We start from the raw sequence: 60,948 nt of genomic DNA on the forward strand, positions 1-60,948 counted from the left end.
CTCCACCCAAGAGAGGTGATGGCTGGGAGTTGGAAATCATAAGTGGGTGCCCTTGTGGGATCCTGGAGGGGGAATACAGGTGCAGTTACTCTGACACTGTGACAGATGGTTCCCATACATCAGGTGGCAGGATGTTAGGCTACACAGACCAACAGTAAGATCCAGAATGACAGAAGGCCAGACACCAAACCAAACAAGCCAGTGATGAAAGGCAAGCATGGTTCAGAGGATAAGGCACTGGACTGGGACTCTGTAGACCTGTGTTGTATTCCAAGCTTTGTCACTGACCTGCTGTGTGACCTTGGGCAAGTCTCTTCCCCTAGGTCAGTTTCTGTTTGCCCTCTCACCCTGTGCCTGTCTCGTCTGTTCAGATGGTAAGCTCTTTGGGGTAGGGATTGTCTCTTACTATAAGTTTGTGCAGGGCCTAGCACAATGTCCCCCACTGACTGGGGCCTTCTAGGCACTGCTACTGTAGTACAAATAAATAATAATAATTAATAAGAGCAAGGGTTTAGGTTTATTAGGAGCTAGGAAAAACTTTTGGGAAATGGGGAGCCTATACAGGAAGGATGGGCTCCACTAACCAGATTGCTGGCATTTAAAAGTAAAAAGGTTGTAGAGCAGTTTTTATACTGAGGGCTGGGGGAAAGCAGACAGGTGCGGAGGAGCACATGATTCAGACAGACATCCCTTAGGGGAGGATCTATTAATGGAGATTCTCTATTTCCTAGTAAGGAGGAGAGGATGGAAGGTGATAAAAATATGGGTAGGATCTGATGAGAAACAGTCAAATGAAAAAAAAAAGTCCCATTCAATTACATCATGTAATGGCAGACAGCTAAAAAGTGACACTTTTTAAAGTGCTTATATACAAATGCTAGAAGTCTAAATAATTAGATAGGTGAACTAGAGTGCCTCATATTAAATGAGGAGATTGATATAATAGGCATCACAGAAACTTGTTGGAATAGTCAATGGGACACAGTAATACCAAGGTACAAAATATATCAGAAGGACAGAACAGGTCACGCTGGTAGGGGAGTGGCACTATATATAAGAAAGCATAGAATCAAATGAAAAATCTTAAATGAACCATCAATACCATAGAATCTCTATGGATAGTAATTCCATGCTCTAATAATAAGAATATAGCAGTAGGGATATATTATCGACCACCTGACCATGATGGTGATAGTGACTGAAATGCTCAGGGAGATTAGAGAGGCTATAAAAATAAAAAAACTCAATAAATAATGGGGGATTTCAACTAGAAACCTTAGAACGGGATGCAGAGATAAAGTTTCTTGACACCTTAAATGATTGCTTCTTGGAGCAGCTAGTCCTGGAACTCACAAGAGGAGAGGCAATTCTTCATTTAGTCCTAATTGGAGCACCGGATCTGGTACAAGAAGTGATTATAGCTGGACCTCTTGGTAATAGTGACCATAATATAATTAAATTTAATATCCCTGTGGCAGGGAAAACACCACAGTGGCCCAACACTGTAGCATTTAATTTCAGAAAGGGGGACTACACAAAAATGAAGTTAGTTAATCAGAAATTAAAAAGGTACAACGCCAAAAGTGAAATCCCTGCAAGCTGCATGAAAACTTTTTAAAGACACCATAATAGAAGCTCAACTTAAATGTATACCCAAATTAAAAAAACATAGTAAGAGAACAAAAAAGTGCCACCATGGCTAAACAAAGTAAAAGAAGCAGAGAGAGGCAAAAAGGCATCCTTTAAAAAAAAAGTAGAAATAAATCCTAGTGAGGAAAATAGAAAGGAGCATAAACTCTGGCAAATGAAGTATAAAAATATAATTAGGAAGGCTAAAAAAAGAATTTGAACAACAACAAAGACTCAAAAAGTAACAATAATTTTTTTAAGTACATCAGAAGCAGGAAGCCTGCTAAACAACCAGTGGGGCCACTAGATGATTGAGATGCTAAAGGAGAACTCAAGGACGATTAGGCCATTGCAGAGAAACTAAACTAATTCTTTGCATTGGTCTTCATGGCTGAGGATGTGAGGGAGATTCCCAAACCTGAGCCATTCTTTTTAGGTGACAAATCTGAGGAACATTCCCAGATTGAGCTGTCATTAGAGGAGGTTTTGGAACAAATTAATAACCTAAACAGAAATAAGCCCCGGGACCCGATGGTATTCACCCAAGAGATTCTGAAGGAACTCAGATGTGAAATTACAGAGCTACTAACTGTAGTTTGTAACCTATCATTTAAAATCAACTTCTGTACCAAGTGACTGGAGGATAGCTAATGTGACACCAATTTTTAAAAAGTGATCCTGGCACTTACAGCTGGAAAGCCTGCCTTCAGTACTGGGCAAACCAGTTGAAACATATAGTAAAGACAGGGCCGGCTCCAGGCACCAGTGAAGGAAGCAGGTCCTTGGGGCAGCCAATAGTAAGGGGTGGCACTCCGTCCGTCATCGGGGTGGCACGTCAGGTTCTTTGGCGGCAATTCAGCAGCGAGCCCTGCAGTCCCTCTCTTCCTTTTCGGCGGCAGCTCAACCAGGCTTGGTTTTTTTGTTTTTTTTTCTTTTGCCGCTTGGGGCAGCAAAAAGGTTGGAGCCAACCCTGAGTAAAGAACAAAATTGTCAGACACGTAGATGAACATAATTTGTCGGGGAAGAATCAACATGGTTTTTGTAAAGGGAGGGTAAAGGGTTTTTGTAAAAATCAAGCCTCACCAGTCTCCTTGAATTCTTTGAGGGGTTCAACAGGCATGTAGACAATGGTGATCCAATGGAAATAGTGTACTTAGATTTTCAGAAAGCCTTTGCCAAGGTCCCTCACCAAAGGTTCTTAAGCAAACTAAGCAGTCATGGGATAAGAGGGAAGGTCCTCTCATGGATCGGTAACTAGTCAAAAGGTAGAAATAAATGGTCAGTTTTCAGAATGGAGAGAGATAAATAGTGGTTTCCTCCATGGGCCTGCACTGGGCCGAGTCCTATTCAACATATTAATAAATGATCTGGAAGAAGGGGTAAACAGTATGGTGGCAAAATTTGCAGATGATACAAAACTGCTCAAGATAGTTAAGTCCCAGGCAGACTGCGAAGAGCTACAAAAGAATCTCTCAGAACTGGGTGACTGGGAAACAAATTGGCAGATGAAATTCAATGTTGATATATGCAAAGTAATGCACATTGGAAAGCATAATCCCAACTGTACATATAAAATGATGGGGTCTAATTAGCTGTTACCACTCAAGGAAGAGATCTTGGTGTCATTGTGGATAGTTCTCTGAAAACATCCACTCAATGTGCAGTGGCAGTCAAAAAAGCAAACAGAATGTTGGGAATCATTAAGAAAGGGATAGATAATAAGACAGAAAATATCATATTGTCTCTATATATATCCATGGTACACCCACAGCTTGAATACTGTGTGCAGATGTGGTTGTACCATCTCAAAAAAGATATATTGGAGTTGAAAAAGGTTCAGAAAATGGCAACAAAAATTATTAGGGATATGGAACGGCTGCCATATGAGGAGATATTAATAAGACTGGGACTTTTCAGCTTGGAAAAGAGATGACTAAGGCGGGATATGATAGAGGTCTATAAAATCATGACTGGTGTGGAGAAAGTAAATCAGAAAGTATTTATTCCTTCTCATAACACAAGAACTAGGGGTCCCCCAATGAAATTAATAGGCAGCAGGTTTAAAACAAACAAAAGGAAGTATTTTTTTTCACACAATGCACAGTCAACTGGTGAAACTCCTTGCCAGAGGATGTTGTGAAGGCCAAGACTATAACATGAATAAATAACTAGCTAAGTTCATGGAGGATAGGTCCATCAATGGCTATTAGCCAGGGTGGGCAGGGATGGTGTCTCCAACCTCTGTTTGCCAGAAGCTGGGAATGGGCGATAGGGGATGGATCACTTGATGATTACCTGTTCTGTTCATTCGCTCTGGGGCACCTAGCATTGATCACTGTCAGAAGACAGGATACTGGGCTAGTTAGACCTTTGATCTGACCCAGTATGGTCATTCTTATGAAAGCTAATCACAGGTAGGGCCTTTCTCTCTTATAGAGACTATGCAGTGGCGATACCAGCTCAACTCTTCTACCCCTCCTCAGAGACAGTCTGCATCCAGGTTAGCAGAGACCAAGGGGTCCCAGTCCAGGTGACTGTAACTCTACAAACCAAAACAGGGAATCAGACACTGATCACACGATCTGTCTACCAGCCCAGCTTCTTTGACTGCACCAGCTTCCAGGTGAGCAACAGAGAGACCATGTATTGGAGCTGCAAACACAGTAACGTGGGGTTGGGAGAACACCTACTAGGTTCTCCTATTGCTGGAGGAGGTAGGCAAGGATTGTGTATGCAGATACCTCAGCCTTCCCCATGCACTCCTGCTTTTCAAGTACTGAGCCTCCCAGCTTCTCTTGACAGCTGTACAAATGCACATCAGTCCTGCAGTGCAGTCCCCTGCTATTACAATCCTGAGCTCCCGACCCACCACTGCCAACACCCCTTGATTCTGCTCTGAAGCGCTGTAGCAGTCATCCCTCCCACCGGGTTGGAGGGTGGCCACACCACCTCACGAGGTTGCTGGGATCACTGCCTAGTATAAGGGAAATTAGACCACCAGGTGTTAGTATCCCACCCCAACCATCCTAATGGGGTGGAACCCCATACAGTCTATAGACTCTGGCCCTCAGGCAGGGCAGAGTTAAGGAGCAGTCTATGGGTTCTGGCCCTCAGGCAGGGAAGAGCACCATATAGTCCGGCATCATAGCTTTGGCAGACAGCAGATAAATGCAGGCCTTTGGCCTTTTGGGGGGAGGCTGCCACCCCAGGGGTGGGGTTGGCAGCAGCAGCATAGGGGGACCTGGGCCCCCCCAACTCCACCAGGTCCCAGCCCAGGGCCCTAACAGTGGAGGCATGTTCTACCACTAGATCAGTGGGGAATTTAACCACAACATGCTAACTTGGATTCAGGCAGTAATGCAGCCAGACTAGAGTCAGCTGTCCCTGGGCTGCTTCCTACTACCCCTGCATTTGGTACTCAGCTCCGTGGATGTCCTCAGCCTCCTCGGGGTAGGTAGGCAACAGCAGCTCACCTGGGAATGCAGGCTCCTTTGGGGCAGGGTGTCCCTTGGCTCAGCAATGACGTCAGAAGCCTACAGCAAGCAGGATGCATCTATCTCCCTCACTGTCTCAGCCCCAACTGAGATGGAGGCTTCACCTTTTATACTGTCTGTCCTCCCAGCCCACTTCCAGTAGGAGGGGCAAGTCTGGTCTGGCTCCGGCCACCTGGGTACAAGGGGCAGCCCCTCCTCCTCTGGGTCAGAGGGATGCTACCTACAAGCACTTCCTTATTTTTCTTCACTTCTTAATCAAAGACTTTGTAAAGAGTGTTGAGCTACAGGATGAGACCAGCTGGAGCAAAAAAGTCCTGCTCCTCATTATTATTATGTTTATTACGGAAACCCCTAGAGTTCTGCCCATTAGTTATGATTGGTTTGTGACTCTGTCTGCCGGTCCCTTTTCCTGTGGGTAGTTCAGAGGAAGTGGCCTTTGTTGAGGTCACACGCTTCGGGGCTGGCTCAGAGTTTCAGGAGAGACAGAAGGTCCTGATCAAGCCTGTGATGAAGGGGACCTTTGTACAGATGGACAAACCTGTGTACAAACCTGGACTGATAGGTAAGGACAGGTGTGGCCAGGGGCCTGGGAGAGAAAGCAGGAAATTCACCCTACCATCATGGCGTATCCACCATCTCCCTTGATATGCAGCTAAGCAGTGCCTGGGTCACAGGCCAGGCTGATGTGCTGTCAGCACAGGCCACAACAGAGATGTCTCTCTCAGGTCCTCCAATGCCATATCTGCTCTGAGGATATTTGGGAACCCCCTCTGCTCCCCACCCCCGCTGTTGCTGTAGCACTTGTTCAGCTCCAGCAGTGCTAGCAATGATGAGAGTGCTAGTGTGGACAGGGCTTGGGTGTCTCTACTGATGTGTCAGGAGAGATGACATGGTGATAGCAATGTAAGTGGTCTGTCTATACTCGAGCTGCATAATTGCTAGCACTGACAGAGCTGCACCAGGGCTTGAGCCGCAGCGCAAGGTTTCCCTAAGGCCCTCAGTGGAGACAAGATCCAAATGACTCTCTCTATAACAAAGAATTATGGCATTGCAACCCCCACCATCGCAGCTCTCAGCACACCTATAACCCATTCCGCAGTCCCACCCACAACTGCTCTCAATTGGGCAAAGTTGGTCACCCCAATATTGGGATTGCCTTTGCTTTGAGCAAGCTAACTATTGTGTTACTCTGCATCATTGCAGTGCCAGCATGAACAGCAAGTGGTGGCCTAGCAGATGAAATTAGTCCTGCCAGAGCAGCTTGGACAGCTTAGAGCACTGGCTCTGTCACCTGTCAGGTTACTTGCATGCAGGCCAGAGAGCAGGTGAGGTGGGCCTTGGCTCTGCCACTCCCTCCTCAATAAGCCAGGCATGCATCTTGATGTTCAGGATCCTTCTTTATTAGTCATTAATAACTATTATTAATAATTTGCTTGATTAAATTTCACCCAATCCCTCTTTTTTTTCTTTGATTTGCAGTCAAGGCACGAATTGTAACCTTGGATCAGAACTTTATTGCCAGCAATGAATCGGTAAGACTGGGAGGAAAGAACCTTTAGAAGCATGAAACAGACCGGAGGCCAGGTCCAGGACCCCAGGGGTTAGTGTCCTGCACTGCCAGGAGAGCTGAGTAGCTCCAGTCCCTTGCTCATAGTTCAGTGATTCCAACCCCTCATCAGGCATGCCCAGCTCAGCCATGAAGCTGAGTCACTCAGAACCAGAAAGATTTCAAGGGAGACTTCTGGATGTTCAGTAGATCTGAAAATTTGGGGATGGGAATTTATTTCAGAAGCATCTAATCAATTGCTTTGTTGTTTCCTTTCCATAGCACCACCTGGTGGAATTGCAGGTAAGCTATGTTATTCTGAAAGATTTTAATGATCACGTTTTACCTTGAGGAAACAGATGTTTTGGTGAGGAGGGAAGGAAGGAGCTATATGGGGACAGCCACTTATGCCAAGATGCACAGTGACAGCCCCTGATTTCTTTCAGTTCCTCCCCTTGTCACCCACAACTTTGCAGGGAGGGTCTGGTATCCATTCAGGCATCTCTTCTTGATCTCTGTCATTCAGGCATCTCTTCTTGAACCATGTCAATGACTGGTGAGTGTCACTGCACAGCAGCCAGTTGGTTGGCAAACATTTCAAGAATACCATGTACATTTTATCCTTGAGTATGTTGTGAAGTGGGGAATCATGAATCCCTCCCACACTTGAGTTTCCTTAAGAAAATGGTGAACTTTATTTAACACAGAAACAGTGAAAGAGTTTGAGAGATTGATACTTCAATAAGACAAACAATAGAAGCTCCCTTTAGCAGCTCCCAGCTCTTCTCCTTATATTATCTTTTTTTTTCATAGTATGGACAAAGTATGGGGCCTGACCACTTGAGCTAAAGAAGAATCGCTGTTAGCAACAAAAGGCTCATGATACCAATTTAGAGCAGTTCTAACTCCAGTCAGTTGAGGGTCGTAGAGTGTGCGCATTTTGCATATTACACCCATATCAGCACCCACTAAACAGTTTATTACGCTACAGAAACAGTTTCTCCTGAAACCTGTTTGAACATTTTAGAGCAATTTCTACAGACGTGGAGTTGTAAAAACTTTGCCCTTTCAGTAAGCATGGGAACATCCCAGCAACTGAAACACAGCTGCTTCCAGTTTAATCCATGTGCTTCCAAACCAGAACCTGGTAGCCCCTTAGTTGCTGGACTACGTTATTGTACAAATCATGTAATACAGAGAACAATGGTGTAATAAACTGGCTCTATGTATGTGTGTGGGAGTGAGCTGAAGAGAGAGAATCCTACCTTCTGTTGGATGGAACCAGAACCCATTTGTGTCATTGGCCCTGCACTGCTAGCAGCTAATGGAGATTTTCCTTTAGCTCATATTGGAGCAGGAGAATATGATTTCTATCCCTGATGCTTCTGTGAAGTTCCAAGGGCCTGGTGTACATCATAATGATGACTGTTATTGGCAATAACCATCCATCTCTTCAGGACCCCAAAGGGAATCGCATTGGTCAGTGGTTGAACGTGACTCCATATTGAGGCATTGTGGATCTATCCTTCCCATTGGCTGCAGAAGCACCTTTAGGAGAATACACCATCAATATGCCTGGCCTCAAGAACACCTTCAGTGTAGAGGAATATGGTAAGGGCCATTGTGGCAGGTATTTGAAGGGAGTAGGGAATGGGTGTGTTTCTTACAGACTCCTCCACCCTGTGTCAGAGGGGTGGGACCTTCCAGATGTGGGCAGGTAGCCATTTGGGTGCACTAGTGGCTAGTGATGTACAAGCAGCCACGCTGAACCCAGCATTAGTTCTCACCCTTCTTCACTCAATCCCATGTCTTCATCCTCCCACTAATGGGGCCTGCAGTTGTGCCCTGGAGAAGACCTCCCTCTCCTGGGAATGAGAAGGGAGATCTGGCTCATTCATTGACCCATTCACTCCCTCCCGCTGCCCTTTCTCCCACAGACAGGCACATGCTCTGCTTCCCCTCCTGAGACCCACATGCTGGGCCTGAGAAAAGACAGGGACGTCTGTCCCATCAGGTCTGCCCATCTCTCTCTTGCTTGGGCACACATTGCTGTGGGATCCCGGTCGGCCTTGCTGGGGAGAGAGGTGAAAGAGGAACTTGTTCTCCAGGATCCTTCAGGCTGGGGCGGGAGGGGAAGCCTTCTGAGTCAAACCCACTGGCCATTTCACTCCGCTTCTCTTGTCTCTTGCAGTGCTGCCCAAATTCAGTGTGTCGATTCAGATGCCCCCAGTGATCACCATCTTGGAGGAGAAATTCCATTTGCAAGCCTGTGGCACGTGAGCTGAAGTTAACATTTTCCTTTGGCTAAAGCTGCCCAATGAAAGGCTTTCAACACAAGCACCCATCAAAAATAAAGGCTAGAATAGTCTCTGCAGTACCCTCCCACTGCTGCACCCTGCCATTCTCCATTCTGCCATGCAATTCTTTGTCTGTGTTTCCTAAATCGGGTAAGCCTAAAATCCAGAGGTGCACCCCCCCACCGAGGGGCGTTCCCTGCAGCATCAATGTGCTGGGGCAATGGAGTCAGTACTGATGCAGGTGGAAGAGCATCTCCTACCCAGTCACCCAGCTCACTCCCTGCAGCACAGCACCACATTGCTGCACCGGGGTCAGTGATGACTTAGAGGGGAGAGCACCTACTATTGAGTCACCCATGCCACCGTCTGTTGACTTTTTCCATGCAGCTGTTGCATCATTGCCTTCCTCTGACCCTGCTTACCTTTGAGATATGATGAGTGTGCATGGCAGCTGGGCAGGGCCTTTGGCTGGTGTTTGCTTGCTCAGCAAGGCTGTTGATTTGAGGTTATCTGTGTCAATGAGTCTTGCTGTTCTCTCTCTCTTCTAAACCAGGTACACATATGGGAAGCCAGTCCAGGGCAAAGTGCGGGCCGTAGTGTGCCGCAAACCAATACACTATAGTTGGAGTGTCTTCAAAAGAAACCGGGATATTTGTCAGGAATATTCAGGCCAGGTGAGCACAGGTAGTAGTGGTGCAAACACAGCGCCTCTGCCAAAGAAAGATAAAGGGACAGAGAAAGGGGGGATGTGTCAGTGGGCAGGGAGAGAACTAGTGAAGGGGGGGCAGGGTAGGAGAAACAAAATCTATTAAGCTGTGACACTCTCAACCTGGTGGGATTTCAAGGGAAATCCCTGAACTCATGAGTAGCCCCACTGACCATCATTTATAACCCAGAAGAGGGACCTGGTCATCCAGGACCAGGAGAGTTCATCTGAGAGCCAGTTCCTGGAGTTTGTATGACAAAACAGGTACAAGAATGGCCTGTGCCGATGCAAGCTCTACCCACCCACACACTGCCAACATCCATGCCTCCACCTTGACCTGGAGAGACCAGGGGTCAGCCCCCTAGCTGGTGTCAATTGATATATGCTGATTCACAGCAGCAGAGGACCTGACCACGTCCTGAGGGAGCTTAGTCTTCAGTCTCTATGACCCACTTACTTCTCACTCCTGAGGGCCTTAACCACTGCCAGCTGTGACTCATCACAAACTTTGCCTTCTAGGGTGAGAAAAATGATTGATTTACACATTTTTAAACATGTCCAGAAAACAACTTAAAGATCAATCTTTCCCCAGGGAAAGGAGTGATGCTTTCAGAGGGCTGGTACCCAATGTCTGGCTAGTGGCATCTCATGTAAGACATGAGCTAAGCATGTGGGATTGTGTCTCCCACTAGTGACTGGACCAGATAGAGCATATGGACAAGGGGGATCCAGTGGAGATAGTGTATTTCAGAAAGCTTTTGACAGTGTCCCTCACAAAAGGCTCTTAAGCAAAGTAAGCAGTCATGGGATAAGAGGGAAGGTCCTCTGACAGATTGGTAACTAGTTAAAAGATAGGAAACACAGGGTAGGAATAAATGGTCGGTTTTCAGAATGGAGTGAGACAAATAGTGGTGTCCCCCAGGGGTCTGTACTGGGCCCAGTCCTATTAAACATGATCATAAATGATCTGGAAAAAGGGGTAAACAGTGAGGTGGCAAAATTTGCAGATGATATAAAACTGCTCAAGATAGTTAAGACCCATGCAGACTGCAAAGAGCTACAAAAGGCTCTCTTAAAACTGGGTGACTGGGTAACAAAATGGCAGATGAAATTCAGTGTTGATAAATGCAAAGTAATGCACACTGGAAAACATAATCCCAACTATATGTATAAAATGATGGGGTGTAAATTAGCAGTTACCACTCAAGAAAGAGACCTTGGAGTCAATGTGGATAGTTCTCTGAAAACATCCACTCAATGTTCAGTGGCAGTCAAAAAAGCGAACAGAATGTTGGGAATCATTAAGAAAGGGATAGATAATAAGATGGAAAATATCATATTGCCTCTATATAAATCCATGGTACGCCGACATCTTGAATACTGTGAGAAGATGTGATTGCCCCATCTCAAAAAAGATATATTGGAATTGGAAAAGGTTCAGAAAAGGGCAACAAAAATGATGAGGGTAATGGAGCATCTGCCATATTAGGAGAGATTAATAAGACTGGGACTTTTCAGCTTGGAAAAAAGATGACTAAGGGGGGATATGATAGAAGTCTATAAAATCATGACTGGTGTGGAAGTAAAGTAAAGTAAAGTAAATAAAGAAGTGTTATTTACTCCTTCTCATAACACAAGAACTAGGGGTCCCCCAATGAAATTAATAGGCAGCAGGTTTAGAACAAATGAAAGGAAGTATTTTTTCACACAACTCACAGTCAACCTATGGAACTTCTTGCCAGAGGATGTTGTGAAGGCCAAGACTATAACTGGGTTTAAAAAAGAACTAGATACATTCATGGAGCATAGGTCCATCAATGGCTACTAGCCAGGATGGGCAGGGATGGTGTCCCTAGCCTCTGTTTTCCAGAAGCTGGGAATGGGCAACAGGATGGATCACTTGATGATTACCTGTTCTGTTCATTCCCTCTGGGCACCTGGCATTGGCCACAGTTGGAAGACAGGATACTGGGCTCGATGGAACTTTGGTCTGATCTAGTATGGCCGTTGTTATGTTCTTATAAGAGTGTGTTAGTTTCACAAAATGAAAGTGTCTGTGCAATAACTCAAGTGTTTGGGGCTAGGGCTTGGGCTTTTGGTACTCTAGCCCCTGAATTCAATCACTGCTGGTGAGCCATGCTGGGATTGTTGCACTCGTGGTTGGTTCATTAGGGCACTCTCCTGTCTCCCAGATGAACAGGGATGGCTGCCTCACTGCGGTGGTGGACACTAAAGTCTATAACCTGAGTCTTCAGAACAGTTACCAGTTCAGTCTAGATGCTGTGGCTTCCCTGGAAGAAAGTGGAACAGGTACGAGAAGGATTCTAGACTCGGAGGAAGGGCTCTGATTCTCCAGTGATGATCTCTTCACCTAATGTTTTTCCTTGCCCTGCATATTCTCCCACAAGGCTCCCCAGGGAACCAAGCTTGTTCCCATTAAAGCCAATGGGAGTTTCGCCACTGATTCCCTGGTGAGTAAGACTGGATCAAAGCCTGCAAAATGGAGAGGATGTTTCTGCTTGGACAGAGGTGTTGGTTCTTTTACTTGGGGTGCATTAGAAATGTGCAGGAAGCTAGGTCACACCTGGCAGGATTCTTTTGTTCTTTACTGTAATCAGGGAAAGGTCATTTGGCATGGGAGAGGGAGGGAATGGGTCAGGAGACCCATGATATTTTCAGCAGTCCCACAAACTCCTCAGGCATTGTCTGTGCATTATTTCGGAGCTTGCATTTTGTCTATTCCTCCCTCCCCTCCCCCAACACAAACAATGCAGGATTGTTCCATACAGGCTGTTCTCCGGGGCTTTGTGTGCTAGTTCTACATGTCCCTAGCAATGGGGTGTCCACCCCTTCCCTTGGGGAGGCTCTTTCTCCATCTCATAAACTCCCTCACTGGTCGAAAATGTTTCCTGATTATCCAGCCTAGAATCTTCCCTATTTGCTCAATTTTATCCCATTCCATCTAACTCCCCTGCTTTGAGCCCCACTGATGAACTCCCCGTCCTCCTCGAGGCTTACACCCTACAGATCCAGGTCACTATCCCAGCTCTACATAGAGCAGGCTCTAGCTCTGCTGCCTTGTGAAAATGGCTCTCAGGTGTGAACGGAGAATCCCACAGACCATCTCATAAACCATGATACCGTGTGCATCTAATCCGACTGCCTTCTCTCAGTCACATGATGCACACCCCCACATTCTCTGTTCTCAGGGTTGGAGTTCAATGCCACTCAGAGCTGCAAGGTAACTTCATCCGTCACTACGCTCCAGTTTTTGGATAATAACATCTACTACCAGCCAGGAGTGCCATACCATGGGAGGGTAAGTGAGCTGGGAAGATACTAGGAAAGGAAGGGGAAAGTCCAACCTCAGGGGCTAAGGGAATGCAGTTGTCATGAGGTCCTTAAAGGGGGTGACCTTGCTCTGAGCTGCCACAGCCCCCTTGTGTGTAGCTTCTCTCTTTGTCTCTTATTCTGTCCCTCTGTGAGGATGTTAAGGTTGGTCACATTGTTCAGAACTGGTGGGGGTGGGTTAGGGGATTTGTTCATGGAGTAGCACATGGGGTTGTCAGCCTGGTGGGGGGGGATGGGGGAGAGGGAGAGATCAGTTGTTGAGGAGGGTTATGGGGCTTGTTGCAGGCTGACTCTGCTTCCCCTCTGTGGCCTTGGGGAAGGCACTAAGGCATCTAAATACTTTCAAGGTTCTGAGCCTAACTCCCATTGATTGCCATGGGAGTTAGACACCTAAGTATCTTCAAGGCATCTGGTCCTTAACCACTCTGTGCCTTGCTTCCCCATCTGTAAAAGATGGTAATAATACTTCCTTTCTCCAATCTTTTGGCTGTTTCGATGGTAGGCTCTCAAAGGCAGGGACTGCCTCTTATTCTCTGTATGCTCAGTGCCCAGCACAATGGGGCACTGATCTTGGTTTGGGGCCCTGCTAGGTGCTACTGTAATACAAATATTTATAGTCTCCAGCAGGTAAGAACATTTGAAGAGCTGCCACTAGGACAAAGGCTACCAGGGCTGTCACTCATAAGAACATAAGAACAGCCATACTGGGTTAGACCAAAGGTCCACCAAGCCCAGTATCTTGTTCTCTGACAGTGGCCAATAGCAGGTACCCCAAAGGGAACGAACAGACAGGTTATCATCAAGTGATCCATGCCCTGCCACCCAATCCAAGCTTCTGGCAAACAGAGGCTAGGGACACCATACCTGCCCATCCTGGCTAATAGCCATTGATGGACTTGTCTTCCATGAATCTATCTAGCTCCCTTTTGAACCCCGTTATAGTACTGGCCTTCACAACACCCTCTGGCAAGGAGTTCCAGAGGTTCACAGGCCATTGTGTGAAAAAATGCTTTCTTGTGTTTGTTTTAAACCTGCTACCTCCTACCTATTAAGGTAGGTAAGGTATTACCTACACTCCTCATGCTTTAGTTTGTAAAGTGATCCCCAACTGATTCTGCTGGAGTGATGAGGTCAGCGGTTGTCCAGGTGAAAGAGCATTGCACAGAGACATGCATTATGGGTGGCTTATACCTTCCCCATAAGCATCCAGCCTTGGCCTCTATACACAAGACAGGAGTAGAAGGACAAGAGGTCTCATCCAGTAACTCAGGAGGCAGGATACCAGAGTCCAGTGATCTGATCTGTTCCAGTGGGAGGAGGGTCACTGCCATGGTACAACCCATAGTGGCAATAGGCTAGATACCAGCCAGATGTGGATCAGCTCATGTCTTGTTGAATAGTGTTGTGTGGGAAATGCCAGCTCTGTGCAGAAGGACGGCGATAGACCCACAGCTCTCCTTCCAGCCTTGTCAGGTGGACATCTAGCCCCGATACTTGAGACAGTGCAGAGTCCACCCTGTGGACAGCATCAGGCCGGGCTGGGCAAGAACTGGGAGGTAACTTCAAAGCACACCACTGTCCTTTCTCTATCCCAGGCAAAGTCCACGCTGGATAGCCCATGGTACAGCTTTAGGAAGGTGGTCCCATCTTATGGCATGGCCTTCTGCTCACTGAGGCCCTTCTATTCGTCCAGCAACAGCTCAGTGAAGATCCACCCTGCACAGGGCATGCCGCCTTGTGGGGGCATGCAGCAGGTCACCGTTCACTATCATATCCTGGCAAAGGAGCTGGAAGAGGGGGCTGCCCAGGTGCAGTTCTACCACCTGGTGAGTACACAGAGTGTGGCAGTGAGCACAGGTGGATCCACATCCCTCCCCGGGGATTTCCCAGTTACTGCCTCAGCAAAACAAGGAGACATGAAACCCTCAGCCCACTTCTGCGTATGTTTCTTCTCAGGTCTTGGCCAGAGGATCCCTTGTTCTTCACGGCCAGAGTGCAGTCCCTCTTGATGCTCAGTTAAGTAAGGTCCCAGCTACTTTCTGGGCAACAGAATAGGGAGCTTATAGAAAATAACTCTCCATCTGTGCCTTCTTAGTTATTTTTAAGGAGAGGGCAGAGATCAGAGAGCCTGAGAGGAACAAAAGAGAGCAGGGAGAGCATAGAAATACAGGAGTGAACAGCAAGTTACAGGTGCGTGCAGTGCCACATGGCAGCAGAAATGTTCAGTCTTTCTTGTTTCCTTTTGTTCTCTTCTTCCCCCCCGCCCCCGACCAACTTGTGGGACTCTGATCCTGTTAGATTGCACATTCAAAGCAGCCATGGCCTGGGTCAGTTCTTGGCTGGTAGACCTCCAAGGGGAAAGTCAGGGTGATGTAGAAAGTAGTGGGGATGACTCCTTAGGGAGCACTCTCCTATCAAGTCTGTGCTGATCCCAATGCCTCAATGTGGCACTAGGGGGCGCTGTGCTGCAGGGTGGGGGGACTCAATATGGGGAGCTCTCCCCTCTGAGTCAGTATTGACTCCAGTGCCTAAATGTGGTTTGCCATTTGGCATAGCGATAGCCCTTCAAGGAGCAGTGCACAGCCTTGAACAGGAGGAAATTGAATTAGGTTTGGCTGGATCATTAGCATTTGAAAAATGCATATTATACATGCACAGCAGATGTTTTTGCTAACCTAGTTGGGTTCACACTTAAGGAAGACTCCAGTGTGCATTTGCATGCAGCAATCTGAGCTGCGTAGTGAACAGCCTACTCCCTGAATTGCCCCAACTTGGCAGGACAACAGGGATTCTCGTCCTGCGAGTTTCTCCATCAAAAGACACTCCCTTTGCCCTGGGGAAATGTGCCTGTAGCTCGTAGCTAGGAGGGCCAGCCAGTATGTTCCAAATCTCCTCAGAAGCAGAGTTCATCTGCAGCTCCACAGGAGTTCAGTCAATCAGGAGCACTGCAGAACTGAAGCATGTTAGGAGATCCCTGCTGAGATCCTAAGCTCTGTAGGAGCAGTGCTAACCTGCAACTTTGTGTGACGAAGTGGGAATTTTCTATAATATTTTTATGACGCTTATGTGTGCCTCAGTTTCCCCTATGTGCTGCAGTTACCTACTGGGTGAAATGAGACTATTTGTTCTCAAGGCAGGCTAAGACCAGGTGTAAATGGTGCCTACGGTTCCATATCAGTGGAGCTCTTGAGAAGACAATGGCAAATCCAATTGCCTGGACATGGACACCTAACAAGCAACACCATGGAGGGATATGGATTCCCCACCTCTCTGCCAGGAGGCTGAGCCACATGTCCCAGCTCAGGATCAAATGACTGTGAGGGTATAAGGAGGAAGTTAAGTGTTGGCGGTGGGAAGCAGTCCCGGCACAACTGAACTGGGACAAAGAGAGGTCACAGGGACAGGGCTTTGGGCTCAGTGCTGACCAGTGCTGGACTGTGCTGTAACTTTCTTTGCCCTGTGCTAACCAAGGACTTTCTATGCTGTGTTCCAGTCCACTAATAAACTCATCTGTTTTACAACACTGCCTGAGGGTCACTGGCAATGCTGACAGAGGAGGTGCGTTGCTCCCTAAGATTGTACAAGTCTCCTCCAGGGGTCTGTCTCAGTTGGACTCGCTGAACAGAGATCACTGTGTGAAGCAGGGGTGCTGAGGGACCGGAGGTCCAGCCTAAGGGAGCGGTGAAGCCGTGTGGCTTATCCTAGGGGGTCTGGCACACTGAAGGGCTCCTCCCAGAGGTTGTTCCAAAGTGGGGGGCCATAGCACCTATCCTGTGGAACTAAGACACTTTGAGGAACTCAAGTTGCAGGCAAACTGCTGCAAATGGGAGGACAGCTCCCTTCTACTACTACAGGACTCTATGATGCGAGAAAGCGGCTGTCCACATACTAAACCAACCAAGAGCAGCACAGCTAAGGAGCACCACTACTACAGAGCATAGGAACTCTACATGAGCTTCACTTTACAGCCACGGAGCACCTGAGCTGTGCAGGATGGGAGCAGGCAGGTGTTCTCTTGTGCAGTTCCTACCCTAATTGGCAGCATCACTTATGTGCAGTGCCGCTACTGCTGAGATTAATAATTTTGCATGTTCTGTTTGCCATTTATTGCAAGCCAGCAGAGCTTCCAAGCTATTTTTATGGTGACAGAAGTTTCTTCACTTGCGTTTTCTTTTCCTTTTAAAAATACATAGGAAATTACATGCAAAAAACCATGTTAAGAAACACTAAGGTCGCAAAAGGTAGCACTCAAAAGTCAGCAGGAACAAAAGTTAAGGTCTAAATAGGAAAGGCCTCATACACCAATCTCCAGCTCTCCCGAGCCTGGGTTGGAACCAGGGCCCTGCCAAACTTGAGACTGGGTTGGATCTAGTGATGACAGCTATGTCTCCTATTCCGTGATCTCCTGGAGCCAGGCCATCCCCTGGCCTTGGCTTTGGGGATTCTGGATGAGTTGTCAGTTAAATTTGAATGCCTTCTATGGAGTCCGAGCTCGTGCATTGGCCATAGGAAAGATCAGCTTCTCTTGGTTTGCAGTAAGGTCTCAGCTTTGACCTATGAACTTGATGTGATCATTGTTACCATAGCCTGGTCCCAGATGGACTCTCCCACCCTATTCTGCCTCTCCACCCTAATATTATCTGTTTCCACCTGCCTGTGTGTGTGTCCATCCCTGTCTCCAGGTATACAGTATGTTCAGCTATCCTAAGGAGTACCCCTACATCATCAGAGACACTTACAATGACCCCTGTGATGGCCAAAGGCGTCGCAGGGGGAGTCCTGAGGCTTCTGCATCTCCAGGGACCTCTAGTTCTTCTTATCAGATGACTGAGACTCCTAGGCTTAACTACGCTGCTCAGAGGCATGGACTTTTCACACCTCAGAGCAACATAAACAGGGTCAATCTACTTTTCTAGGTTAGATCTAAGCTGATCACATGATGAAGCTGTAAGGAGAGTCCTGCTCCTGGATTCCGAGCTGGGCGAATCTGGCATAACTCTACTGATGTCACAAGAGTTACTCCAGATGGACGTTGGTGTAAATGAGTGCAGAATCCGCTTTTATCCCATATCTGTACAAGGGGGACAATAATGCTTACATACCTCTGCAGATCCCTTTGATGGAGCTGCTCAGGTGCAAAACTCTGAACATTATTATTATAAAGAGGAACTGGGAGGGAGATCACTCACCCAAAGAATGGGATGGCTGCAAAACATCTTCACTGTCTGGCTGGCTCTCTGCAGGATACCAGCGGCATCCGAAATAAGCACATTGATGGCTCATACAGCACCTTTGGAGAAGGCCAGGGTCCAGGGAACACCTGGTAAGAACAGATCCCCAGAGCATGAGCTGAGAGCTGGCAGAGCTCAGGTCAGGCATGGCAAAGAGGAACAGATCTGGCCAGGGAAGCACTGCCCTCAGTATAGGGAATCTGAGAAGGTTCGGAAAGTCGGATGCTACTCTGAACTGACACTGGGGCTGGGAAATCTGACCCGGGAGCTGATGTACTGATTTGGGGGGGGTCTCCATGTTTGGGTGTCCAAAGTTGGGCATCCCAGCGTAAGATGCCACCTTTTGAAAATCGGACTGCAAAAGCTTTCTCCTCGCACAAGACTCCCATGACTCTTTGGGTAAGTCTATGCTGCACACCGAGCCTGGACCTGTGGGACCCCGGCTTGAAGACTTGGTGTTTTCAACCTAAGTATCTGCGCTGCATTGCACACCTGGGTTTGCAGTTAGGTCCCTCAGTCATGTGACACATCCTTACTGCACTACACAGAGCTTCTGACTCAGGTCTGCAGATGGGATTTCAGCCCTGCTGGCCCCACCCGCACTTGGGGAATGAGGTGAGAATAGCAGGGACCAGAGGGGAGAAACAACACTGAATTATCAAAAAGAAAAGGAGTACTTGTGGCACCTTAGAGACTAACAAATTTATTTGAGCAGAAGCTCCAAAATGTCCTGGTGGGAGGGGGTGAGTCTGAGCTCAGTGCTGAAAGCTTCAGATTTTTTTTATTTTGTGTGTTGCTTCTGTTTGCCCCCTCCTACTCTCCTAATACTACATCGGGGGGCAGCCCGTTTGTTTCACCCCATGCGCAAAATACAGTGGGAGATACCATGATGTTTGTGTCCTTTTAGAAACCGTTCTTCTGGGACTAGCAACCCACGCGTTCTCTGTCCCCTGACCTATCTCTTCCCTTGCCTCAGGCTGACTGCTCTTGTCCTCAAGACATTTTGCCAAGCCCAGCACTCCATCCACATAGACGAGCAGAACATAAAGGATGCTGCCAGGGCCCTGACCTGGAGCCAGATGCCATCCAGCTGCTTCCAGAACATGGGGAAGCTCTTCAACAATGGCTTGATGGTACAATGCACCCCCGCTGTTTTCCAGACTCCCCAGTGTTGCCTCCCACTCTGTCCCCTGAGCTGTGTGTCAGGAGCAAAGCCCAGCTACACTGCTGGGGAAGCCATGTTACTGGACAGCCTGCCCTATGGATCCAGGATCTCCTCTGATCCAGGGCTGTGCTTGATCAGGGCTGTATTTATCCGGGGTGGTGAATGTAGAGCTAGGCCAAAAATTTTGGCTGAAACTTTTTTGGTGAAAAATGCAAATTGAGCAGCACCGAAACAGTTTGCGAATTTGGGTAGGTCTTGCTGAATTGCTTTGGCCAAAAAAACAGGTGATAAAACATTTTGATTTTTTGGGGGACTTCAAATCAACTTTTTGTTTCAAAATTTCTTTTCATTTAATTTTTAAACCAATGCAACTGTTACAGAGAAGCTCGAAATTGGAACAAAACGTTTTGTTCAAACCATAAAGAAATATTTTTCCATGTTTCGATTTCCAAAAAAGTTTCATTTTCAGTTTGATGCAAAGTGATTTCCTGCCCCCCTCCAATATTTTGGAACTGGCAGACAACCAAAAACTCAGTCAATTTCCCTGCTCTCTAATTGCGGCTGTGGAGATCCCCGCTCCTCTGGGAAAGGGTCAGCCCACAAGTGTCCTGAACCAACCCCATCTCCAATCAGTCCTGCCTGCTACCCCCACAGCAACCGCCCCTGCTGCCAGACCGTCCCATGACCCCTCAGCAAGGAGCCTGGTCTGCCTTCCCCAGTACCGAATGCTACTCAGAGGGCAGAGATTGACAGAAAGGAAATGGGGAGGGGGCTGCATCACCAATATGTGGTGCATCTTGATATAAATCCATAGTATAATCACACTTTGAATACTGCGTGCAGATGTGGTCACCCCATCTCAAAAAAGACATATTGGAATTGGAAAAGGTTCAGAAAAGGGCAACAAAAATGATTAGGGGTATGGAACTGCTGCCATATGAGGAGAGATTAATCAGACTGGGACTTTTCAGCTTGGAAAAGAGACAACTAAGGGGGGATATGATAGAGGTCTATAAAATCATGACTGGTGTAGAGAAAGTGAATAAGTAAGTGTTGTTTACTCCTTCTCATAACACAAGAACTGGGGGGGGGGTCACCCAATGAAATTAATAGGCAGCAGGTTTAAACAAACAAAAAGAAGTATTTCTTCACACAACACACAGTCAACCTTTGGAGCTCCTTACCAGAGGATGTTGTGAAGGCCAAGACTATAACAGGGTTAAACAAAAACTAGATAAGTTCATGGAGGATAGGTCCATCGATGGCTATTAGCCAGGATGGGCAGGGATGGTGTCCCTAGCCTCTGTTTGCCAGAAGCTGGGAATGGGCAACTGGACACACTGGGAGACAAGGTGGTCAGGGAAGGGAAATCAGCCCAGTGCTCTCTGGAAGAAGAGAGCAGTTTGTGCTAGGAAGATATGTGCTGTGAGGGGAAAGTTGCTTCATCAGAGGTGGAAGCTCAAACACCCTGCCCAGACTACCTCCTCCCAAGTAAATGGTACCATGGCTGTGGTAGGTGCAGGTTTGTTCCATTTAGGAAGGTGGCTTAGGGAGAGCTGGGCTGGGGAAGCAAAGACTGGAAACCTCCCGGTGCTCTGATCTCATTGTGTTTCCTTTCCTCTTCTCTGGTTGTTGGGGAATTATAGGGTGCAGTGGAGGAAGGACTTGGGCTGAGCGCTGTCATCACCACAGCCCTCATTCGCTCCGGGCTGCCGCAGTCGGTGAGTATCAGCAGCAGGAACGTGCTCTCTGAAAACAGTGTGCTCTGCATATACTCTCACTCGCTGGCAGCATGATCTGTATGTGCTCCAGGTGCTCGCTGACTGCCTAATCAGAGCACACACGGCTTATACACTCCGCATATCTGCACACATTCTGTCTGCACTGCCCTCCGTTAGGTACCTCGATAATGTGTGTCACTCCCTTGTTTGCATTCTAGGACACAGTCTTGCAGAAAGCTCTGAAGTGCGTAAAGAATCTAGTCAGTGCTGATCCTGGCAGTTCCTCTACAGCCAGGCACTAGCAGCAAATGCCTTTGCTCTGGCTGGGGATGAGGTAATGAGGAAAGAAATAGTAAACAGATTGGATCAATCAGCCATCCTAGCAGGTATGACAATCCGCAGGTCAGGATGGAGACACTGACACAGCTGTGAGGGGAACCCAGGACAGGAATAGCAGGGGGGCTGCAGGGCAGGGACAAGGGGCATTGGCAGAGCTGGGTGGGGAGCCCAGCACTGAAATAGCAGGGGGGCTGCAGGGCAGGACTGAGGGACATTAGGAGAGCCAGTAGCTGTTGGCCAAGCCCTCACTGTAAACAATATACACTAGGTGTCTTTCCCATCCACTTCTCCTCAGATGGGCAAATGTATTGGACCCAGCAGCCCAAACCGAAGGAGGGATCCATGTACTGGTATCGGGCTCCATCCATTGATGTGGAGCTGACATCTAGCATCCTCATGGTTCATCTTTTGAAGCCAAACTTGTCTTCTGCTGACATCGGAAAAGCATCCCAGATTGTGAGCTGGCTCACCAAGCAGCAGAACCCCTATGGAGGCTTTGCCTCAACCCAGGTAACCTGCTGCTTCCCTCACAGGCAGAGAACCCATCTTGATCTGGGGGCTGTAAGAGTAATGGGCTGTAGGCCGTAATGCTGTCCTGGGGGGAACAAACCACCTAGCCTGGGAGGCTGTGTGGAGCTACCTGCATGTGGAGGCTGGGGGGAAATCTTTCTCCAGCTCATGCTATCTGTTCTAGGGGAAGCCTCCATCTCTTCCTACGTTGCCCCTCACTGTGGTGTGAGGGGTGGGGCAGGAGGAGGGATGGGAGCTCACAGACTCTGTTTCCCCCATCATATGTCTGTTTCCCAGGACACTGTGGTTGCCCTTTAAGCCTTAGCCTTGTATGCCCTCAAGACCTACAGCAAAGATGGCCCTGACCTCCATGCTTCCATCTCCTCTGAGGGCTTCAGCCATGAGATCAAGGTGAACAACACCAACCAGCTTCTGCTGCAGACGGCGCAGCTGCCAGCTATCCCCAGCAGCTACTCAGTGCAGGCTCAGGGCCATGGGTGCCTGTTCCTCCAGGTCAGTCTGGGCAAGGGAGAGGGGCCCTTTCTGGGGGAAGACTCCATTGAGCCAGCCATGGGTGTAGGAAGGAGACGAGAATACTCCCTGGTATTCAGCCTGGACTGGAGAGCAGGCAGTTGGAAACTACCCTGCCCCAGGTCCCCAGGGCTGGGTGGATGGGATAGTTGGGGGTTTAAGGGTTTTTTTTATATTTCTCAGTCAGAGATAAGAGAGTCCATCCCCACCAGGCCAGAGGAGCTGCTGTCTTCCAGGAGGCCTGGTGGCCAATTGCCAGACACAGGGGGACAGCGCAGCCACCCAACCTACCCAGTCCTCAGTATGGTCCTTTCCCCCGATTGTGTGAGACAGCAGAAGGCCTGGAGAGCACAGTTTGCTCTGTGACATCTGCCCCTGCACTGGGGCTCTCTGTCCATGTCTGCCTCTCTCTGTGTCTCCTGACAGACCACCCTTCGATACAACATCCCTCCCCCAAGGAGCGACCTCACCTTTGCGCTTTCTGTGAGGACGGAATGCATCGGCCTGAATGCTGCCCACTTTCCTGTCACCATTCAAAGCCGGTAGGAGACCCACAGCTGCCACTCGCCATCCTCGTGCACAGGGGCTTCTGGCTGTTAACCTCCAGCTCTGTAGCAATCTCCAGTCAGGCAGGGTCCTCCTTTCCCACTCCTCTTGGGAGGCCTAAGTGTTGCTGCGGACGCAGTCTTCCTAGGACAGGGTCCTCCCCCATCCTCCCAAGCACCATGGATGTTACTAGCCCTGGGGTGAGCGGTGCAGGCTGCGGCCCCGACCTGGGCAGTGCTGATCACCCCCAGCTCCCCATGAAGCCAGCAGTGTTCAGCATCTTGCAGGATTAGGCCCTGAAACACTAATGTGGAGGGACATGCACAACACACGGGCTGAACCAGCCCTTACACTCAGCTCAGACCTCCTCCACCCCAGCCCCAGCGGTTTGTCACTCCAGCCTCTTCTGCCTTTCTCAGGCCTGGTTAGGGTTAGAATTGCTGGCATGCCATCATGCTCTCTGCTGTGAATCTCCAGCCCCAACTGGAAGCAATAAATACCAGGAACTCCTGGGGAATTTGTTCTCTTGTGACTTTGGACACAATTGGTAGGGGAGGTGCTATGGAGAGTAAATTGGGGGCACATATCTTGGTGTGTGTGTATTTATTACACTGCAGTTATGGAGAGGGATGCTGGCAGGAGAATGCCTATAGAGAGAAGCAGATCTCTCTGTCTGGCTCCCAACGGCCAAGCTGGAATCTGTCTGCTCCGTGGATCACAGTCTCACAGGGTGATGTTACTCTCTTCTATCCCTGGGCTCTTGCGGCAGCTACACTGGGAACCGTGTGTCCACCAACATGGTGCTGATCGAGGTGATGATGCTATCTGGCTACAGCCCTGTGACAGAGTCCTTGGAAGAGGTGAGCGTGCACACAGCCACCTACAGCCCTCCATAAAGTCTGTGTGCCGGGAAAACTGGTTTGTATCCACGAGGAGGCTTATCTGCAAAGCGGTAAGAAGAAATGTATGTGCATTTCAATGGTCAGAGAAATCCAGTTCTAGCTCTTCTCCTCCCAGAGGCCACAGCACTCACAGTCCATCCCAGGACTCTAGAAGTGGGATTCTGGTTACCCAGGACAATCACCACCCACCCCTTCCCTTGAATGTATCACACTTGCTTGCATGCAGGCAAGACTCCCTGGAGTCCTTGCTGGAGTCTTTGGGTTTGTTTTCTATTCTCAGTTAAAGAAAATGTCCGTGGTAAAGAAAATTGAAAGAGAAGTTGAGCAAGTCACCCTCTACCTGGATGAGGTGAGTTCAACTCAAACTTCCTTTTAGCTCTAAAATAAACTAGTCTCTAATTTCAAGCGCCCAGCGTGAGACACCTAGAGCCTGGTTCGCAAGGCTGTTGAGCACCAACAGCGCCTGCTGATTTCAACTGGAGCAGTGAGTGCTTGGCACCTCTGAGAACCAGGCCCAACTAACCCAGTGCAGCTCCTTGTTCCCCTCTAGTGATTGGACCATGTGGAGAGTTTTAGTCTTTTGCTACCTTGCTAGTCTCATAGCAATGATTTTTAATAAATCCACCTATTTGGGGGTAGTCCTATATGACTGAAGAATAACTAACATCATACCTCTAGTTAAGAAAGGGAAGAAAAGTGATCTGGGCAATTACAGCCTGATCTCAGTCATATGCAAGGTTTTAGAGCAAATTGTGAAGGCAAGAATAATTATATTCATAGAGGTAAAGGGGATGCAATGCAACATGGATGTACCAAAGGTAGGTCATCCCAGACTAGCCTGATTTCTTTCTTTGGAAAAGGAACTGATTTTTTAGATAAGGGAAGTGCGGTAGATCTAATATACTTGGACTGCAGTAAAGCATTTAACACAGTACCACATGGGAAGTTATTCGTTAAATTAGGGAAGACAGAGTCAGTACAAGCATCGTATGGTGGAGAAGGAACTGGCTAAAGGGGAGAAGGCAATGGTTATGCTGAAAGGTGGATTATCAGACTGGAGTGAGGTTACTAACAGAGCTCCTCAAGGATCAGTCTTGGGGCCAATCTTATGCAATATTTTTATTAATGACCTTAGCACAAAAAAGGAAATTTCCTGATGATACACAGTTGGGAGGCATCGTCAGTAGAGAGGAGGACTGGAATATTACACAGGAACATGTGAATGACTTTGAAGACTGGAGTGACAGAAATGGAATAAAATTCAATAGTACAAAGTGCAAGGTCATGCACTTAGGTTCTAATAATAAGAATTTCTGCTACAAGCTGGGGGTTCATCAGTTAAAAGGGCAGAGAAAGAGAGAGACCTGGGTGTGTAGGCTGACCATAGGATGACTATGAGACACCAATGTGATGTGGTTGAGAAAAGAGCAAATGCGATCCTAGAATGTATCAGATATCATTCTCAGGGAGGTGATGTATCAGGCGAGTCATTTCCAGTAGAGAGAGAAATATTAATGCCATTATTCAAGGCACTGGTAAGACCTCATCTGGAATACTGTGTATAATTTCTGGTTGTCCACGTTCAGGAAAGATGAATTTAAACTGAAATAGATGCAGACAAGAGCTATTAGTATGATCAGGGGAACGAAGGGCCTAGTTTATGAGAAGAGACTGGAAGGGCTTGGTTTATTCAATCTAGCAAAAAGAAGGGTAATTGTTCACTATAAATACATCAGGGTAAATGACAGGGAGGGTGAAGAGCTACTTAAGCTAAAGGATAATGCTGGCACAAGAACAAATGGATGTAAATTAGCCATGAACAAATTCAGGATGGAAATTAGAAGTTTTCTAACCATCAGACAGTTGAGGTTCTGGAACAACCACCCTGTGGGGGGAAACAACTGAATTTGTTTCAAGAGAGAGCTGGATGAATGTATGAGTGTGATTGTGTGACAGTGGTGCATGTGATGGTGGGGGCAGGGCTCAGCAGCTCCACGGCTTGCTTCTGGTTTATGTCCTGTGTTCCTAATGCTTATGCTTCAGGGCTTCAGCCAACCACCTGCCAGGGCCAGGAAGGGATTTTTCCCCCCCAATGTATTTTGGGAGCTGTTTTTTTTTTAATCGCCTTCCTCTGAAGCAGCAGGAATGGCTGGGGCTGGAGATGGGACTGGGGGAGGGTGGGCCAGGGGCTCTGAGGTGGCACCAAGCATTTTCTCTCTCAGATGCTGGGCTGGCTGGATCTTGCTCACAAGCTTAGGGTCTAACATCACCATGTCTGGGGTTGGGAAGAAATTTTCCCCCATGTCAGACTGGCAGAGACCCTGGGTTTTTTTCTCCTTTCTGTGCAGTGTGAGAGTGTGAGTCATATGCCAGGATCACTTGGGTATATCTCACTTAATCATTTCCCTGTCATTGCAGGGGGCCTCAGTCACTGGTGCACCTTGGTCCCTCCTACTCTCTGCCTGTGGCACATAATAGTCTAGTCTCCTGAGGACTGTAATACTTGGTGTCATTTTGGTTAGGTTTAGTGTGCGGGTGCTGGGTAGTGGTGGTGATGAACTGTGATATACAGCAAGTCAGACTAGGTGAACGGGGAGGAAATATCTCTTCTGGCCTTAAACGCTGTGTCTCTCTGACCATTGCACACTGTCTTTGTTTTACACCAGTCCACAGTATGTGACATGCTGCCAGATCAGAATTCTCCATTTATTCACGCTGGTGCTAACATTCTGACTGCCCATTGCACTGGTGGAAACTGCACAAGGCGCATGGCAGGGGACAATCGGGCCCCAGGTGTCTAAAGAGTGGCACAAATGGAGGCACCCACAGTTCAAGGCCACATTTGTGCATCAAGCAATAAAGAAAGGGGAAATCTCCCATGGGACTACAGCTGGGATCAGGGGTGACCCGGTGTATAGTGAAAAGAGGACTCTCTAAATGGGACTAGGATGACAGTGCATTTCCATGGTGGGCAGAGGCTGGCTCTAGGGGAACATTATCACACAAGATTTTGGTTCTGGCTGTAACGTCTGCCTTTGCATCTCTGCTCTTTAGCAGACTTGGGACTCTCAGTACTTTACCCTTGTGGTGCAGCAAGAAATCCAAGTGAAGGATCTGAAGCCTGCCAACGTGAAGGTCTATGATTACTACATGCCGGGTAAGCTCAGAACTGCTGAACAGTGGCTATACTATTTCAGAAGTCTGCGGCCTGATCCTGCAAGGTGCTGGGCACTCACAGCACCCCTTGAAGTCGATGCCTGTCATGGTAGCATTGCACCTCTCAGGATTAGGCCCTTAATGAGCAATTTGTAGTGGCAGCTCAGAACCTCAGATTCCTACAAATCGAAGCTGATGGACAGACGTGTCTGATAGCTAATATCTGGCCAATCCCTCCCTCAGCACTGCGTCCTGCCCCCTGCTGTACACTTGCTAGCTGAGCTTGCTCTCCGGTGTCCTAGTGAGCAGTCTGGTCACTGCAGCAGAGTGAGCGCTAGGGTGAAGCGGATAGGGGCCGTGGGCAGAGATTTCCCTGCAGAGAGCCAAGGCTGTAGAACTTGCTCTTCATTCAGATCCAGCTGAGCCTGGAGCTTGCTAACTTTAGGGCATGCTGCAAGTGCCAGTGTTTTCATAATGGATGGATTGAAGATGTCTCCTCTGGGAGCCTGACCTTTCCAACAAAAGAAGAGGACGGAACCCAAAAGAGCTTTCCTTTTGTGTGAGGGAATGCAGACAGAGAGGCACAATGGTGGGTGGTTTAGGTAACAGGGAAAATAATATATCCCATCTGCCCTGGGATCTTCAAGAGGTGAGGAGCTAGAGACATGTCAAGGAGTGGTGTTGTTCTGGGCCAACTCTGAGGCCACCAAGGATGTCACTGTTCTTGGAATGCACTGCTCCAAAAGCCAAGGCCCTGACCACTCGAGCTAAAGGAGAATCCCCCATAGCTGTTACCAGTGCAGGGCCTATGACACACAGATCAGCAATTCTGAGTCTAGCCAGTCTAGGGTATTGGTATGCTCTCTCTTTATTATGAGCAAATGTGCTGGCATTGCATTTGGCTCTGCTTTCATGGTTTCTGACAAATGTGTTTCATGGTCAATTTCCCTGCCTTTTACAGAAGAAAATGCTGTGACAAGCTATGGCACCCCCTGCCTGTGAGGTGAGTAGGTGGTACATCCTCTCATGCTTTGTGTGTGATTGTCTGGCGCACACCGCGAGGCCTGAAAGTTTGATTCAAGAAAAACATCAACCTGGGAAAAGCGTGTTGAGGGTGGGAGGGACTCGCATACAGCAGAACCTCGTTTATCTGATCTAATTGGGACCGGAGCCAGATCAGATCAACATAAATCCAGACAACTGCAGAATGGGAAAGTGCAATCCTGCGGCACCCTCTAGTGGCCACAGGCGAGATGGCCTCTTTCTGGACTTGGCTGGTTGTCCGGTTAGCCTGGACAGATGGTTAATGGAGGGTCGGATAAACGGGATTCAACTGTAGTTAAGGGGAATGCTTCTGCCAGTATTTAAATTGGGGTGATGAGATTGTTGCTGTGGAGATGAGAGAATCTGTATTGCTGATCCCCCGAGCCATCCAGTTACCCAGCTTGGGGCTGGCTGGAAATGGGGCTGGAATGACGAAAGGCTGAAGAGCCATCCACCAGGGTCCCTGAGTGCTCAAGCCCTGCGGCGTCTGTTAGTCAGGCAGTCAGGCCAGTAGGAGTCATACACCTCCTGTTGTCATAACAGTGGCTCTACTCTGTGGCTGAACAGAACTCAGTAGCAAGTTAACTTACTGGTTAGGGGCCAATGTCATTATTGCAAGGATTTTACTGAGCCCTAGAATGGATCCTGATCACTCTGTGTTTAGACGGAGATCAACGTCTGTTTCAATAGAGCTACGGGATCCTCCTCGTGAGGCAGGGCTGAGTATGAGCAGAGCACTGGACTTGGATTTTGGACATCTAGACTCTGTTCTTGGCTCTGCTGGATGACCCTGGACAAATAATTTGATCTGTGCATTTTCCTTTCCCCTTATCTGTACAATGGGCATGGGAGTGGGAAGATACCTGTCTCCAAAGGGTGCGGTGATGCTCAACTTATTCATGTGTGCAAAACGCTTTAACATTCCCAGATGAAAGATGCTGGGGGGGGGCAAAATGTTATTGCAATGAACAGGCTGGTGTGCATCTGCAATACTACGTTCTGCTGGATGGAATCAGCACTACCCTAAACTTGCTGTCACAGACCCTACACTGTCAGTGGAGTGAGATTCTCCTCTGGCTTTAGCTCAAGTGGCTGGGGCCTGGGATGTTGAAGCAGCAGGAGGGGATTACTATCCTTGCTGTTGCTGTGAAGTTCCATGTAGCCAAAGTGTCATAAATCTCCATTGGCTGCTTGTGTTATTTTTTTTCTCAGGGTTGATTATGTCTTTCTTTTGCCCTCCCCACCTCAGTCAGGGACACTTTGTAAGTCCTTTTCTTTCCTCTTCACAGGATTGGGACAGTCAGCTGCTGACAGCTTTCCAACAGACCTTTGTCAATCGTGCCCTGCTGATGTCAGATACCATAGTGAGAGATTATGGGTGACGGGACTAATCAATTGCCAGAACCAGGAAACTCACATCTGCTGGTCATGCACCAACCTCATCCCTGTGGGATCCCATCATTCTGCAGTGACCATCAAACCAACCTTGCATGCAATTGTTTTAATTCTTTTCCTTGGGCAATTCGCCAGATTAAATTGACTTGAAGCCAAAGACACCCTCCCCCTGGAAAGGAAAGCCAGACAGGAACTGCGAGCCGGGAAGGAAGCCCTAATCCAGTCTTCCCAGCCAGAAGCTCCTCCATGAATCCCTCACAGGTTCCCCACAATGTTGCACAGCCATTGCCTTCCCCACTTCCCAGCAGGAGGCTGCAGGAATCTCATTGAGCTGTGGTGGGAGTCACTGCTGGATGCCTCGCTTCCATCCAACCTCCTCCCCCTGCACTGAAAGACAGAGCAGAGCCATTACTCAGCGGACAGGGGGCAGCAGTTCACCCCAAACACTTGGAGATTCTGTCCCCCTTGGTATCATCTGGGAAAGCAGCTGGGTTGCTGTGTTAGAGCAAAGAGAGACAGGCAGGACGGGTGTGATCCAGCCCGACCACTCCCCTTGGCCTCAGTGGGCTTTGGGGCAGGCCCTGCCTTGGCCAGCAGTAGGTGGGCTCCTGAGCTCCTTGGTCAGAGTTCTGTCTTAGATCCAGCCCCAGGGAAGTGCTTCCTGGAGTGAGGCTCCATTTTATTCCTTCAGAGGCAGCTTGCACAGAGCCAGCTACAGCTGCCTGGCGTGTGCAGTGGTTGCAGGAACCACCAGGAGGCAGGGACAAATACCTCAACCCCACTCCAAAGGCTGGATCCCTTCTTCTCCCCCTAGACAAGGTGGCACCATCCCAGCTGCTGCTCCCTATTTGCTCCATAACAAGCAGGACTCCTGCCTCCCCACAACTCCTCCCTCCCCCCACAAGGGTTTCAACTCCAAGCACAACAGAGAGATGCTTCCACCCGCATAGGAGAACTCTCACTCGGCCCCTCTTCCCCAGTCCCCTGCAGTGGCTTCCTCACTGTGTCCTGACCAGTGCTCTCCACTACCTAGCAGCCACCCCATTGTCTCCTGGGGCACCTCCTGCCCTCTGGATTCCCATCATACCCCACCCCAGACATCCACTCTCACCCACCCCGCTGCAGCTGTCAGCTCCTGAGCCGCTGGTTAGCCTCACTGTGCCAGAGCTCACACCTACCTCAGCTGCAGACAGCATTATAGTCAGCCAGGGCTCGCTCCTCTGCAATGGGAAACAAGAAAGCCAGAATTACACCCAGGAGAGAGTGTGCAGAGTCTGACACCAGCTCCTTTCAGCCACAGCTTGGAGGCCAGGAAGAGCCTCAGCTCCCTGCCTGGATACACAGCAGCCACCACCACCCACCTGGCTGGTAGTAGTCATAGACTTTAATGTTGGCTGGTTTCAGGCCCTTCACCTCGATCTCTTGTTCCAATTGCAGGACGAAAGTCTGTGACTCATCGCTCAGCTTGTGGAGGTAGGAGGGAGACCAGAAAGGAAAGGGAGGGATAGAGAAAAAGAAGTTACACACCTGCTTTGGTCAGGGCTTGACGTGACTTTCTCTACTTAAAGCGCTCCAGGCTGTTAGAGGGTCAGGACTTTAGAAAAGGAGCAACTACTAGGATTGGCAAACACCAGACAGAGTGACAGGGCTATACAAGCTTCCCCACTGCACAGCTCTCCCAGTGCCCCTCAGTCCTGCCCTGCAGCCCCCCCTGCCATTCCAGTCCTGGGCTCCCCACACAGCTCTTCCAGTGCCCCTCAATCCTGCCCTGCGGCTCAGCCACCCCCCCTTTTTGTCCAAACCAAAAGCTCTTGCTCAAATTTACCTTCTCTAGATAAATGAAGATTGCATCAATTTTCACCTCCGTTTTCCTAACGAGGGGTCTCTGCTGCAGCTGAGACAGGAGATAAGAGAATTTCTGAGCTCCTCTTCCTCACCCCAGGGAAGAGAGTGTGAGCGGATCTATAGGTTCGGAGGCATGGTGTGAGAAGTGCCCCGCCCCTGCCCGTATGTCAGGTTTCATTTCCTCAGGCGTCCCCTCATGGAGAGTTTATTCATAGATTCCGAGGCCGGAAGGTACCACTGCGACCTCAACACAGACCATAGAACATCCCCAAAACAATTCCTAGAGCAGATCTTGATTTAAACATTGTCAGTGATGGAGAACCCATTATGACCACCGGTAACTTGTTCCAATGGTTCATTATTATCACTGTTAAAAATGTGTGCTTTACTCATGATAATTCTTGCAGGCCTAGGGAAGAGCAGGGTCCTGCCCGGATGCTCTCCAAATGAGCTGGGACAATCTCCCCCTCCCAGGAGCGAGTGGCATGGATATGCTATACGTAACTGACCCCGTCTTGGGTGTCAGTCTGTAAATCCTCTCAGCAGCAGCTGGAGCAGTTCTGGGTCCGCCTGCTGGACTTGAGCTCTGATTCACAATCAGGCCAGCTACTGTTTGGTCTGACTCCTCGCCCAGCTCATGAATGCTAATACGGCTCCAGACACAGGGGAGGGAAGGCTCTAGATTCCCAGATGCTAGGCAGCCTGGGAGTAGTGTGTAGAGAGACATCAGTGGTGGCCCAAGGTGGTTCAAAGGCTCCAAGTCTTACAGGGGGTTGCAGGGGCAGCTGAGTGAGGGTCCTCACAGCTATCTAAGAGCCTCTGTCTGTGGAAGCTCCCTCCCCTCTCAGCAAGGACAGATCCCACCAATGATTCACCACCTCACCCTTTGCCATGGCCCCCATTCTGATGCCAAGATTCCTTACCGATGTGCGGGAGCCCGAAGCCAGACTGAATCCAGACAGCAGGGAGACCTCCACAATCACCATGTTGGAAGTGACTCTGCTCCCAATGTAGCTGGGAGTGAGGAGATGGTCAGACTGTGAGCCGGGGCTAAATGAGGTTGTAACATTTCCTCCCTATCAGTCCTCACCAGCACTAGCCCTCCTGTGCACAGGGACTGGTGCCCAGCGTCCTGGCAGGGAGATGAGGCCTTGGCATTCAAAGATCTGGGGGCTAATGGGATCACCCTGCTCTGAGCTGCCCCAGCCTCTTGGGTATCCTTCAGAGATTCCCTTCTCTGTACCTATCAGGCTCCTCCCCCAGCTGGATAAAGCTACAGGACCCTCCCACTGTCCCACCCCATTGTCAGGCACCTGGTCCTGACCTTCCTCCCCATCCCTCCCTGCTGTTCTTTCCCCACACGGATAAGCACCCCAGCCCTTTGGCTTGCCTTGTTCCCAGCTGCCAAAGCTCTCTGCATCTCCCCCCTTTCCCCCCCCCAAGTGGCCTGATCCCCGGCCCAGCTCTGACACTCCCTGCTCTGCTCCAGGCAGGGGCTGCATCCCAGGTGAGTGATGTATACATGGGGGGAACTGCAGGGTCACCTGACGTGGATGTGGACGGTGAGGAAGCGCGCATTGCCCTGGGCGCAGTCCATCAGCTGTGTGGTGACGCGCAGAGAGAAGGTCACGGAGACCCGTGGAGGAGGCTCGTTGTATCTCAGCACTGTCTGCAGAGGAGCGAGAGAAGGGGAAGCGACAGATCTGAAATTCCATGCAGAGGGAAGCGGCAGAATTCCTACGTCCACCAGCAGCACTTCCCCCTTGTCTCAGACATACTCCCCCGTGACTCACCTGGGTGTAGACGCAGCCGCTGCCCTGGGCCTGCACTGAGAACTCCCCGGGGATTTCCGTCAGCACCGCTTGCTGCAGCAGCAGCCGGTTCTTGTGGGTGACCTGGAACTTCCTCTCAAAGCTCCCCTGAGACTTCACCGTCACCATCACCTGTGCCAATGTGCTGAACGTCCGGGCTGCGTATTTAGCCAGGGCCTGCAGCGCGACCACTGTGTCCTGGCAAGGGGGAGACAGCTACCTCACTGTTTGTGTCAAACCCTGAGGGCACAGGGAGGGATCTGTGTACCTGGGGAATACCCCCCCCTCCAGCCCCCAAGTGCAGAGGGATCTGCACCCCTGGGTACAGGCGCTTGGCTTCTCCTCCCTCTGCCTGAGTACAGGAGCGCTCCCCAAAGTATTCTCTGTTCCTGAGTGCAGCAGGGGCCACAGCCCACAACATTAGCACTGGGTACATGGCAACAGCCCGCAAGCACAACCCGTTCCCCCTCCCCCCCACCACCCCCAAGGCACTAGCACCTGCATTCACCCTCCCAGGCAGTGGGATAACTCCCCCCTGGGCAAAGCAGTGCCGGTGTTTGCTCTCCCAGGGCCACAAGGTTCAAAAAAGCTGCCCTGTGTGGAGATTCAGCTCACAACCTATTCCTCTGCCCAACGCCCTGGGGGTGGGGTGGGGGGGGCTCTGTCTCTGATGGGAGCCCGTCATCACCTGTGTGGAAGCAAACCCTCCGCGGGCATTCTGCTGCCGGGCCAGCCAGGCCACGATGCTGGCAGCAGTGGCCATGTCCCCCGCGTTTATGCGTGGTTTGGAGAGGTAAGCCAGGAGCACATAGGCTGTCAGCTCAACATCCACTGACTGAGTCCTAGGCCAGAAATCTGTGGCAGCCGGGGAGCTGGGCTTGGGGCTCCAGTGGATTTGGCCTCCTAGGGAAGGAAAAAATAACACACGAGTTACCTGGGGGAAAACACTTCTCCAGAGATGAGGAAAGCCATAAAGGAATCATGCCAGTCGTCTGCAGGGGCCCAACCCAGGATTGCTCCCTACTGTCTTTGCTCTGGGGATTTATCCAGTCCTAGATCTCAGTGTTCCACCCCTTCCCTTGAAGAAAGTTGCTCATTCTCACAGACTCCTCTCTGTTAGGAAGTGTTTCCTGGATGTCCAACCTGAAATGATCCCCATTGCTCTATGGCAGCCCGTGAGATCCACCCCCACAATCCACTTCCTCTTCCTTCTTGGTGATCACACCCTTCATGTAGGGTAGCCCGTTACCATATTCATTGTGACTGTATAGCCAGCCAGCAGGAGCCCTGCTCCTGGAAGTGCTCCAATGGTCCTAAATATCCTACAAAATCAAAGCATTTGTAATCAGGGGCGGGGCGGGGGTTCAAAAGCACTCAGCCCAGTCCTACCTCTGCTCCCATGGAAGTCGGTGAGAGTTTTGCCATTTTCGTGTGCATGTTTTAGTGCTGAGTATGTCTGACCAGGTCTAACTCCTTGATCCTGCAGTGCAGTTACTGCCCCTGTATAAAGGCCACGAAAGCAGCCTTCTAAGCCCCTGTTCAGTCCCTCACAAAGCAGCCTGCCTGGCTTTACAGACTTCAAACCCCACAGAGCTTGACCAGAGCTGCTGCTGTCGAATGATCACACCGTGCTGGGCAGGTGTATGCTGCTTTTGCTCCCAGCAAATCAGACAACAGTCCCTGCCCTAAAGAGCTGCCAGTTGAACCCAGTACCTGATTTGACGGCCTGTTCATCCAGCTTGTACAGCAGCTCCTGGGTCACTTCATAGTCCCCAGCCAGGGCAAAGGCGTAGGCCAACACAGCTTCCGTGTAAATGTTGGTGACATTGTGAACGGCGTGAATGAGGCAACGTAAGGCGGCCTGCACCATGCTGCCCTGTGCGTGAGAAGTTACCCACACAGAGGTCACATCTCAGACAGCTGGTATGCCTTTATTTGCAGGCTAGCGAGGACCATGTACGAATGTGGGGACAATTGCACTAACTTCAATGGGCTTACACCGGGGATGAATGAGACCTCTTGAGACTGCACTGACACAGTAACACTATGGGCCAGACTCTGATCCCTGTGAAACGGGTGTAACTCCATGAATACCAGTAGAGTTACTCCAGATACACTTATGTAACAGAGCAGAATCTGCCCCACTGACCGGACTTTAACACTACACTGCAACAGCTCTACAATGCGCCTGCCCTGGAGATGCACCAGGACGCCTGTGTTACTAACCCCCACTGTTCTGTCATGCCATGCCAATTATGCTGCATGTGAGCTTCCTCCAGGCAGTGCCTTATCAACACCTGGCCTGGCAGATGCCAGCAGGGGAACCCCCTCAGAGCCCTGCCCTCTTGGTGCCCAGCCACGGAAACGGTTGCAGCAGTGCGAGCGTCTCGAAAGCAGTGCCCCGCCAGTGCCTGCCCAGAGGGATTCCAGCCTGCTCAGCTTCCTTGCTGCAGCGCCCAACTGGGGCCCTAGAGGAGGAAAGTGAGAGATGGGGGATGAGGCCGAAGGGCTCACCTTCAGTGGCTGCCCCAGCTCCAGCAGTGCTGCAGTGATGTAGGCCCCCAGAGAGATCTCATCATTCACACCGCCCTGCGGGAAGTACCAGCACACAGAGAGATGGGAGAGTGGACACACAGCACAGTTAGCAATCAAATGTCATTCTAATGGCATGCCCAGAGGCTTAGCCAAGACCCACTTTCTTATTTAAAGGGGTTTCTAGGGTTGGAGAGGTGACTCCTTGGGGTGTGTTCCCTGTAAGAATCCTAAGGGATCTACCCCAGACTCTGTTCCCTATAGCGCTAGTGAGAGGAATCCCAGGGCTGATCTCCCAGGATTCTCCTTGGCCCCCACAATCCTTTGCTGTCACAGCGTCTGCCCATGTGCTCAGTTCCCCACCTCTCCTGTCTGGCTTGGCTGCTATTTACCTTCATAGAAGAGTGGAAGAGCCTCCCTTTGTTGGTAAAGCAGCCGCTGGGGAGCTGGTGAAGCTCCAGCCATTTCAGGGCATCTTGAATGTTCTTGTCATCTATGAAAATGGATTTTTTGGCTTGTCCAAAACTCTTAACCACAAATGCCGTCAGCCTAGGAAGGTGAGGATGCGGGGGCATGGGGAGAGACAGACAGACACAGACGCAAATGCTTAAATTCCTCCCCAGCAGAATTTAACTCAGCACCATTACACCAAGAATGACTTTGGCCCATCTGATTCATACAGTATTGAAAGTGAGAGGTAGAAGTTCCCCATTTGTGCCTATCCAGCCCTTCTGTATAGGACCAACTCAGCATAGACTCCCTGTAGCACGTTTGTCCAGTCTAGTTTGAAAAGTCCGATGTGATAGGCCCTTGCTTTCCTCTCCTGGGAATCAGTTCCCCCGTCTATCTACCAGGAAGAGTTCCTAATCTTCAATCTATATTCCCCCTTTCTTAATTCCATCCCATGATCCCCAGGTAGCCTGTCATGCCTCCAACCACTAATCCTTCTCTCTCCTTCTTGTTTATGTCTTGCGGATACCTGTGGGCAGTTGTCTAAGGGGGCTGGGGGCGGGGGGGGGGGTTGATTATGGCATTACAGAGCCAAGCCAGGCAGATTCAGCTATTTCCATTTCTTCTCCACCCACCTGATCATTTTGGTTTCTCTTCTCTGAGCTCTCTCAAGTCCGTCAATGGCTTCCTGCCCCTGGGATGCCCAGAGCTATAGAGAGGGGCACTAGCTTTCCCTACCCCCGCCCTGCTCCGTGGGGCGATGCCTCTGTGTGTGCCACCCAAAACCACACTGGCCATCTAGCCGCCATATCACATTGCAAACTCCTATCTAATCTGCTCTCACTAGGTCTTTCTCAGCATCACTGCTCCCAGTGAAGGCATGTGTGTATCAGATGATCTTTCCCCAGCAGTAGTAGCTGGCATCTGTTCAGGCTGAGCATCAGAAACAAGGGAAGGTACCAGCTCTTACCACGTGTTCCCTTCTCTATCGCGCTCCCCAAAGGCACTGTATGCACCATGGCTGTGCTTATACAGGAGCTGCCTCTGGTACCCTGGGGAGAGGGGAAAGAAAACTCATATACTGCACAGCAGTGCACGGTGAAGGCCGGTAGTGACGGGGGTGGGGGGAGGAGAGGGGCAGAAGGCTATTGGCATGGCAGGTGCCAGATTGGACACTAGTGGAGCTGGGCTCAGGATACTTGCCGCTGCGCAGGAATCCCGTCGCCCTCTCCCTGATCTCCGGGGTCAGCTGCCCCGTCTTCTCCAGATACTGCAGCACGTAGATGATGGGGGCGAACAGCACCATGTTCTGCTCCCCGCAGCCACTGGGCATCTGCACCAGCCGGTCCAGGTTCTGCAGTGCTGTCCCCATGATGTCACCTGCCGGGGTGGAGGGGAAAAAAGAGCCTTCAGTGCAATCTTAAATGCTTTCTTGCAGCTGATCATTCAAAACAACCTGGGGTGCCCAGTCCGGATCTGACAGCTCAATCTTTAATTACCAGGATGAGAGCTATGGCTGTGGGGATGCAGGAGAGGGACTCAGTCATGGGACGTTATTGGTGTTTGGCAAATGCCTAACATGGGGAGAACAACACAGGTTAGATAGAGTGCGAGCCAACTGGAAACCTTTGCCTCAATCATCCAGTTAAAAAAGCTGAGCTGAACTCTAATTACAATGAGCCCTGCTTGTAAAAGGACATCAATGGGGCTGTTTCTCTGGCTGTGCTGACAGGTGACCATGTTACACAGGGAGAATAACACAGAGGCATTCTTGCAGGGCCTGAGATTTTACTGGTCTTTAAGGCAAGCAGATAGTGTTAGTAGGTAAGTGGCAGCTCGGGTATCATTCTGTTTCATCACTGCAGTTGCCTCAATCTTTTATCTGGCCAGATCAGAAGCACTGAAATCCAAACGGGATGGTAGCTGTTCTTACCTCACTGGAAGTGGAAAATGCTGTAAATCTGAGGGGGAAAAGCCTTGTTCTCTGTTATATCCCAGGGGCTTTCTTAAATTAAGTCTCCTCTAGTGCAATCAGGAGCCCGGGCCATGACTTCCTCATCCAGGCTAGGCCAGGCCCTGTAGTAGTCCTGTATTGGGTCACTAGGCAGCACAGTCTATGAATGAATCCACAAGTCAGAGCCAGAGAGAACCTCAGGGTCTGGCTGTGTCCAGCAGCCTCAGTAAAGAATCCCCGTTTTCTTCATTCCAGCTGAGGCCAGTCTGTTCTCCACCGCAAGGCTGCACTATAGCTGCAAAACTCAGCAGTGTGGTACAGGGCTGTGAGCACTATTGAGTATATCCCAGCCAGGCTCCCAAAGTCCTGTTCCAGCCAGCACTGGGCTCAATGTAGGCCTTGGCCTGGATTCTCTGGGGGCAGCCTCTTTGTTCCAAAGTCCTGCTCAGGAAGGTGCAGGGGATCTTCCCCCAGGACACTCCCTTCCTCTTTAAAGCTGGGATGCCAATCCAGAACTTCTGAAACAAGGTGGTTGGAAAATCTTGCAGAGATTCACTAATAAACAAGCATCAAACCTTTTGAGGCTTCCCCTGTCGCTAATGGGACATGGCTGCCCAGCTCAGCACCTATTTGTAACAGGAGTCAGTGAGCTCACACACTGGAGCAACTTACCCAAGACAGAGATGGTAGCTCTGGCTGATCCTTTCACTACATTAGCAGGGAGGGTGAGGGACACAGGGTCTTTGACTGTATTTCCTGATGATCACACATTAAAGAAACAGCGTTAGAAATCAAGCTGTATGAATCCAACCAAGGAGACAAGGTGGTAAGCAATAAATCAATCTCCCTCATCATCCTGGCCAGTACAGTCCACTCTCCAGGGCTCTGGCTAGTCCCCGTTTTAAAAATTCCCCAGTGATGGAGCTCCCATCATTCCCCTGAGGGAAACTCTCCCATCTTTGTTATCACCCTGTCTATCTTAGAATCATAGAATATCAGGGTTGGAAGGGACCTCAGGAGGTCATCTAGTCCAACCCCCTGCTCAAAGCAGGACCAATCCCCAACTAAATCATTCCAGCCAGGGCTTTGTCAAGACCAACCTTAAAAACCTCTAAAAACTTACCTCCCTTTGCTCATTTTCACCTGGCTAGCCCCACTTATTCCATCAGATCCCTCACCAACAGCCCTTAGTTACTTGTGATCCCCTTTAAAGCAGTAGATCCTGTAATAACTCTTTACAAGGCACTGGCAGAGTGACTATAGAGATAAAATGGCATCAGAATATGAAAGCCATTACCCCAAACTCCAAGCATATAGATTCAAGTTTGGTCACCACTTGGCTGGGCATCTTCCTGGGAAAAACCTAGAATGCTGCAGGGAGGGATGTGAGGGACTTGAGGGGTGGCGGGTTCTTCCCTCTGAGTCAGTGTGGTGCTAGAGGGCGCTGTGCTAGAGGGAACCGGGTGGGTGGCTCAGCAGAGGGTGCTCTCTCCCAGGCTGCGTGGTAGACACAGTGGGATGCCAATGAGAGAGATTATTTTTTGGTTTATCTGTCCTGATACATCACACCGAATGAGAAATACATTTTTACATATTCCTTTATCTGCCACCCCTGCACACCAGTCCCATTCCCTGCCACCAATCAAAGCAGGGACAAGGCTCCTGAGACCCCTCCGGTGCAGCTCTCCTACCTCCTCTAGGGCACAGCCGGCAGCTGTGAGTCTTCTCCACGAGCACTCCCTCTGGCTGTTGGAGCAGAGACAGCGGCATTGGAGGGGACAAACAGGGTTACAAACAAGATTTCCAAACAGCTGCAAAATCCATGTGTGATTTCAGGTCTCAAGGGGTTGTGCCCGAGCTGTCAGGAGCTTTACCCCCATTAGCCTCGGGCTGGGGTCTCTCTCCTTTTATCCCCATAGGGCTGAGCTGGAGCCCCCCTCCACAAGGAGCCCAGTGTTCCAGTTACAGTCCGCTCAAGGGAGCAGGAGGAACAAACCTAGAAAGAGGCAGCACCCTGGTCTGTGATTACATGCTGGAGCTGGGGTCTGATGGAGAATGGCACAGATGGGAGTGTGGGTATGGCATGCAGGGTGGCATGGGAAATGGTGCAGCGGGGAGGGTGTAAGCAGGAGCGTTAGAGGAGCGCGGGGGACAGCAGTGACTGGTGCAAAGGCTTTGGGATGCTGTCTCCAGCTAATGGCACAGAATGAGAACTTTGTTCCCCATACTCTCCCCCCTCCCTTCAGCTAGGGAGATAGGGTGACCTACGATCCTAAATCGTAAGGGACAGAGGGAAGCCTGGCCTCATACTGACCCGGACTAACAGGGGCTTGAGCAGTGTATCCTTCTGTGGCATTGCTGGGGGGAAAGTCCTCCTGCCTCCACACTGTGGCGTATTGTCCATCACTACTGTGCTGACCGTAATATTCGCCGTCCCTGTCAATCAAATTGAACAGTGTCTGTTTCTCACAACCAGTGCCAGGCTGAGGCCATGTGCTGCAGCTGACATTTTGCTGATGCTGATCAGGCGGGGGCTGGAAGGTCTTACTTTAGCTGGTCCTGATAGTCTGAATGGTCTCATTGGCCTGGATCAGCCAGCTGCTCTAGCTGACTAGTCAGGGTCATTGACCCCTGGTATAAGTGACTCAGTGATGTTACACCAGAAGTGATTTTGGCCCATTAAGAATATCACTATAAATGGTAAGTGCACTTTAATGCAGGTGGAGAGGGAAGAATCAGCAGCTCCTTGGAAACTGGAGACCCTCTTTATTGACAGGCTGTGTCCAGAATGGCAGCAACCATGCGAGCTTGGCCTGCATGTACCTGTATGCCTCTCCCTACCCCAGGCCAATAAGAGTGTGCCCTGCCTTTGAGAGACATAAGAGAGGGACTCAAAACCCCATCCATCCTGTCAACAGATGGGGGAGGCAATTAGTGTCAAGGTGGTTTTGTGTCTTGTCCCACTAGGGACTGGACTGAGAGCCAAGTGGGGACCTATATAAAGGCTCCATATAACACTCCCCAATCTCTCTGTGCCACCCAGCCCCTCTTCATCACAGTCCAGTGGTCATGGACTTACCCGCCCCTCCACCACTGTCCCTGCCTTACCCAGTGATGTGGCTGTCACGTTCCATAGGAAGGTTCTGGATTCTTCTACGCACAGGCAGTGGACGTACCTGCAGCTCTTGCACAAGTCCACCCCAAAGTCTGGGGATTTAGCCAGGGACACTTGGATCTGAGCGAGTGACAGAGGTAGGCAAGTGATTAGCGCAGCCTTGGAAAGCCCGGCTTCTGGATGCAGAGCTCCCAGGCACGGCACGGACTGCTACATCGGGCATGCTGCCACGTGGCGTGGCGGGGCACTCACCTGGATGCACTGCCTCAGGTAGTTGAAGACGGTGGCCTTTAGGGTGAAGGTCTCTCCCCGGACCACAGAGTATGGCAGCATCACATCCACGAAGAAGGGCTGGAATGTCACAAGGCTCGTTGTTGAGGCAAGTCCGAAGCCCAGCCTGGCCATGCAGAACATCCCGGCTTTCCACTCGGTGATGGTGTCAGGCACCGTGACTGGGATGTCCCTGTTTCCAGTGGGACTGAGAGGGGGAGAGCCATCACATAAAGCAATTTAACCCACCACCTTACAATGGGGGCAAAGCAGGGTCCCAGGCTCAGTGTGTGCAGTTGCAATCCTGATATTATGGAGCAGCCAGTAACCCTAATTTCTGGTCCATTGGCTCTAGTCCATTGATATTAGCCCTCCCTAGGAATGAAAAAGAGATGGAAAGAGACTTCATACTGGGCCATATTTGGTCCATCCCCCAGGCCAGGATGGTTCCCTACAGTCTGTTCTCCAAGGCTTTGTTCAGGGCTCATTTTAAACGTCCTCAGTGACGGAGCTTCCATCCCCTCCCTTGGGGAGACTCTGCTATAGTCCAGCAGACCCTCATTGTTAGAAAGGTTTCCTGGCACACTCCAGATTTGTGGGTTCCAACCCAAAGATAGTGGGATTGGGAGCCACACTTTGAATTCAGCTGGGAGTGTCTACCAAGTTGAGAACTTGGTGTTGAACCAAGTAGAGGATGCGCACTGAGTGGGGATGCTTGGTCTTGAACCAAAAGCAGTGTTTTTCTGTGCTAAGCGCGGTAAGAGCTGAACCCTGCTCCCCAAGTTCTGAGCTGGATTTTGGTTTGGCACATTACAAATATAGGGTTCAGCTACAAAATTTAGACCCAAGTGGGGGGAATTCAGGCCCCTGTCCACAAAGATCTTTGGGGAATCTTTGGATTTGGGCTTTTGCTTCCTCTGCAGTGAGTCTAATCATATGATCCACGCTCAGCAAACCCTTCTGTTTCAAAGAGAAAGACCAAAGGAGATAACCCCTTGCATGGGACAAAAATAGGTGTTTGGAATCAGTATAAATACATTTGATCTAGTCTCAAGAGTCAACAGTGACTCCTTTGCTAAATCTGGTATATGGATAGAAGGGACCTGCCTTGAGAGTTATGAGCAAAGATAAATGAATTCAGTGTGTCTTGCTTGACTAAGGACAACAAAGGGGTGATAACTGTCTGTGATCATGGAGGTGTGTAAAGACCAGATAGATTCAGGAGGCTACAGAGAGATTATGTAGGAGGAAATGTGATAGAAACTGAGCAAAGCAAGAGATTCTGAATGTAGATTAGGAAATATTCCCTAACATTTAGGATCTACTGACTGGGAGAAAACCTCCCCAGATGGAGCAGTGGAAACTCCATTGCTTGAATCACCATCAACCAGTGCTAGACAATGCCCTGGAGAATGTGTTGTGAGAACAAACCTGTACTGGCTGGGACAGTGGAGGGACTGGTAAATCTTTTCCATTTGGGGTTTTTAGAATTCTTAGGTCTGGCTTTTAATACAAACACTGGGGAGAAATCACCCAGACTTAAGAAGAAAGGGCACAGTTTCCCTTCAGTCCCCATGGCATTCCTCCAGCTGCCAATACATACCCGACAGAGATCAAATCCCAGAGCCAGGTTTCAGGAAAATACTGGCGAACTCTCCCTGGGATAGTGGATTCTGGAGGAGCCTCTGAAACAAAGAATACAGATTCCCCGTCAGGATTTGGGCAGGTTAGCCCCCTCAGCCACAGACTGTCCAGCACTGGGACAGCCAGTTCAGTTGGTTTAGGGAGGGTGCCAGGGCTGATAGTCTGTGAGTGAGGGGTTAGTCTGACACTGGAGATGGAAGATTCGGGACAAAGCCACACTTGGTCCTGGGGACTAGCCCTCCATTTAGTCTCTATGCAATGCCCCCAAAAGGATTATATGGTCTGTTACTTGGAGCTGCTTCTGACTCTTTAAGTGCCAAAGCTGAGAAGGAGCCCTGGCCCTCACTGACAAGTGGGTGGGTGCTGCACCCATTAGGGGCAGTAGGTGTTCCCAGCATGGGGCACATGGTGAGAGATGGCTGGCAGCTAGGCTGTGCCAGGGACCTGGAAAGAAGAGCCTGGCAGGGGGATACACTTGGGATTGGGCTGGGATGATGGAAGCTCCTATGGGAAAGGAGGGGAAATGGGGAAAGGAAAGCAGCATTGTCCTAGGGAGGCTAGGGCCTTGGGGAAAGGGAAGCCTCCATAGGATGGCCTTAGCGGTGGTTGCTTATGCTGTGCCTACCCAACAGAACCAGGGCACTGTTGGTGCGGCTAGGCTTTCCTCCCTTCATGCTGGGAGAACTGCAAGTGCCACTGTGATCCTCTGGTGGGCCCTGCTGCCTCAATGCACAGCCAGTCACATCACTGCTCTCCTGCCATTGGCAGCCTACTGTGTTTGAATTGTGGGCCTGATCCAAAGGCCACTGAAGTGTCACCGGGGCCTTAACACAGTGTCCCAGATGCACTAGGGAGGGAACATGGAGACAAATCCACTCGACCCTAATCTCCACCTCTTGGCATCACGCGTCTCCACAATGCTCCCCCCACAATGGATCTGTGGTTTAAGTTTGTCCCAGTCAACGGGATCTGTGTTCAATTTGTCTTGGTTCTGGATGGCTCTTTTGCTGGGATGTCCCCCGCTCCATCCCGGACTGCTGAAGGAGCAGAAAGAAAAAAAGCAAAAGAGAAAGGAAAAGGGGAGAGTGAAGGATCTGTTCAGCAGCTTGGGGAAGAGGAAGGAAATACTGAAAAGAAAGAGCAGAAACAGACAGCCATGAAACATTTGAAGAAGCCAGAAGATTTAGAGAGTGCAAAGTGAATAGCTACAAAGGAAATCACTGTTACCTTGTGTCATGAATTTAAAGGGAAGGGTAAACACCTTTAAAATCCCTCCTGGCCAGAGGAAAAACCCTTTCATCTGTAAAGGGTTAAGAAGCTAGGATAACCTCGCTGGCACCTGATCACAATGACCAATGAGGAGACAAGATACTTTCAAAGCTGGGGGCGGGGGGAGAGAACAATGGGTCTGTGTCTGTCTGTGTGATGCTTTTGCCGTGGACAGAACAGGAATGGAGTCTTAGAATTTAGTAAGTAATCTAGCTAGATATGTGTTAGATTATGATTTCTTTAAATGGCTGAGAAAATTGAGCTGTGCTAAATAGAATGGATATTCCTGTCTTTGTATCTTTTTGTAACTTAAGGTTTTGCCTAGTGGGATTCTCTGTGTTTTGAATCTAATTACCCTGTAAGGTATTTACCATCCTGATTTTACAGAGGTGATTCTTTTTACTGTTTCTTCTATTAAAATTCTTCTTGTAAGAAATTGAATGCTTTTTTCATTGTTCTTAAGATCCAAGGGTTTGGGTCTGTGGTCACCTATGCAAATTGATGAGGATTTTTATCAAACCTTCCCCAGGAAAGGGGGTGCAAGGTTTTGGTGAGGATTTTGGGGGGGAAAGACGTTTCCAAACAACGCTTTCTCAAAAATAAACCCAGTTAAACATTTGCTGGTGGCAGTGGAATCATAGAATCATAGAATATCAGGGTTGGAAGGGACCCCAGAAGGTCATTTAGTCCAACCCCCTGCTCAAAGCAGGACCAAGTCCCAGTTAAATCATCCTAGCCAGGGCTTTGTCAAGCCTGACCTTAAAAACCTCTAAGGAAGGAGATTCTACCACCTCCCTAGGTAACGCATTCCAGTGTTTCACCACCCTCTTAGTGAAAAAGTTTTTCCTAATATCCAATCTAAACCTCCCCCATTGCAACTTGAGACCATTACTCCTCGTTCTGTCATCTGCTACCATTGAGAACAGTCTAGAGCCATCCTCTTTGAAACCCCCTTTCAGGTAGTTGAAAGCAGCTATCAAATCCCCCCTCATTCTTCTCTTCTGCAGACTAAACAATCCCAGCTCCCTCAGCCTCTCCTCATAAGTCATGTGCTCTAGACCCCTAATCATTTTTGTTGCCCTTCGCTGTACTCTTTCCAATTTATCCACATCCTTCTTGTAGTGTGGGGCCCAAAACTGGACACAGTACTCCAGATGAGGCCTCACCAGTGTCGAATAGAGGGGAACGATCACGTCCCTCGATCTGCTCGCTATGCCCCTACTTATACATCCCAAAATGCCATTGGCCTTCTTGGCAACAAGGGCACACTGCTGACTCATATCCAGCTTCTCGTCCACTGTCACCCCTAGGTCCTTTTCCGCAGAACTGCTGCCGAGCCATTCGGTCCCTAGTCTGTAGCGGTGCATTGGATTCTTCCATCCTAAGTGCAGGACCCTGCACTTATCCTTATTGAACCTCATTAGATTTCTTTTGGCCCAATCTTCCAATTTGTCTAGGTCCTTCTGAATCCTATCCCTCCCCTCCAGCGTATCTACCACTCCTCCCAGTTTAGTATCATCCGCAAATTTGCTGAGAGTGCAATCCACACCATCCTCCAGATCATTTATGAAGATATTGAACAAAACGGGCCCCAGGACCGACCCCTGGGGCACTCCACTTGACACCGGCTGCCAACTAGACATGGAGCCATTGATCACTACCCGTTGAGCCCGATAATCTAGCCAGCTTTCTACCCACCTTATAGTGCATTCATCCAGCCCATACTTCCTTAACTTGCTGACAAGAATGCTGTGGGAGACCGTGTCAAAAGCTTTGCTAAAGTCAAGAAACAATACATCCACTGCTTTCCCTTCATCCACAGAACCAGTAATCTCATCATAAAAGGCGATTAGATTAGTCAGGCATGACCTTCCCTTGGTGAATCCATGCTGACTGTTCCTGATCACTTTCCTCTCCTCTAAGTGCTTCAGGATTGATTCTTTGAGGACCTGCTCCATGATTTTTCCAGGGACTGAGGTGAGGCTGACCGGCCTGTAGTTCCCAGGATCCTCCTTCTTCCCTTTTTTAAAGATGGGCACTACATTAGCCTTTTTCCAGTCATCCGGGACTTCCCCCGTTCGCCACGAGTTTTCAAAGATAATGGCCAAGGGCTCTGCAATCACAGCCGCCAATTCCCTCAGCACTCTCGGATGCAATTCGTCCGGCCCCATGGACTTGTGCACGTCCAGCTTTTCTAAATAGTCCCTAACCACCTCTATCTCTACAGAGGGCTGGCCATCTCTTCCCCATTTTGTGATGCCCAGCACAGCAGTCTGGGAGCTGACCTTGTTAGTGAAAACAGAGGCAAAAAAAGCATTGAGTACATTAGCTTTTTCCACATCCTCTGTCACTAGCTTGCCTCCCTCATTCAGTAAGGGGCCCACACTTTCCTTGGCTTTCTTCTTGTTGCCAACATACCTGAAGAAACCCTTCTTGTTACTCTTGACATCTCTTGCTAGCTGCAGCTCCAGGTGCGATTTGGCCCTCCTGATATCTTTCCTACATGCCCGAGCAATATTTTTATACTCTTCCCTGGTCATATGTCCAACCTTCCACTTCTTGTAAGCTTCTTTTTTATGTTTAAGATCCGCTAAGATTTCACCATTAAGCCAAGCTGGTCGTCTGCCATATTTACTATTCTTTCGACTCATCGGGATGGTTTGTCCCTGTAACCTCAACAGGGATTCCTTGAAATACAGCCAGCTCTCCTGGACTCCCTTCCCTTTCATGTTAGTCCCCCAGGGGATCCTGGCCATCTGTTCCCTGAGGGAGTCAAAGTCTGCTTTCCTGAAGTCCAGGGTCCGTATCCTGCTGCTTACCTTTCTTCCCTGCGTCAGGATCCTGAACTCAACCAACTCATGGTCACTGCCTCCCAGATTCCCATCCACTTTTGCTTCCCCCACTAATTCTACCCGGTTTGTGAGCAGCAGGTCAAGAAAAGCGCTCCCCCTAGTTGGCTCCCCTAGCACTTGCACCAGGAAATTGTCCCCTACGCTTTCCAAAAACTTCCTGGATTGTCTATGCACCGCTGTATTGCTCTCCCAGCAGATATCAGGAAAATTAAAGTCACCCATGAGAATCAGGGCATGCGATCTAGTAGCTTCCGTGAGTTGCCGGAAGAAAGCCTCATCCACCTCATCCCCCTGGTCCGGTGGTCTATAGCAGACTCCCACCATGACATCACTCTTGTTGCACACACTTCTAAACTTAATCCAGAGACACTCAGGTTTTTCCACAGTTTCGTACCGGAGCTCTGAGCAGTCATACTGCTCCCTTACATACAGTGCTACTCCCCCACCTTTTCTGCCCTGCCTGTCCTTCCTGAACAGTTTATAACCATCCATGACTGTACTCCAGTCATGTGAGTTATCCCACCAAGTCTCTGTTATTCCAATCACGTCATAATTCCTTGACATCACCAGGACCTCCAGTTCTCCCTGCTTGTTTCCAAGGCTTTGTGCATTTGTATATAAGCACTTGAGATAACCTGTTGATCGCCCCTCATTCCCAGTATGAGGCAGGAGCCCTCCCCTCACAGACATTCCTGCCTGTGCTTCCTCCCGGTATCCCGCTTTCCCACTTACCTCAGGACTTTGGTCTCCTTCCCCCGGTGAACCTAGTTTAAAGCCCTCCTCACTAGGTTAGCCAGCCTGCTGGCAAAGATGTTCTTCCCTCTCTTCGTAAGATGGAGCCCGTCTCTGCCCAGCACTCCTCCTTCATGGAACACCATCCCATGGTCAAAGAATCCAAAGCCTTCTCTCCGACACCACCTGCGTAGCCATTCGTTGACCTCCACGATTCGACGGTCCCTACCCAGGCCTTTTCCTTCCACGGGGAGGATGGACGAGAACACCACTTGCGCCTCCAACTCCTTTATCCTTCTTCCCAGAGCCACGTAGTCCGCAGTGATCCGCTCAAGGTCATTCTTGGCAGTATCATTGGTGCCCACGTGGAGAAGCAGGAAGGGGTAGCGATCCGAGGGCTTGATGAGTCTCGGCAGTCTCTCCGTCACATCACGAATCTTAGCCCCTGGCAAGCAGCAGACTTCTCGGTTTTCCCGGTCAGGGCGGCAGATAGATGACTCAGTCCCCCGGAGGAGAGAGTCCCCGACCACCACCACCCGCCTTCTCCTCTTGGGAGTGGTGGTCGTGGAACCCCCAACCTCAGGACATCGCATCTCATGCCTCCCAACCAGCGGAGTCTCCTTCTGCTTTCTCCCCCCAGACATATCATCTGGTCCACTCTCCGCATTGGTACCTGTGGAGAGAACATGAAAGCGGTTAGTTACCTGTGTCTGTGTTACTGGAACCCGGACATTCCGCTTACCTCTTCTGGAGGACACATGTTGCCAAGCTTCTTCACTGGCCTCTTGGCTCCTCTGTGCAACCTGCTCTATATCTTTAGAGCTTTGTGCCCCTAGAAGGCTATCCTGAGTTTGGTCCAGAAAATCCTCAGTCTCTCGTATACAACGCAGGGTCGTTACCTGTTGCTCCAGACCTTCAATCTTCTCTTCCAATATGGAGACCAGCTTGCACTTTGTACAGACAAAGTCGCTTCTGTCCTGTGGAAGAAAGACAAACATGGCACATCCAGTGCAGGTCACAACAGCTGAACCCCCCCCTTCCATATCACCTACCTACTATGAGCTTCCTCAGAGACGTTGGCAAGATGTAAGCCTCACTGGGCTCACTCCAGGCAAACTCCCAGGCAAACTCCTGCTGTGAGCTGCTCTGCTGTCCCCGCTGCTCCGCTGCCGCTCAGCTGGTTCGCGAGGCTCTGGCTATTTTTAAACAGCCAGGCTTCCCTGACGCAAACACACAGACACCCTAATGCCCGCCCCCTGCAGGCTAGCAGCCAATCAGACACTCACTCAGGCTCTCTCCCTGCCCTCCCAGCAAACACACGCTCGGATACTTCCTCAGCAAGCAAACACACACACTCGGATACTTACCAGTCCCAGGAAGTCCAAGGGCAAAGGGTAAAACAGTTTGTACCTTGGGGAAGTTTTAACCTAAGATGGTAAAAGTAAACTTAGGAGGTTTTCATGTAGGTCCCCACATCTGTACCCTAGAGTTCAGAGTGGGGAAGGAACCTTGACACCTTGGCCAGAGGGGGCAAAGTTTTGAGAACAGTTCGATAGCAACTCAGAAGATCAGGTAAAGTTAATTATAATTATAAATTATAACACTTTGCATTGCTCAGCACCGAGCGGCTCAAAGCACTTTGCAACAATAATGATTTAAGCCTTATAATCCCACTGTGAGGCAACGCTGTATCATTATCCCCCTTTTACAGATGGGGAAACTGAGGCACACAGAGGGAGTGACTTGCTCAGGGCAACACAGCAGGCCAGTGGCACAGATGTGAAGAGAACGCAGGTCTCATAACTCCCTGTGCTGAGGATTAAGCACTGGGCAACTCCCACTTCCGGATTTTGGCCTCAGCCCTGGTTTTCTCTCAGTATCCATTGGCCAGGCAGAGGCAGGGATACCCATCCAGCAGCTGGAGGGAGGGAATAAATAAAGCTTACCCAGGATGCTAATGGGCCTTAGTGGGGGTGCTGTCAGCCTGTTGTCCACTGGATAATAGCACTGAGTCGGCTTCTTTATCATGAGGTTGGAAAAGATTTTCAGGCCTATGCTCTGTTACGAAGAAAAAGAGAGCAGCAGCTGCGAGATGGCAAGGCTAGACTAATTAATAACAGTGATCTAATCTGAGCCGATGGGATCAGCCCTGCGTCCGGGGTGGTACGGGGATGCTCTGCCCCAGGAGGGGATACACCTCAGACTCCTGTTCCCCCCTTGCGCTGGGAGGGCGGCACATCACTGCATCCCTTTTTGGGATGCAGTTTACTTCCCCGTAGGTCCTTTGTGGCTGTTCAGAGGTCTGAGCCTCATTGCCTGTGATTCCCCTGCATGGCCTCATAGGATCATGGCGCAGCCCTGCCCACTGTGACAAATCTCTGAGCACCTGGGGCTGCATTGCACATAGTGGGAGAGTGCCCAGTACTGAGTCACCTAGACAATCTCCTGAAGGTCCCATTTGATTCTCAACCCCAAGCACTGACTGAAGCCTCCAGTCCTCTCCCCTCATCAAAAAGGGAGTCTCAGAGACTCAGATTGGCCATTTAATGTCCAGTGACTCCAGTCACCTGCCCAATGTGGTCGCACTGCCAAGGAATGCTGTGTTCTACTGCCACCGCTCAGAGGTGCCCACCTCTCCTGCCCTGCCCCAGCCAGTGAGCGTTACTGCCTCGCTATTGGTTGGGAAGGAGTAAAGGGGATAACGTTTATCCCTGGAGGAAAATGATCTAGAAATCGGGAGTGTCTTGTAATGATGAATTCTAGGAGCTTGTGGCACAGTCTCCCCAAGGGATGAGGTGGAAGCCTCACACCACTTGGGACACTAAAGCTAAGACTGGGCAAAGCACAGGGGAATAAACTGCAGAGAGTCAAGCTGTTGGGGGAGGGCACTTTCCCATTCGCATGTGTTTTCTTGGGCGCCATTTCCATGCAAATTCCAAGAAAGGATCAGAGACAATTACCCTGAAGAGGTTAAAGACATCCGGCTGATAGGGATACCAAGGCCTCCGTGCCACCAGTGGTAATAAAGGTGGAAGTCGCACACATAGATCTGGGTATTCCTCAACTTGGTAGGGGTACCCATGGCGGTGTATGAAAGGGAATAACTCATAGACCTAGGGAAACCAACAGAATGGAAAGAACCAGGCAGGGAGGAGCAGGTATCTATCACCCTCACACCATCCCAGAGACAAATGTCCCACACTTGCCCCTCCCTAGCACAGAAATCCCCTTCACCCCACAGCCCCAGCTTTCACCTCCAGCCTCTTCCCCTGCAGACCTGCTGGTTCACAAGTCACTCCCCCTTTGTGTCTCCTCAATCCATCCCTGGTTCTTGGTGAGCATAACTCTGAGGGACAGACAGTCACTCACTGTGTGGTTGGTGAGCTCTTTCTCTGGCCTCATGAGGAGCACGCTCTTGTCCACTGCCCGGACTGCACACACCGAGCCGGAAGCTGCCTGAAGCTGGAGCTGGACTGTCGATCCTGGGAGAGTTTCTTTAGCTGAGAAGCCCATCTTCACCTTGATCAGCACATGGGGAAAGCAAGCAACGGTGGAAGAGAAAAAGAGATGTTACCTTTATGGGCCTTCTCACCCCTCCATCTCCACCCCTCCTTTTTCTCATCCCCACTCGCAGACGGCAAACACCCTCTCGAGCTCTTTCCTCTGTTCACTCACTCTCTGTGTCTCTGACCTGGCTGGCAGTGGGGCCATGGATCTTTCCTTTCAGCCCTACCCAGTGTTCTGGTTGGGAAGACATGGTGGCTGGGTCTTTTTAGTAGAGCTCACGCAGACCTTTGGTCTTGAAACTCTGCCCCAAGGCTAGGCACAGCTAGCAGAGCATTGCTCAGTGCATGGAGACAGCAGCTGATCCCCACTTCACACTCTGAACTGTCCCACAGAAGCCTCCTCCCCCCAGGATTCACTGACTCCCTTTGACGCAGATTCTGTGGGCCCCAAAGGCCATCTCTGACAGCAAGAGATCACTGGGACAGGCAAAGCAGTGATAAGTCCAGGGGTAAATGGCATTACAGCACTGCACAACTGACCACATGCATCCTGGTGCCTCACTTTCCTCTGTGACAGGAGGTAGTGGCCATGGCTGGATGAAGGAAACCAGACTTGATGATCCAGCACAGTGGAAGGTGGGATACTGCATTAAGCAGACTTATGGTCTGATCTGGTATAGAAAAAGGAGTGAGACCAGACTAGATGAAGCTGGTGCCTTGCCCACTCTGGATACTCTCATGCAGATCAGTCACTGTGGAAGCTCTGTGCCCCTGGGGCCTGCACTTTCACACAATGCTTGCACCCATTTTCTCCTCTCTGAAGACTCTGGGGCTCCAGTTTACCCAAGATTCACCAATCCTTCCTGGCTCTTCCCCCTCAGCACCACCCCCAGTTTTCCCCTCAGTTGCAAGTCTCACCTGGTTTTTGAAGCACATGGCAACATCAAACTGGATGCTGTCGGCTGCCACCCCTTTGCTGGGGAAGATGGCGTACACCACTAATGAAGGGGTGGGCGTGAAGGCGGAGGTGAAGGTCAGAGGGATGGAGAAGAAGCCTTTCAGCGCTTGATGGAAAGAGAAAAAGTGTTTCCATCACATCTCCACCAAGAGCTCCTCCTGTCCCCTCTGCCTCCCTGAATGTCTAATGCACCCATCACTGTGGTATTGAAGCATCTCCCACTATCCTTCCACTTTCTTTTCCATGTCCTCCTCTCTGCTCTATCCTTCCCTCAATCCTTTTCAGTCTCTCCTCCCTTCGCTCCCTCCCTACTCCATCATTCCATCCTCAATTTCCTTTGTCCCAGCAGCTATGATTTCTTCCCACAAGCCTCTCATCTATTGCCCATGTGTTATAACTCAGCCATGGAACCAGGTCACTCAGAACCAAGGGAGATTTCAAGGGAAACCTATGAACATTGGCCCCCAGGAGCCCTTTAGGAACTGGCTCCACCCTATAAATCAGCCCTGGGACCAGGTGTCAGAACTCACTGCTCAGTTTCCCAATCCGTATGTTCTTCTGGCCCCTGACGACAATCCCGACTTTCCCAGTGACCTGAGGGAGGAGAAAAACTAGATGAATCTGCATGCTGTTATCCTCTGAATGCAATCAACCCCACCCCATGCACCCAAGTATAGCACATGGGTTGCATCCTTGATGGAACTGAGGCTCTAAGATAAGGGTCTTTTCACCTCTAGGATACTGGCTGATTCAGGGAGACCAGGGAAAGGGAGGAGGAGTCTTTACCTCCAAGGAAACCAGTTACGAGTTAACCCCAGGACAGGGGCAACAGATGGATAGTGAGTGCATCAAGGGATCAGAGTGTGGGAGATGGGGTCTTTCACCTCCAGAGAATAGACTCTAATCAAGCCTGGATGAATAGTGACCAGAAGTCATTCCCACTGGGTGGCTGTTTGGCAGACTGTCTAAAAGGAATGAGGGGTTCCCTATCCAGTTCCTAGTGAGAGAAGCGTGCACATCAGAAAAACCCACCATCCCTATTGACGCTGAGTGGCCTACTCTCGGCAGCCTCAGCAGAAGCCAAGGATGGAATAAGCCACATAGACTGAACTCCTCTCTCACCCATGGAGATGTCCCTAGGGCCCAGCTGAGGGTCATGTTGTGGAGAAGTTTGAACTGCCACTCCACATACAGCACCCAGAGGTCTCTGAGGGCCTGCCCATCTGGCACTTTCCCTCAGTGTGAAATTAAGTGACAGCTATAGTGTTTCCCTGTAGGCTTCAGCTCGGCATCCTACCCCAATGTGGGCTGCTCTCTCCTTCCCCATTCATGATTATCCCTCCACTGTGACTCACATAGTAGGAGAAATCCATGTGGCTGGCTCCTTCTCCCAGGTCCTTCCGGCTGAGGGCAAATGTAACCTGGACATTCTGCTTCAGGCCGCAGGGCAGTGTTCCCGGCAGTGGGTGTATCTTCAGGAAGCTCTTGGTTGTGACATGGAATGGCTGCAGGTACTGGTAAGTGTTCACATAACCAACGTTGATCTTCCCAGGTTCCTGCACCAGATCCTCCAGTTTGAATCTTCCCTAGGATAAGGTCACAGACACATAGAAATTAGGGATGAAGACCTGTACAGTCACATTTTATCTCCTCCTTCTCCCCAACCCACAGCAAGGCAGTCTATGCTCTAGGCCATTGTTCATGACCAGCTATAAATGTCTCAAGAGATAGGGCTTCCACCACTTCCCTTGGGAAAGGCTATTCCTAATAACTGCACTGCCAGAGCCGTGTAGGGAGCCCAGGACTGGAATAGCAGGGGGGCTGCAGGGCTGTTTTGTTCCAGGTATTCACGTTCATGAACACAAGTGTTGAATCTTCTGGACTTACCTCCAAAGAGACTGACGAGCTATTCCAGGCAGTTGTATCCATGTTGAATGAAGCTCTCCCAGTGCCATCCGTGATGTATGTTTTGTTAAACCGTCGCCCCATGTAGCTTATCATGAGGTAAACTTTTGTGCTTTTCATAATATCCCCAAGATGATCCTGTAGTTTAATCTGGTTGTACCACAGAAGGACATAAAAACTAAGATCACTTATCTCCTTTAGTGTCCTACTCATCAGCATCCGGCCCATGACTAATGCACCTCCAGAGCACTGGTTGCAAACTAGCCCCCAAGCAGGGGCACTGGCTGGCTCAGGGGAATTGGAGCTGGCTCTTTTCACCTCTAGGGCACTGGTTCCAGTCTGGAGCCACATCAGGCAAAAGGGATATTAAGCTTTCCTGCCTCTAAAGTCAAGTATTCAGTATCAGCCAAGTTGAGAGTGGTTGAAAATTGTCCACCCTCAGCTATATGGTGGCCTGTGCGAAAAGAGTTGGTGAGGGTCAGTCCAGTTCCTATTGGACAGGCATCCAATTACATCTGCTAATGGCATTAATTAACCCCTTTGTTTGATTCTCAGCAGACATCAGAGGTGAAACTACCTAAGAAAACTGGGGAAGGAGGGTGGATGTGGTGTGAAAATGCGCAACTCTTGCAGAGTGCAGAGAGCAATAACAGCACAGGAAAACCTTGGGGTGAGGGGACATGTCCCCCACAGGTGGCTGTACCTCTGGAACAGATGCTGAATGAACATCTCTGCCAGCCTAGTGGGAGTACATCTAAAGCAAGACTAAGGCCCATTGACATGGGGGAGAGGAAGGAAGCTGTATGCATAGTGGGGACAAAGAGATCTTGTCAGCTCTCCACCAGGTGTTGGTTCAGCACAATTTATCAGCCACTAAATTCACTTGCAAACTAGGGGAAGGAAAGAGATATGCAGAATCACCTTCCCTCTGTAGGGGACTCCAGGGATGTAGTAATCATCCAGCTTCTCAAATGTGGCAGTCACAGCTGTCCTGGAGATGAGGAATTGGCCAGAGGCATTGATTTGCACCCCTAAGTGAAAGGGAGAGAGCGTGGGGTGAGGGATGTGAGCTAGTGAAGCTGGCACCAGGGAATGACTCTACCTAGAGAATGGCCCCTGGTTATCCAGCCTTTGTTTGATTTCATTTCATTATTCCTGTAACCCCCACTGGGAACCTGCTAAACAGTTTCTGTTTGGCATCTGTACCCTTCAGAGACACAGAGACTGTTAGCATGGCGTGTTTCCCCAGATTTGTCAAACGCATCTCTGTAAAATCACTCCCTACATTCACAGCTACTCCCAACCCCATTGTGAAGCAACACTGCCTCAGAGCAGAGATCTCTGCAGGACACACACAGCCCAGAAAGCTGTCTGGCTCTCCTGATGCCTTGATGCAGAGCTCTGAAAGGAATGGACAAAAAGAGGGATGAAGAGCTCCTGATCCCCTCCCACCCCATTGGTGTGACCAGTCTGGAAATTCCTTCCATCTCGGTACCTTCCCTGTACCATGTGGTTCCACATGTCTCATGCATCTATGCTCACCTGTGCCGTCTTCCACCAGAGAGGCGTCTGCACTGAGCTTGCTGTCATACTCGTAGGAGGTGAGGTTAAAGACTGCCATGCTCACAGAAGTGGAGAAGCAGCCCCTTCTGGTGGTCTGGAAGTGGAAAGGGTGCATGCATTAGCTGTGCCTGGGTGGAAGGACTGTGGAGACAGGAAGGAGTTACTGGGCCCCCACAGGCTTTGTGCAACTATTTCCCATGCTACAGAATGGGCAGTGCTGCTGCCCTATCCTGTCCCTCCCTTTCCCTGACACCTCTGTCTCCACAGTGCTCCCTTCCTACCCACTTACCCTCTCCGATCTGGCTAACCAGCTCACCTGGCCATTGTACTCTTCACAGATATCTGTGCCAAAGTGTCTTGGGGGCCGCTTGGATCGCCAAGCTTTCTGACACAGTGTCACCTGGACGGTGCCCTGCACTGCTCTCCCATAGGTGTACCTGTGAGGAGCAGGGCAGAGGGGAAAGAAAACCAGGAGAGAAACACTAAAGAAAGAGAGAAATATTGTAGAGTGTGCAGTGGCATGAGCACTGTGCTCCTCTATGGGCGCCTCCCTCCTGAGGATCTCAAACTCACAAATGAAACCTCTACTGTGAGGGAGGTCAGTACCATTATCCCCATTTGACAGTCTCTTATTCAGAGCTTTTCCCAGTTTGATTTCAAATAACCTAAGCTGGAGCTTCCACACTTCTGAGTGGGGGGATGATGTCACAGTCTAGCAAATCAGTGATAGGAATGTTTCCTCATAGCCCAGCCTGAAATTTACCCCTTCGCTCCTGGTTCTCCCCATTCAGTGCCTCCTTGAACATTTTCTCCCTCTCCGTGGAGTTTAAACCATCCAAGTAGTGGTAGAGCATTTGCTTATCCTCCTTCCCCACCCCCATCCCCCATTAGCCATTGCTGACAGTTATGGCTCCACTGAAATCCACCCACTCCGCCTACGAAGCAAATACGGTCAGCAGAGTGTAAGCAATGAGAAGCGGTGTGTTCTTCCCCAAAGTGATAGTGCGTGTTCCTTCACGTCAAGAAGGGTCTCTCCAGCCTGGTAAGTGTACCTCACCCTACCCCAGCTCTTTTCAGGTGGGCATGTGTATCTTCCTAGGAGACAATCTCTCCAGCCTAGCACAGGGCTCCTCTCTCTGAGCGAGAGCCACTCTCTAGCTGGATTCATGTAGATCTTCCGCAGGGAAAGACAATGGCTTGGATCTTGCATTACCCAGTGAATCTCTTGGTATCTGAAGAGGAACCCAATGTTTGCCCCTTCTCCTTTCCCATTTCTTTCCTTTGATGGATTCAGGGGGAGGGAAGGGCTTGGGGAAGGGGTGTGTGACTATTGATTAGCAGCTCCCTCCCCGCAAAGCAGCCTCCTCACCTGCCACACACGTGGAGTGGGAAGGTTTTATCCAATGCGTAAATCTGAGTTGGCCCCTCAAAGAAAACCTCAAATTTTGACAGCACTAGAAGGAAAAGCCAGAGAGAGCAGGTGAAGAGCAGGCTGCCAGGACATAGGCTCAGGGAGGGGATCTCACAAGAGAACAGGGTGTGTAGGTGTATAGGGGGGTGTAGGCCAGGAGTTAATGAACAAGGGGAGGAGTGTATCCTATAGGTCACTACTGGGATCCCTCAATGAAATGGTGTTGGAGGAATTTCCAGCACTGCTGTCATACTATGCCAGCCCAAGTATTAACTAGGCATCTTGGTGAAGTGACATTTCAACTTGTCCTGACTGTGATTCCCGCATCACCCCATCAGGTGCGATCCTCCCCAGGTGTGACTCCTCCACTGGCATGTGATTAATCTTGGCTCTCAGATGGTATATGATCATTAACCCACTACTCAGATGAAAAAGTTTTGCCGTCACATTTTTTTAGACCATTAGAAACCCAATCGATCGATAGGAGTTTCCTCTCCTCAGATCTCTCCCCTCCATGTTTCATCATACCATACTCCTCAACACTAAAGGTACTGGACGCTTTTGTGCTGGCCACATTGATGGTGTAAGTCCCCAGGGAAGGTTCATCAGCTAACTGGAAGGAGAGATCCACAATGCCCTGCCTCGGTTGCACATCCAGCCATTGACCAATCCGGTTACTGTTGGGGTCCTGCTCTCAGAGAGAAAGAAAAAAGGCAGCCACCATTAGCACTGGCCCTACTTGCTTATTTAGAAAGGCTGCGGCCAGAACCGTCTAACAATTCTAGCTGCTTTTGCTCCTTAAGTTCTAAAATGGTCCGAGTTGTCAAACTCATAAAGTTCTAAGTCTACTAGTCTTCTTTTTCTCATCAAGGCCTATCCAGCTGCAGGTCATAACCCAAAAATCTCTTCAGGTTCCACGTTTCAGAAGAGCCTAGATCCCAGAACCCACAAAGATAATGCATCCGATGAAGTGAGCTGTAGCTCACGAAAGCTTATGCTCTAATAAATTTGTTAGTCTCTAAGGTGCCACAAGTACTCCTTTTCTTTTTGCATAAAGGTTTTAGTTTCTTTGCCCATTAAGTCCTAAAGAGGCCTAAAATATAGTTCTACCTTATTGTTGCCTTCAAATTTTAAAGAGCCTGGACCTTATAGTATATGAAGTTTTAAATGCTGGAGTCTTCAAAGCTTCAGAACTCTGTTCCATAGTATAGCCTAAAAGGAGACTATAAAGGGTCCTGACTTCTAGAACCTCCCCCTTTATCTAGGAACGAAATTCAAGAATCAACATATGTTGCTTGAAGCTCTAGAACCTACCCATTCATAAAAGATTGTTCATGAGGTTTGGGATGTCTGCTGTGAAGAGAGACTGGACAAAACATATACACACAACCCTGTCCAAAGGGAATCTCTTTAACATAATGCTCAAATTATCTATTTATGTATCCTGGAGCATCCATCACCATAGCATCTAGGTGTTATGAGATACCCACCTGGAGTTCTATCACAGAGTACTGAAAAATAAACAGACAGCAGTATTAGAAAATGTAATGACCCAGCAGACAGATATGTAAAAAATGCCATTGTCACCTAGCTAGTTACACATGCTGCAGCAGCATTGCCACCCCCAAAAGTTAAAAAATTAGTCCAGCCCTCCCCCCAAAAATCACAAGATCAACTTTAAAATTCATGAGATATTAAAAAATAATAAATGTTGGGTTCTTTTTCTTTGTCTTCTGGTTTCTGAGCCTTTGGTGTGCACATGCTTCACATTTTCAAGCTTTTCCCTGCAATGAGGAGGGTTAGAAACTTACTTTTTAAAAACAAAATGAAAGCTGATGTTCTCCTACAATATCATTCCAGCAACTGAGGCTTTGAGAGAAGCACTCAGAGACCACGAGACTCACAATAAAATTATGTGTGTTGGCAACACAGCATCAGTAATGGGAGAAAATACCTGGCTCTGAAATCACTGGCTTCACTGGGAAGGGTTATAGTGGATATTTACTCTTCCAGCCACTAGTGAAGGGAAGCAGTTACAGGATTAAAAACACAGGAGCAGGTGCGAATTACTGGTTTTGGATCCGATTTCTCACTGCCTTGTGCCATCATTTACACTTGTGCAAAATGCATATTCATGTGGAAATGACTACAAAGGATGCAAAGGACTACACAATGTGCAAGGCACAGGAGATTCAGGCTCTATCTGTATGTATGAGTCAGCATGTGATAGCAGTCTCTAGTGGGTGGCTCAAAAAGGAAATTTACTCCTCTTCGGATCTGTGTTTGTACAGAACCTAGCACAATGGGATCCTGCGCCATGACAATAATACAAATAAATATTAGTAATGTTGTTAGCAGAAGCAGAAGGAACTCTCCTTGAGCTCAGGTAGTAGAAGCCAGAGCTGCAGGGCAAGAGTTCTAGTCCCAGCTTGCTCTGCATGTGATTTGTGGCTGTAGTCTGCAGATGCTTACACAGGCTGGCATGTCCTCTTTGGTAGGGGATTGTGGTGCAGATCTCTGGACTATCCCTCAACCAGCCAGAAAAGGAAGCTGGGATACACTTAATAGAGAATTGGTATTTCTGAGCCACCTGCTATGGAGTGGCTATGTGATGATTCAGACAGCATTGGGCCTCAGCATTAGCAATCAGACACCAGCTCCCATCCAATTTTAATAACAGTTTAGCAACTGTTACCTTGAGGGGTAGGGCCTCTTAGACCTTGTCTACATTCATGGGGAAAGAGACAGACATGACTTGGAATTGCCAGGGACCAGGTGACTGGAAGGGGGTGAGGGATGTAGAGTCAGGAAACTTCCCTTTGTGCACTTGAATGTGCCTTACCTTGCTGTTAAGGGGAACAAACTCCTCATTCAGAGTCAAAATACGAAACTTCACTGAGGGGAGAAAAGAATATTGAAAGAAAAGTTATGAAGATGGAACACATTCAGAAATGGACTTCAGTCCTGCCCTGCAGCCCCCCTGCTATTCCAGTCCTGGGCTCCCCACCCAGCCCTGCCAATGCCCCTCAGTCCCCACCCAGCCCTGCCAATGCCCCTCAGCCCCCCTGCTATTCCAGCCCTGGGCTCCCCACACAGCTCTGCCAAGGCCCCTCAGTCCTGCCCTGCAGCCCCCATTCTATTCCAGTCCTGGGCTCCCCACACAGCTCTGCCAGACCCCAGAAATTCTACCATTTGTACCCCACACCCAAAATTTTTGTCCCACTTCCTCTGACAGGTTGCGAGGCTTATGGGTCGCAGTCTGTCTCTGTTATATTTTCTCCTCAGTGAAGCCTATAAACAGCTATAAACTAAGCTCATGTGGAGGCCTCCAAGCTCCTCCGTTTGAGAGGTGAATAAGACTGGATTTTCCCCAATTCTTAGGCCCTTGCATGTCCTCATCTCCCAGTTAATTCCTGCCTAGACCCTACTGTTCCCCATCGCTCACTGTATGTATCTCCAGACTTTGTTCCCCCACCCCCAGGCACCAGTGTGTTTCCTGGTGGTCCTGAGGCCATGCACTGTGTCTGTCTCCCCATACTGTACATCCTCCAGTGTGGTCTGTCCTCCC

General features: G+C 49.6%; 1 protein-coding gene and 1 long non-coding RNA gene across 2 annotated transcripts; one reads left to right on the top strand and one right to left on the bottom strand.

Annotated features, from left to right (window-relative positions):
- Window positions 1-6,358: 6,358 nt before the first annotated feature.
- Window positions 6,359-12,995, top strand: LOC122460116. The gene is made up of 5 exons (XR_006281205.1): window positions 6,359-6,655; window positions 6,952-6,972; window positions 8,127-8,280; window positions 11,865-11,982; window positions 12,882-12,995. It is a non-coding gene; the product is annotated as an uncharacterized LOC122460116 (long non-coding RNA).
- Window positions 12,996-23,536: 10,541 nt separating this feature from the next.
- Window positions 23,537-59,484, bottom strand: LOC119860475 (alpha-2-macroglobulin-like protein 1). Its single transcript, XM_038414257.2, is given in 31 exon segments — window positions 23,537-29,950; window positions 30,742-30,783; window positions 30,925-31,027; window positions 31,389-31,457; window positions 32,332-32,422; window positions 32,953-33,077; window positions 33,202-33,417; window positions 33,908-34,122; window positions 34,933-35,095; window positions 35,734-35,808; window positions 36,144-36,300; window positions 37,172-37,253; window positions 37,405-37,581; window positions 38,828-38,911; window positions 39,847-39,901; window positions 40,470-40,591; window positions 41,264-41,390; window positions 41,523-41,748; window positions 43,144-43,225; window positions 49,984-50,095; window positions 50,998-51,150; window positions 51,407-51,556; window positions 52,462-52,607; window positions 53,032-53,095; window positions 53,857-54,087; window positions 54,389-54,556; window positions 55,328-55,437; window positions 55,949-56,063; window positions 56,286-56,406; window positions 57,339-57,423; window positions 57,909-59,484. Coding segments are annotated over 30 exon segments (3,861 nt in total). The 5' UTR covers window positions 58,105-59,484; the 3' UTR covers window positions 23,537-29,950; window position 30,742.
- Between the last annotated feature and the right edge of the window lie 1,464 nt (window positions 59,485-60,948).

Source organism: Dermochelys coriacea, chromosome 1 (assembly GCF_009764565.3).
Source record: "Dermochelys coriacea isolate rDerCor1 chromosome 1, rDerCor1.pri.v4, whole genome shotgun sequence".
In the NCBI taxonomy this organism is placed as follows: domain Eukaryota; kingdom Metazoa; phylum Chordata; order Testudines; family Dermochelyidae; genus Dermochelys; species Dermochelys coriacea.